The sequence below is a fragment of the Scyliorhinus torazame genome, chromosome 18 (genome assembly GCF_047496885.1).
Source record: "Scyliorhinus torazame isolate Kashiwa2021f chromosome 18, sScyTor2.1, whole genome shotgun sequence".
NCBI lineage: Eukaryota > Metazoa > Chordata > Chondrichthyes > Carcharhiniformes > Scyliorhinidae > Scyliorhinus > Scyliorhinus torazame.
In genome coordinates this window covers 34,587,131-34,659,219 of record NC_092724.1, presented here as the reverse complement: position 1 = coordinate 34,659,219, position 72,089 = coordinate 34,587,131, and the positions used below count along the sequence as shown (strand labels likewise).

General features: G+C 46.9%; 1 protein-coding gene across 2 annotated transcripts; it reads left to right on the top strand.

Annotated features, from left to right (window-relative positions):
• Positions 1 to 23,767: 23,767 nt before the first annotated feature.
• org (oogenesis-related gene) lies at positions 23,768 to 46,708 on the top strand. Of its 2 annotated transcripts, none has more exons than XM_072482560.1 (7): positions 23,768 to 23,790; positions 31,512 to 31,571; positions 34,677 to 34,899; positions 37,485 to 37,630; positions 39,343 to 39,513; positions 40,874 to 40,928; positions 46,610 to 46,708. In XM_072482560.1, the coding sequence occupies exons 3-7, from the start codon at positions 34,683 to 34,685 to the stop codon at positions 46,612 to 46,614; spliced, it is 594 nt and encodes a 197-aa protein (XP_072338661.1). In that variant the 5' UTR covers positions 23,768 to 23,790; positions 31,512 to 31,571; positions 34,677 to 34,682; the 3' UTR covers positions 46,615 to 46,708. The 2 variants fall into 2 exon arrangements, with proteins under 2 accessions (XP_072338661.1, XP_072338660.1); XM_072482559.1 differs by lacking the exon at positions 23,768 to 23,790 and adding an exon at positions 31,294 to 31,427.
• Positions 46,709 to 72,089: the final 25,381 nt, after the last annotated feature.

Sequence of the window (72,089 nt, the reverse complement as noted above, 5' to 3'; positions counted from 1 at the left end):
CAGTTAACAATATTATAAAATAATTAACAACATTCAAAAGCAAACAACCCAGAACATTCTGGAAAAAAATGTCACTTTGCCCCAACAGATCTTTTTTAAAATTCCCATAGCCCGATTTGTAACCTAACCAAAAATAATCAGTTCTTCCCTGTGTCCAATCTGCAGGTTTCATTGAAATACATCCATTAGTCTTTGAGATATTGTTTTGAGACAAACTGGCTAACAAACAGGGATGCAAATATTACTTTTCCCCTAATGGTGGGCAGGGATAGTGATGCTTTATTTTTTCAAATAAATATTCAATAATAATTAAGGCTATTTTACCAATTACACTTGTCCAAATTGCAATTATTAGTATCACAATGAAAGGTGTTGAAATAATACCTGAATCTTGCTCGATACTTGCATCTCGCATCAACATTCAGAGTTGAATAGAAAGCAAAACATTTCAATAACGATTCTTACCTGAAACATATGCTATTAGCAAAATAATTATGAAATAATCCACTAATTGCAATAATTGCTTTTTTCCTTCATGATATCAGATAGTGCATTTCATCTTTAACGTAGCTATATTGTACACTATAGTTAGATGTCTGTGAGAGTTGTGTAGAACTAGAAAACTAAATAGCTATGTGGCCCTTGTGAAGGAATTAAGGTTCCATTCCTTAGCCCCACCTTTTGCTGAACAATGGGAAACTTAGTGGTCTTTTCAATACAGTCTTTTAAAAGATAGTCAAGGATTAAGAAATATGATCTCAGACATCAGCGTTCAACTGCGCAAAACATTGTTAAGCTGTTTTTTGTGTGAAATTTTTGTTTCACACTGTTCATTAACAACAATAACTGGCCTAAATAAAACAAGAACTAAATGACCTAGTTCAGCATCTGAACAGGTTCAAAAGTGCAATTATCACTTTACAATTTAGTTGATCAAATGGAGTAACTTTGCAAATTATAAACAGTTTTGTACTGTCGATTGTAATTCTTGTGAGCTATGGTTCAAGAGTGCCAGAATGCATGTAACCTTATCCTTGAAGAGAATATATTAATCTGCCTGAACTAGACTCACAAGTGGATGCAATGGATTTGATAGTTTAAATAAGTTTAAAACATGTAAAGGGATTAAAAAGGAGAACTGGGTGTTTTTAAGTATCATCTGATGAATGTGAGATTATTTGACAAACAGAAAGCAACGCTGTGACCACTGTATTACATGGCTTTGGATATAATAATAATAACTTATTATCACAAGTAGGCTTCAATGAAGTTACTGTGAAAAGCCCCTAGTCGCCACATTCCGGCGCCTGTTCGGGGAGGCTAGTATGGGAATTGAATCTGCGCTGCTGGCATTGTTCTGCATTACAAGCCAGCTATTTAGCCCACTGTGCTAAACCAGCCCCTAGCTACAATAGGCTGTTATAATGAGGAAATGCAAATTTTTTATTCATTCAAGGGATGTGGACATCATTGACTAGGCCAGCATTTATTGCCCATCCCTAACTGCCCTTGAGAAGATGGTGGTGATCTGCCTTCTTGAACCACTGCAGTCCATGTGGTGTAGGTACAACTCCAGTGCTGTTAGGGAGGGAGTTCCAAAATTCTGATCCAGTGACAGTGTAGCAACAACGATCCATTTCCAAGTCAGAATGGTGATTGGCTTGGAGAGAAACTCCCAGGTGGTGGTCTTCCCTTGTCCTTCTTAGGTCATGGGTTTGGAAGGCTCTTGGCGGAGCGTTGGTGAATTCCTGCAGTGCATCTTACACACCGCTGCTACTGTGTGTTGGTGGTGGAGGGAATGAATGTTTGTGGACAGGGTGTCAATCAAGCAGACTACTTTGTCCTGAATGGTGTCAAGCTTCTTAAGTGTTGTTGGAGCTACATTCAAGTAGGAGAGCATTCTAATACACCTTGGATTGTAGATTGGCCTTGAGTCATGAGGTGAGTTAATTGCTGCAGGATTCCTAGCCTCTGACCTGCTCTTGTAACCCTCAAAAATTCCAACAGACAGAAGCCATCAATATACACCACACTTGCAAACAGAAAATTGGGTTTGAGGTACTGGCTACTTGGGATCTGCATCAAGGATTGTTGATTTCTACAAACCCCCACTTATATTTGGAAATACATTGGAGTCACTCAATTGGCAAGCAAAAAAACTTTATTATAAAATTTGACAGGAAGAAAATAATGAAAACATTCAACAAAGCAGGCAACATTATACACAGAAGCAGACTGACCTGCAGGTTGTTTTCAGCACGTACCATTTTTATTCCAGACTGTTGAAATCTCTTTCAGAACTGTTGTCTAGGTAACTGCAGAACAGTATAAAAATACAGGGCCTGAATTTCAACAGGATCCTTCTCGTTGACCCAGAGCTGAGAATCCAATGCCATATCCTTTCTTTCATCAAGAACACCTACTTCCATCTCCATAATGTGATCCGTCCGCGCCCCCTGCCTGAAACTCTCATTGTCGACTTTGCTAACTTCAGATTTGACTATTCAAAAATTGTCTGTCCACCTTCGGTGAATTTAACCTCAACCAAAACTAACGACCTCTGAGCTTGTTAATCTATTTTCATCCTGTTTCCAACAACCTCTCATTTTTTTATTTCTTGACCTCAGTTGACAACATTTGAGATTCAAGGATGTTTGCTAATAGAATAAACCACAACAGTCTCAGGTTCTGAGCAAACAAAAATAAACTTTATTAGACAAGTTCAGAAAGTTAAAACAGTTTACATTATCTATCTTGTATTTTAATATTCAGGATAAGTATGAAGTACATGTGAATTAACAGGCAAACTGTAATCAGATCCACCACACTCAAAATAAATTACAGACTCCATGGATTTCTCAACAACCGACCCAGACGTTAATCACACTGTGAGTCAACAATCACACTGAAACCACAGACTGGGTTCTCCATTTCGGAGACTGTATGTTCTCCCACCAGAGCTGAATCAATTCTGGTTTGCGCTGGCACTAGGAACAGCATCAGAAGGAATTTCCTCTCCCTTGTCATGCAAATTTATGCACAGCAGGGAGTACAAGGGATTACATTCTAAATCCCACTATCGGGCCGCCATATTGAGTTGGAGGCCTGATACCGCGTTCTTGCGGCTGGCCCGCCACAATGCAAATCCTGCCACCCCGCTGACAAATAGGGGCATCCGTCCTCCCACCATGGATATTGCTGGGTCATACTACACAGCACACACGCAAGAGACCCCCCCCCACTGGACATTCAAATCAATCCCCCCCCCATCAGACCCACCCACCAGACCCCCAAATCATAGACCCCCATGTCAAAGACGCTCCCATATCGGAGACCCCCATCTGAGACCCCCATATCAGAGACGTCTTAACAGAGAACCTCCATATCAGTTTATCAACATGCAGCTATGATTGACAGCTCCTGGCCACATAAAAAGCAGTTGAGTGCTTTCTGCTGAGAGAAAAGAGGAAGTGAAAGCACTTAACTCGTAGATGGTTATAAACATTGAATTTCCATTCAAAGAAGGGCAGTTGAGATGCATTCAAGCGTGAAGGGGAATGAGACTAAACAACCCAACCACCTGACTCTCTGGAAGTTGTTACCTTTCAATTACAGTCTACTATAGGCTTTTTCTCTTTCAAAGTGAATAGAAGCCTTGCAGATCAAAGCATCTGAGGGAGATTAAGGCCTCATGGTGTAGTTTTGGCTTTCTATGAAGTAATAGCTGCTGCTTTCTACATTCTGTCTGAAGCAGCAGGTTTACGGGACAGATGAGTGAAAAAGCAGTTATTTTTCATTGTTTCTGCCTGGACTGTTCTTTAACTTCCAGGCAGGGGTGACTGATGAGGGGGAGGGGGTGGGTTGATATGTATAGGCCTCTGATGGGGGGTCCCTATATGGGGGGCTCCTGATGGGGGGGTCTCTGATATGGGGTGCCTCTGATGGGGGGCTCCCTGAAATGGAGGGTTTTCTGATGAGGGTCTCTGATATGGGGATCTCTGATGCAGGGCTCAACTGGGGTGTCTCTGAAATGGGGTTCTGGTGAGGTGGTCTGATGGGGTCTCTGCTGGGGGTCTGGTGGTGGGGTCTGATTTTGAGAGGCTGTGTGTGGGGTGGGAATAATTTGCATTGTTGGGGAGGTGTCTCCCTGATGGACATTGGGGGCACCTATTTTACAAGCTTACCTCCTTGACCCACTGCACCAGGGCCACGCTGGCAACTCCTTGCACCAGTCCACACCCATGTGAATTCCGGCTCAGAGGGCCGAAGCATCACAGACTGGTGGAGAATCTGGTTTCAAGCTGTAATTAGGATGCAAATTAGTTCAAATGACCCATTTGCATTCTCCCGCTGGCACGGGCACGAACCTCAATGCTGTCGCCAGCTTGGGATTGGAGGATCGCAATGGTGCCAATCCCATTTTTGCCCGACCCGTGATTCTGCGGCATCAGGAACTCTGCTACCAGAGTTGGGCGATGGAGAATACCCTCCACCAATATCTCTGCAAGAGTTGCCAGGGCAGGATTCTCCGTTGGCCGACATCGAAATCGCGAAACGTGATTGGGTGGAGAATAAGTCCCAACACCGAAATTGTAGCGGGTGCCGATTTGACGCCAAATCACGATTCTCTGTCACCTCGACAGCGGCGTCAGTGCGTACCGGAAGCACATGCAGTAAACACCATTAGCATGTCACTAGCGCGCCCGACCAGGTATTCTCTAGTGCCTCGTCGATTCTCCTCCTCCAATGGGCTGAGTTCCTGGCAGCGCGGTTCACTTGTGCTTTTAAAAATCGTGAAGCCGGCTTCGTGGCTGATGAGGGAGAGAAAGGAGGTTGGACACAGAGAGGAGTGACTGTGGGCTGCCGGGCCGGGTACTAGCCAGGCTGGTTATGGTGGGGGGGGGGGGGGGGGGGGCGGTGGCTGCCAGGGCTGGGGGAGTGTGGGGTGACAGGGGAATCAGGCCAAGTGACCGGGGTGACGCCCCGCAAGAGGGGGCAGTGTCCCAGCACAGACCACCATTACCGTGGCCATCTTGCTCTGCACCCACTGATCAACCACCTAGGCCCCTGGTTCTGCAGAGTGACACTGGATGTATGGGTGCCTGCCCCGTACCCCATCCTCCACCATACTCCCCGCCACACACCCGGCTGTCAACCGCCGGAGGCCCACCTAGGACAATGCCAACATGTAGACCCGATGGCAGCCGCGGAGCATACTGCTGGCGAGGGCAGCACCAGCTGATGGTACACCTGGTATTAGGGACAGGCACCAGGGCTGGAGGCCCCCATGGTGCCTGTCACTGACAGTGCCAGGGGTCCAGGGATGGGCGGGACACGCGGAAGCAGAGCCCACGGTGCTGATCAGGGCTACTATGTATCCCAGAGATCTGGTTGGGCATGAGGGTTACACCATGCTAACATGTCGACCTTTCACCCCCTGCAGACAATGGATATTGGAATTCAACCAGCAATGGTGGCATTCCTCCTCGTCACCGCAGCCCTGGGGTTGCCCTGCGGTTGTATGAGCTGAAGAAGCTCGATGAGGAGGAAGCTGGAGCAGTGGAGCATGCCCCAGAGGGACAGGTGGCAGCCCAACAGGCCGAGGAGGAGGAGGTGCCAAGGTGGCACCACATGAGGCCTCGTGTGTAATGACGCCTCCTGTCATTCGAGGACCTGCCAGATGGGCATGCCGTCGAAGACTCCGACTGAGCAGAGAGACAGTGCGACATATCTGCCAGTTAATGGCACACCTGGCACCGTGAGGGTACGCAGGAGGACACCCGCCCCCAGTGGCTGTCAAGCTAGCAGTTGCCTTGAACCTTTACGTGACGGGATCCTTCCAAGCACCGAGTGAGGACCTGTCCGGGATCTCACAGACCTCAGTGCACAGGTGCATCCGCACCATCACGGAGGCCCTATATGCCCAGGCAGCTCAATACATCCACTTCAATGTGGACCGAGCCCACCAGGCTGCCCAGGCGGCGGGGTTCGCTGCCATCGCCGGGATGCCTCTGGTCCAGGGGGTGACTGACGGGATGGATGTCCCCCTACGGACACCTGCAAATGACAGGTCGCTCTACACCAACCAAGGGGTACAACTCGATGAATATGCAGCTGATATGTGACCATCAGCTGTGCATCATTCACCTCTGCGCCTGATTCCCAGGCAGTGCGCACAACGCCTTTATCCTGGCACATTTGACAATTCCAGTTAAGTTCGGGACTCGCCCCCCATTGTGGGGTTGACTCCTGGGTGACAGGTGTTATCCACTGCGGTCGTGGCTGATAACACCTATCCGGAGGCCACAGACCGACGCGGAGACTCACTACAATAACACCCACAAAACAACCAGGAGTGTGATCAAGTTGTTCTGGTGCCTGGACCACTCTAGAGGGGCCGTCCAGTACGATGTTGAGAGGGTCACCACCCATCATCTAAACACACATTAGATAGAATGAAAGCAGCAATATGAAGATTGGGCAGATTTGGCTCCTACAGAACACACCAGCCAAAATGCTGCATATGACCAGGTATAAACTTGCCAGCTTGGCTCGGCCATTTTGAGTCAGAAGGTCTTGAGTTCAAACACCATTACAAAATTTCAACACATAATGAAGACCCAAACCTCTGTGCAATACCAAGGAAGCATAGCATTGTGTGACGCGCCTCCTTTTAGATAAGACATAAAACTAAAGCCTGACTGACCTGTTAAAGATGGCAGAAGCAGATTTAATAGCTTTGTTTCCTGTTGCCTTGCATATTTTCGACGATGTTGTGATGGTTTGCTTGAATATTGTCTTTTATCGACATACCTCATTATAACTATTCAAAGCAGCTTTAAAACGTGTTGCAAGTTAAGGCTGCGGAGGATGTCTTTCGTGTTCCGACGGCAAACTTTGCATTTTTCTTTCTGGAGCCTAATAACAATCATTTACATTCAAGTTGCATCTATTTTACACAACAAGTGGTTAAGACTTGGAATTTACTGCCGAGAAGGGTGGCGGATATAAGCTCAATGGTAGCCTTCAAAAGCCAATTGGGTAAATCCTTGCAAGAGAAAGTATTGCATAGGCAAGGTGATGCACTATCAATTACTACGAGACGAGAGTAGAGAATAATCGAGGCTTTATTAAGCAGAGATCTGTGGCCTCCTTCAGCTGCTGCCACGGATGGAACCAGTGGGAGGACGAATCGTCCTGGGGCGGGGGCTGTGGTGCGCTGGGGGGAGGGTGAGTGGCGCCGGGGCAATCGGAGGGGGGGTGGTCGGGTGGTGGGCCGTGGGTGGGGACCCAGCTGGTGCCAGGTCCCGGAGGGAGACTGTGTCCTGGCGCCCGTCGGGGTACGCCACGTAGGCGTACTGCGGGTTCGTGTGCAGCAGTTGTACCCTTTCGACCAACGGGTCTGCCTTGTGGATCCGCACGTGTTTGCGGAGGAGGAAGGGTCCAGGAGTTGCCAGCCACGTTGGGAGCGAAACCCTGGAGGTAGACTTCCTGGGGAAGGCAAGGAGATGTTCATGGGGGGTTTCATTAGTCGCAGTGCAGAGTAGTGATCGGATGGAGTGGAGTGCGTCGGGGAGGACCTCCTGCCAGCGGGAGACCGGGAGATTTTTAGACCGCAGGGCCAGCAGGACGGCCTTCCAGACCGTCCCATTCTCCCTCTCCACCTGCCCGTTTCCCCGGGGGTTGTAGCTGGTCATTCTGCTCGAGGCTATGCCCTTGCTGAGCAGGAACTGACGCTGCTCATCACTCATAAAGGAGGATTCCCGGTCACTGTGGACGTAAAGGGGAAAACGAACAGGGCAAAGATGCTGTTGAGTGCTTTGATGACCATGGCAGACGTCAAATCGTGATATGGGATGGCGAAGGGGAAGCGGGAGTACTCATCGACCACGTTCAGAAAGTACGTGTTTCGGTTGGTGGAGGGAAGGGGCCCTTTGAAGTCCATGCTGAGGCGTTCAAAGGGGCGGGAGGCCTTCACCAGGTGCGCTCGATCTGGCCAGTAGAAGTGCGGCTTGCACTCCGCGCAGACCTGGTAGTCTCTGGTGACAGCCCTGACCTCCGCAATGGAGTAGGGCAGGTTGCGGGCCTTTATGAAGTGAAAGAACCGGGTGACTCCCGGGTCACAGAGACCATCGTGTAGGGCCCGGAGTCGGTCCACTTGTGCACTGGCACCTGTACCTCGGGATAGGGCATCGGGGGGTTCGTTGAGCTTCCTGGGACGATACAAAATCTCGTAATTGTAGGTGGCGAGCTCGACCCTCCACCTTAAGATTTTATCATTTTTGATCTTGCCCCGCTGTGTATTATTGAACATGAAGGTAACCGACCATTGGTCAGTGAGGAGAGTGAATCTCCTGCTGGCCAGGTAATGCCTCCAATGCCGCACAGCTTCCGCGATGGCTTAGGCCTCCTTTTCGGGAGTGCCGAATTTCAGAGGCATGGAGGGTGAGGGTAAAGAATGCCACGGGTCTGCCTGCCTGGTTGAGGGTGGCGGCCAGCGCGACATCCGATGCATTGCTCTCGATCTGAAAAGGGAGGGACTCGTTGACCGCATGCATCGTGGCCTTGGCGATGTCTGCCTTGATGCAGTTGAAGGAAGGTGGGCCTCAGCTGTCAGGGGGAAAACTGTGGAGTGGATGAGTGGGCGGGCCTTGTCTGCATAGTTAGGGTCCCACTGGGCATAATAGGAGAAAAGCCCCAGGCAGCATTTCAGGGCCTTGGGGCAGTGGGGGTAGGGGAGTTCCATGAGGGGGCGCATGTGGTCGGGGTCGGGTCCTAGAACTCCGTTTTCCACAACATAGCCAAGGATGGCTAAGCGGTTGGTGCGGAACACGCACTTCTCCTTAGTGTACGTGAGGACAAGGAGTTTGACGGTGTGGAGAAATTTGAGAAGGTTAGCGTCGTGGTCCTGCTTGTCGTGGCCGCAGATGGTGATGTTATCGAGGTACTGGAAGGTGGCCCGCAGTCCGTACCGTTCAATCATTTGGTCCATCTCACATTGGAAGACCGAGACCCCGTTAGTGATGCCGAAAGGAACCCGAAGGAAATGGTAGAGGCAGACAACTGCTTCGAACGCAGTGTATTGGCAGTCCGTCTTGCGGATGGGGAGCTGGTGGTAGGCAGATTTCAGGTCCACTGTAGAAAAGACCCGGTACTGTGCAATCTGATTGACCATATCAGATATGCGTGGGAGGGGGTACGCGTTGAGCTGCGTGTACCGATTGCTGGTCTGACTGTAGTCAATGACCATCCTGTGTTTCTCCCCAGTCTTAACTACTACCACTTGGGCTCTACAGGGGCTGTTGCTGGCCTCATTGATGCCTTCCCGCAGTCGCCGCTGGACCTCTGACCTGATGAAGGTCCTGTCTTGGGCCCTGTACCGTCTGCTCCTGGTGGCGATGGGTTTGCAATCCGGGGTGACGTTTGCAGACAGGGAAGGTGGGTCGACCGTAAGGGTCGTGAGGTCACATACGGTGAGGGGTGGTAGGGGTCCGCCAAATTTTATAGTTAGGCTTTGGAGGTTGCACTGGACGCCCAGGCCGAGTAACAGGGCAGTGCAGAGGTTGGGAGGATGTAGGAAGTTGCTGAACTCTACGGCCTGGACGGTGAGGGTGGTGTTGCAGTACCCCTGGATTTCCATGGAATGGGATCCGGAGGCCAGGGAGATTCTCTGGGTAACGGGGTGTACCGCGAAGGAGCAGCGCCTTACCATAGAGGGGTGGATGAAGCTTTCCGTGCTCCTGGAGTCAAGAAGGCAGGAAGTCTTGTGCCCATCGACTTTCACCGTCATCGTCGCGGTTGCGAGGTTGTGAGGCAGGGACTGGTCGAGCGTGATGGAGGCGAGCTGCGGCTGGTGCTGGTAGGCCCCAGGCTGGTCTGCGTTGGTGGCAGGTGATGAACGGCCAGATGAAGTTCCCGACGAGCAGGTGTCCTGGGGTGCCGTCCAAAATGGCGACAAAGATGGCGGCGCCCATGGCGGGGGCGTTATAGATGGTGGCGCCCACAGGCCTCACGTGGTCTGCTTGGAGGAAGATGGCGGTGCCCACGGGCCGCATGTGGTCTGCGGGGACGAAAATGGCGGCACCCACGGGTTGCACACGGGGGGTGTAGGAGCGCTGGGACTAGGAACTGCTGCGATTGATCAGGCCTGGCACACCGCAGCAAAATGTCCCTTCTTTCTGCAGGCCTTACAGGTTGCACTCCGCGCCGGGCAGCGCTGCCGGGGGTGTTTGGTCTGTCCGCAGAAGTAGCATTGGGAACCCCTGGGGTTGGCTGGCTGTCGCATAGCGCAGGTTTGGGGTCGGTTGGGGGCGGTAGCTGTAGCTGGTGGGGCCCACAAGGTCCAGGAGGGTGCCATGCAGTCGGGGGCATATGACTGTATGTTACGGGAGGCTACTGTTAGTGAGTTCGTGAGCTGTCTGGTCGCCGCGAGGTCGAGCGTACCCCCTTCTAATAGACACTGGCGGATGTACGCCAACCCCATGCCCGTAACAAAAGTGTCCCTGATTAAAATGTTCCGTATGTTCGACTGCCGAAACTGCCTGGCAATCACAGTTCCTCGCCAGGATGTGCAGGGCACGCCAGAAATCGTCAATTGACTCACCGGGGAGTTGCTGTCTCGTGGACAGGAGGTGTCTGGCGTAGAGTTTGTTGGTCGGCCGAATATAATGTCCTTTCAGAAGCTCCATTGCTTCAGTGTAAGTGGGCGCATCCCGGATAAGGGGAAAAATATCGGAGCTCACCCGTGAGTACAGGATCTGGAGCTTATGTGCGTCCGAGGGTTGTTCAGTCGATGAGCTTTCGAAGCAGGCTAGCCAGTGGTCGAAGGCCGACGTGGCGTTGGCTGCTTGAGGATGCAGCTGTAGGCGATCAGGCTTGATACGAAGTTCCATCGCTGTAATATCTCTGCTTTATAAATTGATGCACTATCAATTATAGGAGACGAGAGTAGAGAATAATGGAGGGTTTATTAAGCAGAGATGTGTGGCCTTCTGCAGCTGCTACCAAAATGGAAGCAGCTCGGGTGTGCACAAACATTTATACTCTGCCTACAGGGCTGAGCCAGCAGGCAGAGATTTACCCTGTACCTATAGTACAGGAGCTTTACCATATTACCTCTAATGATCATCATTACAATTACTATACAATCAATGGTGACTACCACATTCACCCCCTGTTAAAAAGGAGTCCAACGGCGGTGGTGGAATAATTTACAGTTTGGTTGAAAAATTTACAGTTCAGGCGACATTTACAAGTTCAGCCGGTTGGGTGCCTTGATCCTCCGTTGTGATCGCCTCGGTCCCGGTGGTGATGCGGGCGTCGACTTGGTCGCCTGTGACTTCGGGAGCGTGTTGTCCTCGTCTTCATCCGCGGATGGAACCAGTGGGAGGACGAATCGTCCTGGGGCGGGGGCTGTGGTGAGGTGCGCTGGGGGAGGGTGAGTGGCGCCAGGGCAATCGGAGGGGGGGTGTCGAGTGGAGGGCCGTGGGTGGGGACCCAGCTGGTGCCAGGTCCTAGAGGGAGACTGTGTCCTGGCGCCCGTCGGGGTACGCCACGTAAGGCGTACTACGCGTTTGTGTGCAGCAGTTGTACCCTTTCGACCAACGGGTCTGCCTTGTGGATCCGCACGTGTTTGCGGAGGAGGAAGGGTCCAGGAGTTGCCAGCCACGTTGGGAGCGAAACCCTGGAGGTAGACCTCCTGGGGAAGGCAAGGAGACGTTCATGGGGGGTTTCATTAGTTGCAGTGCAGAGTAGTGATCGGATGGAGTGGAGTGCGTCGGGGAGGACCTCCTGCCAGCAGGAGACCGGGAGATTTTTAGACCGCAGGGCCAGCAGGACGGCCTTCCAGACCGTCCCATTCTCCCTCTCCACCTGCCCGTTTCCCCGTGGGTTGTAGCTGGTCATCCTGCTCGAGGCAATGCCCTTGCTGAGCAGGAACTGACGCTGCTCATCACTCATAAAGGAGGATCCCCGGTCGCTGTGGACGTAAAGGGGAAAACAAACAGGGCAAAGATGCTGTTGAGTGCTTTAATGACCGTGGCAGACGTCATATCGGGGCATAGGATGGCGAAGGGGAAGCGGGAGTACTCATCGACCACGTTCAGAAAGTACGTGTTTCGGTTGGTGGAGGGGAGGGGGCCTTTGAAGTCCATGCTGAGGCGTTCAAAGGGGCGGGAGGCCTTCACCAGGTGCGCTCGATCTGGCCAGTAGACCTGGCAGTCTCTGGTGACAGCCCTGACCTCCGCAATGGAGTAGGGCAGGTTGCGGGCCTTTATGAAGTGAAAGAACCGGGTGATTCCCGGGTCACAGAGACCATCGTGTAGGGCCCGGAGTCGGTCCACTTGTGTGCTGGCACCTGTACCTCGGGATAGGGCATTGGGGGTTCGTTGAGCTTCCTGGGACGATACAAAATCTCGTAATTGTAGGTGGAGGGCTCGACCCTCCACCTTAAGATTTTATCATTTTTGATCTTGCCCCGCTGTGTATTATTGAACATGAAGGCAACCGACCGTTGGTCAGTGAGGAGAGTGAATCTCCTGCCGGCCAGGTAATGCCTCCAATGCCGCACAGCTTCCGCGATTGCTTGGGCCTCCTTTTCGGGAGTGCTGAATTTCGGAGGCATGGAGGTTGCCGGAAAAGAATGCCACGGGTCTGCCTGCCTGGTTGAGGGTGGCGGTCAGAGCGACGTCCGATGCATTGCTCTCAACCTGAAAAGGGAGGGACTCATTGACCGCATGCATCATGGCCTTGGCGATGTCTGCCTTGATGCAGTTGAAGGCTTGGTGGGCCTCAGCTGTCAGGGGGAAAACTCTGGAGTAGATGAGTGGGCGGGCCTTGTCCGCATAGTTAGGGACCCACTGGGCAAATTAGGAGAAAAACCCCAGGCAGCGCTTCAGGGCCTTGGGGCAGTGGGGGTAGGGGAGTTCCATGAGGGGGCGCATGCGGTCGGGGTCGGGCCCTAGAACTCCGTTTTCCATAACATAGCCAAGGATGGCTAAGCAGTTGGTGCAGAACATGCACTTCTCCTTATTATACGTGAGGTTAAGGTGTTTGACGGTGTAGAGAAATTTGAGAAGGTTAGCGTCGTGGTCCTGCTTGTCGTGGCCGCAGATGGTGGCGTTTTCGAGGTACTGGAAGGTGGCCCGCAGTCCGTATTGGTCAATCATTCGGTCCATCTCACATTGGAAGACCGAGACCCCGTTAGTGATGCCGAAAGGAACCCTAAGGAAATGGTAAATGCGGCCATCTGCTTCGAACGCAGTGTATTGGCAGTCCGTCTTGCGGATGGAGAGCTGGTGGTAGGCAGCTTTCAGGTCCACTGTAGAAAAGACCCGGTACTGTGCAATCTGATTGACCATATCAGATATGCGTGGGAGGGGGTACGCGTCGAGCTGTGTGTACCGATTGCTGGTCTGACTGTAGTCAATGACCATCCTGTGTTTCTCCCCAGTCTTTACAACTACCACTTGGGCTCTCCAGGGGCTGTTGCTGGCCCCAATGATGCCTTCCCGCAGTCGCCGCTGGATCTCAGACCTGGTGAAGGTCCTGTCCTGGGCCCTGTACCGTCTGCTCCTGGTGGCGACAGGTTTGCAATTCTGGGTGACGTTTGCAGACAGGGAAGGTGGGTCGACCTTAAGGGTCGTGAGGCTGCATACGGTGAGGGGTGGTAGGGGTCCGCCAAATTTTATAGTTAGGCTTTGGAGGTTGCACTGGACGTCCAGGCCGAGTAACAGGGCAGCGCAGAGGTTGGGAGGATGTAGAGTCAGAAGTTGCTGAACTCTACGGCCTGGACTGTGAGGGTGGTGTTGCAGTACCCCTGGATTTCCACGGAATTGGATCCAGAGGCCAGGGAGATTCTCTTGGTAACGGGGTGTACCGCGAAGGAGCAGCGCCTTACCGTAGAGAGGTGGATGAAGCTTTCCGTGCTCCCGGAGTCAAGAAGGCAGGAAGTCTTGTGCCCATCGACTTTCATCGTCATCGTCGCGGTTGCAAGGTTGTGAGGCAGGGACTGGTCGAGCGTGTTGGAGGCGAGCTGCGGCTGGTGCTGGTAGGCCCCAGGCTGGTCGGCGTTGGTGGCAGGCGCTAAACGGCCAGATGAAGTTCCCGACGAGCAGGTATCCTGGGGTGCTGTCCAAAATGGCGCCAAAGATGGCGGCGCCCATGGGGCGCACATGGCGGGCAGCGTTCTAGATGGCGGCGCCCACAGGCCTCACGTGGTCTGCTCGGAGTAAGATGGCGGCGCCCACGGGCCGCACGTGGTCTGCAGGGTTGAAAATGGCGGCGCCCACGGGTTGCACACGGGGGCTGTAGGAGCGTTGGGACTAGGAACTACAGCGATTGATCAGGCCTGGCACACCGCAGCAAAATGTCCCTTCTTTCCACAGGTCTTACAGGTTGCACTCCACGCCGGGCAGCGCTGCCGGTGGTGTTTTGTCTGTCCACAGAAGTAGCATTTGGAACCCCTGGGGTTGGCTGGCTGCCGCATGGCGCAGGTTTGGGGTGGGTTGGGGGCGGTAGCTGTAGCTGGTGGGGCCCACGATGTCCAGGAGGGTGCCATGCGGTCGGGGGCATATGACTGTATGTTACGGGAGGCTACTGTTAGTGAGTTCACGAGCTGGCTGGTCGCCACGAGGTTGAGCGTACCCCCTTCTAATAGACGCTGGCGGATGTACGCCGACCCCATGCCCGTAACAAAAGTGTCCCTGATTAATAAGTTCTGTATGTTCGACTGCCGAAACTGCCTGGCAATCACAGTTCCTCGCCAGGATGTGCAGGGCACGCCAGAAATCGTCAATTGACTCACCGGGGAGTTGCTGCCTCGTGGACAGGAGGTGTCTGGCGTAGAGTTTGTTGGTCGGCCGAATATAGTGTCCTTTCAGAAGCTCCATTGCTTCAGTGTAAGTGGGCGCATCCCGGATAAGGGGAAAAATATCGGAGCTCACCCGTGAGTACAGGATCTGGAGCTTATGTGCGTCCGAGGGTTGTTCAGTCGATGAGCTTTCGAAGCAGGCTAGCCAGTGGTCGAAGGCCGACGTGGCGTTGGCTGCTTGAGGATGCAGCTGTAGGCGATCAGGCTTGATACGAAGTTCCATCGCTGTAATATCTCTGCTTTATAAATTGATGCACTATCAATTACTAGGAGACGAGAGTAGAGAATAATGGAGGCTTTATTAAGCAGAGATGTGTGGCCTTCTGCAGCTGCTACCAAAATGGAAGCAGCTCGGGTGTGCACACACATTTATACTCCGCCTACTGGGCGGAGCCAGCAAGCAGGGATTTACCCCCATACCTATAGTACAGGAGCCTTACCGTATTACCTCTAATAATCATCATTACAATTACTATACAATCAGTGGTAACTACTACATCAGGCAAAATGCAGGTTAGTGGAATAGGCTGGATTACTCTTTGAAAGAGGTAGTTAAGACTTGATGGGCCAAAGGCCCATGTTCTGTACTGCTCTATGATTGTGCGATTTGGAGGGAAGAGAGTTATCCCAGTCTCCTGGGAAACACTCACTGCAAAACACAAAACACAACCAGATTAACTTTTCAGTCCTCTCAGTGCTGTATATAAATTAGTTGTCCCATTTTCCTACATAGCAACAGTGATACTTCCAAAGTAATTACTTGGCTGTGAAGCACATTAGGACTCGCTAATGATATGAGCAATGTTATATATATGCTAGTTGGTTTAATTTGTCACGCATTCTGTAATTGCCCTTAAAGAGGTGAGCACCCAGAACAGGAAGTGCTGAATTTGATCATGATGAGATATAGAATAATATCATAAGTGAACCATCCTTTCTACTTGCTGGAGTTGTTCTGCAGGGTGTCATTAAAAAGATTTCTCAAATTTCCACCTGTGTTCTTGCATGAACAGTTCTCTCAATAGGTTTACAATACCCTCAACAAAAGCATCTTCACGAAAAAATTTTGCAAGAACCAAACATACCATTACCTATTACTTTATAAGCATATCATATCTACCAATTCATGGTATAATATTTTATTCAATAACAGTAAAGACCCTCTGCACACAACGTAATTGAAGTTCAAAGCAAATTTAATGGACATGACATTTGCATGCTCGAAAATGATTGTGGATATCACAATGCATAATGAATCTGCGCCCACTGCCTCCAATAGAGGCAGTGTGCACAATCAGCATAATAGCTGCATGCAGCCAGCTCTAAACATGTTGTTGAATTGCTCCATGTCTCAGCAGAAGACCAAAAAAAGTTTGTGCAATGCCAGCATCAGGTAAAGCTAGCCTTGACTTCTTAAAGTCAACCTGCACTTCTGAAAGGGGATGTGGACACATTATGGAATCAAAGAATCCCATTCGGCCCATCGAGTCTGTACTGACCCTGTGAGAGATCACCCCACCTAGGCCCACTCCTCCATCGTACCCCATAGCCCCACCTAACATTTTGAACATTAAGGGCCAATCCACCTAACCTGCACATCTTTGGGCTGTGGGAGGAAAGCAGAGCACCTGGAGGAAACCCACATTACCAACTATTCAACCATAATAGCCACATTACAGAAGAACATTGTACCATGTTCACTGACATTCTTCCCTCATTCTTGCAGGACTAGGCAATATATAACCATTAGCAGCAGGATCTCACCAGGACGGGGTTGGGCTTCATTGCATGTCTTCAGCCCGATGGAGGAGAGCGCGGTTGCCATCTTTGGAGCAGCCATCATTGATACCATGGCTGAGCGCAGGGTCGAAACAATGGAAGATAATTTTATCCCGAAACCTAATCCTGATATCTAAAGAGCTGGCCAGAGAAGGTGCTGAAACTGTTTGCAGAGGAGAATGTGACTTGAAAATAACACTGAATTAAGGTGCAATACAGTTGAGAATACGCTCCATGTTTCTCTGACCCTGCTATTTGTGGAGGAGGTGAACATAAAGAAGTCTTCTGTCCATACAGGCCAGGAGGCTAGCCAGACAAACTGCAACGTGGTACTGAGAGCAAATTATTGTGGCAATCACTGCCAAGGGTCAAGCCAGAAGGCCCTGGATACAGTACTAAAGGAAGTTTGATAAACTCACACAAATGCATATATCATCAAACGCCATACTCCACCAACTGTACCATTTGCCTTATACACTGCTCAGTGCACCACACTGCAATCACTCACCTACCAACAATCTCTAAACGTCATACTCATGCCTCATATTTCACAGCTTGCATACAGTCAGCTACTCCACTATCACACTCATATTACTCAAAAACCATACACCACACTCACTATCACACATCCCTCTCTCTTACAGGACAAGATGATGTGTAAGCAGTGGCGGTGGCATTTAACTAGTGGGGGACAGGCATGACTGTGTTTCCTCACCCCAACGGAGGACACCCAGGGCAGATGCAGTCTCCTGCTGAAAGTGCGTGTCCCTCTTCTCCTCCTCTGTCCAGCAGCTTGTCCTATGTTGCCTCTCCTCATGACCCCAGCTATGCTGCAGGTCAAATGGGATGCAAACTACTGAGTACACGTCTGTGAGGAAGTAGTTTGTGCAGAATGCTTGAAAGCAGAATGTGCTGCACTAAACAGTCTCTACAGAGTTGCATCTCATGGCATAATTCTCTAAATGTGATCTGGCTGCTAGCCTATTGAGAGTGTCTCTCACTGATTGGCTCCACTGCCTACCTTGTGCTTCTTCTAAATTTCCACATGCGTCAAATGAGATTTTCTATTAATAATTCACAGTTACACTTAAAATATTTATGATACTGTTGGAGTAGTCACCGTAAATGGCCTGGAGGTGCCACATGCTGCAGATAGAATGCAGTTCTTAGAATCATAGAATCTATGTAGTGTAGAAAGAGGCCATTCAGCCCATCGAGTCTGCAGCAACCCTCCAAAAGAGCACCCACCGGCCCCTTCCCCGCAACCCCACATCCCTGACACCAAGGGAAAAAAGTTTCATGGCCAATCCATCTTTGGACTGTGGGAGCAAACCGGAGCACCCAGAGGAAACCCACGCAGACACAGGGAGAAAGTGCAAATTCCACACAGACAGTCACCGAAGGCCAAAATTGAACCCGGGTCCATGGCGCTGTGAGGCAACAGTGCTAAACATTGTGCCACGGTGCCCCCATGCCTTTCTGTCAAACAGATGTAGCTTTTTGACTCTTTTATGCATGCTGTCACACATTGCAGAATGTTTGGATACTGTCAAGTGACTGATTGAAATGATAGCAGCAAGAAAGCAGGATCTTTTCATATTTTTGCCCTGAAACACACTGTGATATGTTTGCCAAACAGGAAAGAGACAGTGTGCAGCACATAGTATTCATACAATTGAAAAAGTTTATTCCAGTTTGCATACATACATATGCCTAAACAAATAGCCACAACGAGTGCTAAAGTTACACTGAAGTTCAAATTCCATACAACTTATATACATTTCCTGTTTTTTTATTTATTTACAAATCCAACTTAAACCATTTATTTCCTGTTCTTAAAATGATGCCTCCTTTATCCAGGCACAACTTGTGTTGGAGTAACTATTGGTGCTCCACTCATATAGCAACTTTCCAATTCATCAGACTCATTTGGTTCTTCACAACTACCTTCTTCTTCATGATCCTCGGAAGGCAAAACATGATGATTTCTTTTTCTCACGAGCTATCATGACTTTCTTTCTACCTGGATTGTTTCTCTTCTAATCATTGTGCTAAACATGGCCTCAGCAAAGCACACCTTGTTCTGGGTTGTCTTTGAAGAATTCAGCGGGCGATCTGTTGGTAGTCGTGTGAGGTGTAATAAAGTAATTAAACAGAACATTCTGCAGTTGTGATTCAATGTCATCTGACGTTTCTTTCAATTTGTGTCTGGTATTGAGGAGCATGCTCAATAATTAGTATTTTGCCCTCTGCTGCTCCTTTTGAAGCGGGACGATACAGTAGAGGTCAAGTTTGTTTCACCCCGTACATTCACATGAAATTCATAAACTCTTCTGAACAAAACTGAGATACATTTTTGAACACAGTTTCCTCTGGAAATCTATACGCAGCAAGCAAACTACTTAAAATATCAAGAATTTTACTAGTTGTTATTCAATTCAGCGGAAATCCTTCAGTCCACTTTGAATGTCTATCTATCACAATGAAATACTGTTGCTCTTCAGATTTTGCAAAGTTTATGTGTAGCTTTAGCCCGGCTCTACCTGGCCATTTCCATGGTTGCTAAGTTAGCGATGGCAGCTTCTTTTCTACTGCACGATGTTATATTACCATGATTGTATTCTTTGTCCTTTCTTCCAGAATGACCTGATGTCGTGTTGACAAAGAATATACCAATCAAAAGATTGAAACAAAACTAATTTATTATTACACTACTAATTAAATGAAGTTCGCACATTCTACTGAGCTACAGATAATAATTAAGTGATATTGAATCTGTCTTACAGTTCTCAATAACCTAAATAGTCACTAACTACACTATGATCTAACCTCGTGCTAACTCTATCTACTCTAATGTTCTTCTTATGCTTTCACCATGCTTTCGCCTTGTGCTACTCCCAGAATTCCCTGAGTCTGACTTAAATGCAGAGAAGTGGTAATGCCCTTGAGTGTTTGATTTACACAGAGATGTAATTGTTAACCCTTCGCTAACCTGACTATATACATATCATTACACACGATATGCTCCACATTGTTTTGCTGTGTTATCTATGTCCTTAGCTAACTTTGGCCACCAAAGATAGCAATCTCATTAGACACTTTGTCAAATTCATCCCTAAGTGTTGATCAAGATCACATAGCAACTACGATCTGTACCTTCCAGGAATTCCTTCTCTAGCTCCCATATAGCACAACCTAGATGTCATAGATGTCATAGAATTTACAGTGCAGAAGGAGGCCATTCGGCCCATCAAGTCTGCACTGGCTCTTGGAAAGAGCAACCTACCCAAGGTCCACACCTCCACCCTATCCCCATAACCCAGCAACCCTACCCAACACTATGGGCAATTTTGGACACTAAGGGCAATTTAGCATGGCCAATCCAAGTAACCTGCACATCTTTGGACTGTGGGAGGGAACCGGAGCACCCGGAGGAATCCCACGCACACACGGGGAGGATGTGCAGACTCCACACAGACAGTGACCCAAGCCGGAATCGAACCTGGGACCCTGGAGCTGTGAAGCAATTGTGCTATTCACAATGCTACCGTGCTGCCCACTTTATCAACATTTATCAATTGTCAACTCATTTTTATCCAGAAGAAAATGGCCTGATTTCTAAATCCAGTATTTGTATTGTCCACCCATTTGACATATTGCCATGTACCCTTGCCAATTCAGGATTCCGACGAGTCGTTCTACCAGTGCCATCTGCTGCGAGTGGTAATTCATCGACAAGTGAAAAGTAAAAGACATCTTAGCTGTTGGGGTCTACCCCTGATGGAGGTGGGAATCTAGACATTGCATTGGGATTACAACCATTTTCACTGAATCACAGAATATGTTGCTGCACGGAAGGAGGCCATTCGACCCATCGGGTCTACACCGGTTTTCCAAACGAGTACCATGGCTTTTCCCCATACCTCCGCACATTGTTTGTATTCAAATAATCATCTAATGTGCTCTTGAATGCTTCGATTGAACCCGCCTCCGCCACACTTCCAAGCAGTACATTCCAGACCCGAACCACTCAGTGTGTGAAAAAGCTTTTTCTCACATCCCACTTGCTTCTTTTGCAAATCACTTTAAATCTATGCCCTTTAATTCTTGATCCTTTTATGAGTGGAAACAATTTCTCCCGGTCTACTCAGTCCAGCTCCTTGCTGATTTTGAACATCCCTTTTAGCCTTCTTCTCCCCAAGTAGAACAGTCACAACCTCTCCAATCTATCCTCATAACTGAAGTTTCTCAACCCTGGCACCATCGTCTGTTTCCAATCACCTGTATGTAATGTAGTACTGATAAACAGGTAAAATCAAAGCCCTTCTCTACATTAAGGCTGCAGTTAAAGTGGGCACTGAAGAATTTGGATTAAAATTGCCATTAGTTTTGATTGTGCAACTACAACCATACAAGTATTAATGAAATCTTCTTACTCCAAAAATCAAAGAAAATACTTCACGTTCTATTTGAGTATAATCTGAGTATAAGTCACTAAAGCTGTGTGAGGTAAATGTAATTGGTCTCTCCTCACCATTATCCAACATATGAGAGATCACAGGACCTACTTCGTAGAGAGAGGCATCACATGCTAGCTTAACCTTTTGGAACACATTGTAATGTACAATCATTGAACTCTCTGGAATGCATTGTCCCTTGTCCAATTCCACTGAACACCTTTCCTCAAGTGTTCATTCAATAGATACAATAAGTTATGAATTTACCGTGATAATACACTGATCCTGATAAAGATCAGAGCTCAGAAATATTCTGCAGGTATGGCACAGTTCTCATTGCTTGAATCTTGCTCTCAGTAGGAAGTAACAATCTTTGTCTACCCGGTGACCCAAGTACTTTACAGACTTTTGAAACATTTCCTATTTATGTGCCTTTACCTGAACACGGGCCGGGATTCACCGAAATCGCAGCCAAGTATTGATGGCGGTGTCAAAACCGGCGTGAGCGACGCCGGCGTCAACGGGCCTCCAGGCCCAGGAATTCTCCTCTTCTTCGGGGGCTAGAACGGCGCCGGAGTGCTGTGCGCTGCTCCAGCGCCGAAAGCTGATCCTACACAGCTGGCACGGACCCGCGCATGCGCGCCACGGACGTCTCCACGCCGGCGCATGCGCGTGGTTGCCATCTCCGTGCCGGATCCTGTGCAACATGGCGGCGCCCTACAGGGGCCCAGCGCGGAGGAACATAGCCCCCCCCCCCCAGAATGAGCACGGCCGCCGATTGGTCGCCCCCGATCTCGGGCCTGGCCAACGTTGAGGCCCCCCCCCGGAGTCGGATCCCCTCCACCCTCCCACCAGGATGGCCCCTGCAGCCAGAACGCTGAGGTCCTGCCGGGTGGGACCACATGTAATCCACGCCGGCAGGACTAGGCGGGCACTTGATCCACCGAGCGCAGAAAATTGCCACGGGGGCCGCTTCCAACTGCCCCCAACTGGCGCCGCAGCGACCGCGTGGGTGCGATTGGTGCTGATTCTCCAGTCGCCGGAGAATCGGCGGCCCGGCACAGGAGCGGCGTGGCAGCATTCTTGCGTACCCCTCAGCGATTCTCTGACCCGGCGCAGCCTCGGAGAATCCCGGCCCATGTTTTCCAAACATTGGAGCACCTTTTTTCAAGCTGTCTTCGTGGATTTGTCTCTTTAGAGCTGAAGTGATAATGCCATCCAAATAGCACACTACTGTAGAAGCCAGGTGTTTCGAATACAACTAGTATAGGTAAAAGATAGCTGTTTAAGCATAACAATTAAGCCCCAGTTTTAAATACTCATTTAAAACTGAGAATTACAGCACCCATAAATTCAGGTCTTCAATAGATACATGAAACAGCATAAAATTCCATCATAGATTAAAACAGCACAGTTGCAAGACAATTTGACACTGCGTGTGCTAATTGTCAAGGACAAGGCCTGAATACCATAGCAACATGAAGACACCATTGTTCACAATACAGATAACAGCTAAGTCAACAGAAGACCAGTTTTTGTTGGTAAAGATTTAGCAGAATATCACATTCCATAACATGAAGACATGAAACAATTAAAAGCTAATGTTGCACATTGAAGATGGACAGCTTGCCATCAAATCAAATGTGTTTGAGTCTAACCCAAACCAATTAGGATCATATTAGGGTGTGATTAGATGACTTAAGACAGACATGAAAGTGTAGAACTGAAAAGTTTCACCCCGCCATTTTAGTGTTGTTGTGTTGTCTTTCTTTTAGTTTGTTAGTCTGTGTCAGTGATGTAGTGTACTTTTGACTTTGAGTTTGAGTTTAGTTGAAGATTAGCTCTCTCTCTCTCTTCATGTTTCATTTCCAGACTTTGACCTTTTAAAAGTTACTTTTGAGCTGTCTGCCTAAGTAAGAAGATAATGTCTGTAATTCTCTGAAAGCTTCGAATTGTCTACGAATTGCCTTTTAAATTAATTTCAAATTGTAATCAATAGAAGACAAGTAAAACAATTCTTATTGGCACCTGAGAAGTTTTAACTTAAATTTCTGCTGAGTCCCAGTATTCGCAAAGTGCTACTGGTAACCGAATAGTAGAAATAATATAAATTCCTTCAACTTTACACAGTCGAATAATACTAGGAATCCAACAACTTGGCATAGTCCAGAAATATTACAAATCTTTCAACTTGTCATAGTGCGCCAGGACTTTGATTCATCAACTAAGCTTCCCCCAACTTGGCATAGTTCGGCAGGTTAAGGTTCCCTTCAAATTACAGATACTCCCAGAATTAATTACAAAAATTGGTTCATCATGCCTTCTAAAATTCTGGGGGTTTAAGAAACACCAAATGGCAGGCTATGAAACTGAAATAGACCCATGTATGTACTAATAGTTAAATATGACTTAGATGCATTGTCTAACTCAAATTGCAGGTATGTATTTGTCGGATCTAGCTTTGAAACAATCTGGCCTGTACAGTTGGCAAGGATCAGGTGGATTACATTCCAGTACCTGACTTTCATTTACCTTTTAATCCCCATATATTCTTACTTCAGCTCTTGCTCCACTTTTAGAGCATAGGGTACTGAACAAGGCATGTAATAGATGGGGTTGTGTTTCTCTGGACCTGTACGTTGGCCTTACAAGCTTAAATCGCTTTGCTGGTTTCACTAAACACCTGTGGGTACATTGCAATCATGTTCACTTCTATGCGACAAAGCTCTTTTCAGTTTAGCTTAAGTGCTGCTAATCAATTTCTTCCGAACAGGACTGATTGTTCACCCTTCACAAAATGATGAGCAATTTTACACATTGCCCATTGCATGTGACTGGAACCAACACACTTCTTATTATGGGATATTTTCTCCTCCATAATTTCTTAGTGTGTGATTATCCAGCTGAGGCTGACTCAACTTTTGACATTTTAGCAATCCAGGATCACGCTGACTGATGCACCCCATGTTGACCTCTCCCTTCACTGGAGCTCCATCCTATGGGGCGGCACGGTGGCACAGTGGTTAGCACTGCTTCCTCACAGCACCAGGGATCCGGGTTCAATTCCGGTCTCGGGTGACTGTCTGTGTGGAGTTTGTACGTTCTCCCCGTGTGTGCGTGGGTTTCCTCCGGGTGCTCCGGTTTCCTCCCACTGTCCAAAGATATGCAGGTTAGGTGGATAAGCCATGGTAAATCGTCCCTTAGTGTCCAAAAGGTTAGGTGATGTTACTGGGTTTCGGAGATGGGGTAGGGGCATGGGCCAAGATAGGGTGCTCTTTCGGGGAGTTGGTGCAGAGTCGATGGGCCAAATGGCCTCCTTCTGCACTGTAGGGATTGTATGATTCTATGCTACCTGGACTAAAATGCCATGCAAAATGCCACTAGAGACTTTGATGTTTCAAATTGCATGGGCTTCCCTTGACCCCTCATTGACCTGGTACTGTTTGATATATAGTGACTGCCATTCCCTCCAGTCAGCATTTTCTCCATTTGCATTCTTTTGACCCGCTTTGGCAAGATGACCCTCTTCTTCCAGTTGCAGCACTCTGCCTTCGCAAGTGGACATTTCTATGTCCTGTGTGAGTCCAAGCACTGATAACAGAACTTTGTCGTACCTCTGCTGCTACAAACTGCTGTCATTTGGGCCTTCTTCTTATTCAGCTGCAACTTACTTACTTCAGCAGAGTACTGGCTGCTGTTAACTCAGACTTCCCTTGAGTCACGTTCTGCCATGTCAATGGACTGTGTTGTTTGGCAGGCAACATTAAATGTTAGTTTTGGCAATGTCAGCAACTTGTTGCGAATGGATTCACTTTTAACCACACACAAATTTGTCTCACAATGCTCTCTCTTGAAATTCTTCAAAATTAAATTTAATGGACAGCCTTTTCAAAGCCACGTAAAGTCTCTGATGTCCTCACTGGGTTCGGCGGATTGGCCATGCTGTATTGCCCCTTAGTGTCCAAAGATGTGCAGGTTAGGTGGGGTTATGGGGTTACAGGAAAAGGGTAGGAGAGTGGACCTGGGTACTGTGCACTTTCAAAGCATTGGTGCAGACTCGATGGGCGAAATGGCTTGGCCGAATATCCCATCACTCTTTGCGGGAGGCCATTTTAAAAGGCCTTACCTCCTTCTGCACTGTAGGAATTCTATGATTCTACAGTTCTAACTGATTCCTGGTTCCATAGTAATAACTGTCACCTATCTCCTATGGCTTGAGACTGCAGTGCTGCTCAAGTTTACACAAAATGTCCAACAGTGACTTGTCTTTTGACTTAGTGGGGACAAACAAATTCCTGAGCATATCATCTACTTCTGGGTCTCCTTCAGTTCGAGATATTGTCCTTTTCTTTTCCCTCACTGCTTGATTAATTGCCTGATTAACGGTACTCATCGCCGAGGCCAAAAAAAAAACATCATCCCGTTTGATAGCAGGATTGTTCTCGGTGCTGCAGGCGCCGAGAAACACCACAGCAAACGTGCCCAAAGTGGGACGCTTTTTTCCCTCTTAAATTGCCCATGATGTTTTTAAAACGAGTGCAAAAGATTGTGGAAACCTGATTTGCGCTGAAGGCAATTTGCACTTCAAATTCTGTGATGTTTTGAACTGGTCACAGCAATTCCAGAAAAATTATGCTGGAGGGATGAAAACAAACAAGAGGAAACTCTAGCCGACTATTTTGCCCCGAGGTGCAACTGAACTATTAATCCAAACATAAAATAAGGATTTCCTAAAGGTCATGTAGAATGATTCACGGAAAGGTTATTTAAGAAAGCTACTAACAAAGGAAACATTATGATCACTTGAAAGTGAACGCAGAAAGGCAAAAACCATTCAAGTGTTTGTTATGGTTAAGAATGCTGCAAAGCTAGTCTAACGTGAAACTTTTCACTTTTTGTAAGGGCGCTTAGGTTATAATCTTGACACTTCACAAATTGGAACTTCAGGTCTTCATTTTGTCTTTTCATAGAATCCTAGAATTTACAGTGCAGAAGGAGGCCATTAGGGCCATCACGTCTGCACCGCCCCTTGGAAAGAGCACCCTACTTAAGCCCATGCCTCCAGCCTATCCTTGTAACCCAGTAAACCCACCCAACCTTTTGGACACTGAGAGGCAATTTATCATGGCCAATCCACCTAACCTGCACATCTTTGGACTGGGAGGAAACCGAAGCACCCGAAGGAAACCCACGCATATACAGGGAGAAAGTGCAAACTCCACACAGACAGTCACCCGAAGCCGGAATTGTGCCCGGGTCCCTGGAACTGGGAGGCATCAGTGCTAACCGCTATGCCACCGTGCTGCCCTTTTCTTTGATTTCAAACTGAGATTATGCTAAAAAGTATATATGTTTTAGTAGAATGGCAGATAAGCATTTGCAATTTTGTGTACAGTTCAGGATAACCTATTTTTTCAATGAATTGTAAGGGGTAGAGTGACATTGTTAAGTTACAAGGGACAAACATGGGCAGTCTAAGAGCAATGTTCTGAGTTTATATAGTCAATCATATATTTACCAGTTTGAGTAATCAATCACAAAGGTGTGGAACTGTTGTTGGATAGAACTCTGTCCATAATGAGCTGCCCGGCAAGTCTGTTCAAAAATAACCAGGAATGTCATCATAAATCATTAAATTCAAATACTGTTAAATGTTAACACATAGATTTTGTGGGTTTTGCCACTGAGACTGTGCCTTTCATTAATCATGCCAATAGAAAAAGTTGCTAGGTTTCATCTCGATGGTATTTTATTTGCTAGTTTTTCAACTGCAATGCGACCGTAATGATCAAGGTTTATTTCTGCTTTTTGACACAATTGCTTTTTTAATTCACTTAATAGCAAGGTGGTTTTCTGGGTCTCATTTCAACTGGCTATATAGGTATAGCAATGAGAAGTTGTGTGTGTTTATCTTAATTGGTGGAAAGGGAGAAGCAAAAAGGTTCGGTCCAGCAGATGGGAAGGCACATCAGAGTTGCACTTACTGCCTCCACTGTTACCTTCAAAATGTATTCAAGACATAACTGGGCTATTACTAGATTTTTCTGAGGCTCTGCATCCCATTGGCTTCACTATGGGTGGCACAGTAGCACAGCGGTTAGTACTGTTGCTTCACAACGCCAGGGACCCGGGTTCAACTCCCGGCTTGCGTCACTGTCTGTGCGGAGTCTGCACGTTCTCCCTGGGTCTGCGTGGGTTTCCTCCAGGTGCTCCAGTTTCCTCCCACAAGTGCTGAAAGACTTGCTTGTTAGGTGAATTGGATATTCTGAATTCTCCCTCAGTGTACCCGAACAGATGCCGAAGTGTGGCGACTACGGGATTTTCACAGTAACTTCATTGCAGTGTTGATGTAAGCCTACTTGTGACACTAATAAAGATTATGATTATTATGATTAACAAGAGGCTTGATTTTATTTGATTTATTATTGTCACATGTATTAGTATACAGTGGAAAGTATTGTTTCTTGCATGCTGTACAAACAATGCATACTGTACATAGGGAAGGAAGGAGAGACTACAGAATGTAATGTTACAGTCATAACTAGGGTGTAGAGAAAAGATCAACTTAATATGAGGTAGGTCCATTCAAAAGTCTGATGCAGCAGGGAAGAAGCTGTTCTTGAGTCGGTTGGTCTGTGACCTCAAACTTTTGTATCTTTTCCCTGACGGAAGAAGGTGGAAGAGAGTATGTCCGGGGTGCGTGGGGTCCTTAATTATGCTGGTTGCCTTTCCGAGGCAGCCGGAATTATAGACAGAGTCAATAGATGGGAGGCTGGTTTGATTGATGGACTGGGCTACATTCACGACCTTTTGTAGTTTCCTGTGGTCTTGGGCAGAGCAGGAACCATACCAAGCTGTGATACAACCAGAAAGAATGCTTTCAATGGTGCATCTGTAAACGTTGGTGAGACTCGTAGCTGACATGCCAAATTTCCTTAGTCTTCTGAGAAAGTAGAGTCGTTGGTGGACTTTCGTAACTATAGTATCGGCATGGGGGGGACCAGGACAGCTTGTTGATAATCTGGACACCTAATAATTTGAAGCTCTCGACCCTTTCAACCTCGTTCCCATTGATGTAGACAGGGACATGTTCTCCGCTACGCGTCCTGAAGTCGATGACAAGCTCCTTCGTTTTGGTGACATTGAGGGAGAGATTATTGTCATCGCACCAGTTCATCAGATTCTTTATCTTATTCCTGTACTCTGTCTCGTCATTTTGTTTGAAATCCAAGACGAGGCCAAGCTTTGACCAAGATGCACTGCATGCTGCAAACCGAACTCCAGCCATTCTCCGCTGGGGCCTGGTTTGTCTTGTCAAGGTTGAAGCATATTTACATGCTGATACTGTTCATTGCAGGGTGCCCTGGGGGAGCCGAGGGGCCCGGGGGGGGGGGGGGGGGGGAGATCTGAGGGGGGGGGGGGGAGGGGGGGGGCGGCGGCGGCCGGAGATGAGTGGCATCAGTCACACAGGAAAGTCAGCAGTAAACAGCTATAGGAATCATGTCAATTGATGTATTGCTTGCAGAGCACCGCAATTGATCACATCATTCATAGATAGCTGGCAGTTGAGAATGCTGTGCATGTTTTTTTTTTATTCATCAGGATTGTCCAGTGTCGAATTAATCGATATACTGTATGAACCATGAGCACAGTTCAACTATCTTTGTGAACCAGAAACTGCATGTGCAGTTTGTCTGCAAACAACCATTCAACCCGTTTCAGATTTCAATTTCGATCACTCAAGCGTGCAGTGGTTGTGAGAGGTTTGCTGATTCAATGCCAGTTGCCCCCCTCCCCTGGCTGGAGGCCTCATAGAGTACAGATGACAGGCCTACAGAACTAGTTCTTTAGCAGCTACTAGGTTCATGGCCTTAGACATAAAATCATAACTTGTTTTGATTATTGACATTATTTAAATTGTACGTTTCTTTCAGATTTCCCTTTTTTCAAAGTGTAAATGCAGCAAGATGGAAGGATTTGGGTTTGAACACGGTAAACATATAATACGATCCCAGACCAGACCGCAAAAGTGACTAGGATGCTGGCCCAAAACCTCAATTCTTTAGTTTATTTGTACGACTGTGTGGAAAGAATGATTCGCTCCAGTAATGACTGCATGAGGAAATAGGGCTTTGGTATTTTTTAAACAAAAATTTATTATGACTAGAATATTAAACTTTGTAACTTTACACACAAAAGGAACAGCTTATAATTACCACTTAAACCCAACTACTCAATTTCCCATTAAACAACAAGCAAAGAAACATACAGCTCTCAATCTATCTTACTGTGGGGGAATTATGGATTCAGCATCAGGCAGAGCAGAATTCAACTCCTCTCTCCAAAAACTTCTCCAAAGACTCACTCTCTAAAACTTTTTAAAATAATCTCTCTGCATTCCTGGGCTCTACCCAGCAATGACCTCATCTCCCCAAGCTAAAAAACAAATTATCTCTGACGGCTGCAAAGCACATTCTCCCCAGGGACTTTCCCAGTCACACCACAGTCCATTAGTCCAGACTGAAAAGCACATTCCTTTTTCAATTCCACCTTCTGGCTGCTAAAAGAACCCAGGCCCTGCAAAACAGAATTATTTTTAAACAAACATGACCACTGCAGTCAAACACACTCTAATCCCAGGCTTTTAACTCTTAGTTTGCCCAATACTTAGAATCCAATATTCCTAACGTCCTCCAGTCGTCGCACCTGCCAAGTGTGGAGATGGCATTAAGGACACATTTGTGCACATGTCAAAGAGAAAGGGTCATTTCCTGCTCCAGGGCAAGCGCTTCAGTGTCACTCTTTGCCCCCGTCCCCCAGAGTTCACCTCCAGGAAAACACCCAATAGCCCAACATACAGTCTGTAGAAAGCAACAGAAAAATGCTATGAGGATAGATTAAGATAGAAATGTCCAATGGAAAAGGATTCAGGAAATGTCCAATGGAAAAGGATTCAGGAAATGTCAGTGAGAAGTTCGAAATATATAGAAAATAGTGGCATCTGTACAATGGATGCATCCGCCATTCCTTTTGACATTTGCTTAATTGTTCTGGACCTTTTCAAATGTGGACTCTCTCTCTCATATTTATCACATGGACATAGAATTTTACAGCACAGTAGGAGGCCATTCGGCCCATTGTGCCTGCACTGGCTCCCGAAAGAGCTACATAGCGAGGCTCCTGAAAGCGATACCTACCAGCCTCATTCCCCAGCCCTATCTCCATAGTGCTCTAAATCCATCACTTTCAAATATATATCCAGCACTCTATTGAAACCTCCTATGGATATCTAGCTTATCCATCAACCAAGCTTGCAATATTACCACCCCGCATAAATAGAGCCCAGATATCTTTACTGAAAGTCCCAGGAGGTTGGAGGTGTTAAAATCTGAACAGCTAATTATAGAGGAAGTCTAACTGGAAATTTGGAGTGCCGATGGAAGGAATTCCACCTGCTTAACAATAAACTTCTGTAAATCTTCATGAGAGATCATGGAAAATTCCCTCTGGGGGACTTAATGGTGAAGGGAACAAAACAAAAGGCCCAATGGTTAAGGAAGTTAAGTCAACCTCAGATTTAACAGGGCCTCAACACGATTTGTCAGTCGACAAATCATTATTACTTATTTAAGATGCATTTCTTGCATTGACTTTCTGCAGAATTATCCAATTGGCAATATGTGGTTAATAAAATAAATTCACTATTGTGGACATACTGAGACTCTGGTAATTACTTAGGGATATGCATAATGAAAAGAGCAATTTTAAGAAAATTATTTCACATAAAAATGTAACTTTTTGAATTAACATTGTCTTGTGATCTGACCACTAAAGAATATGCATTTATTGCATATTAATATGACAGCCTGATCTGACGGTCTTCTGTCATGTTGATGAACATTGGCCAGGATGACTCCAACTCCCCTGCTGGTCTTCGAGAGAAGGCAAGGCTTCGGTTTATTTGGCAGATATTGGGGGAAGTGCTATGATAAGATATTGACACCAGCAGGGTCACCCTAAATTTTTGTGTTGAGGTCAACTGAGTCAGGACTTGGGGAGGGAAAATGAAGGGGAGAGTGAAGGTCACTTCTCCATGACTGCATTTGAAAATGCTGCAAGTTAAGTGTCTGCCTGCCCTGTGCTATCCCTTTAAGAATGGTCAGTGGTTCCCATGGCTCACGTGTGCTGTTGGGTTCAACCGGCAGTCGCTGGTTTATTCACAGCTAACACTTCCTTTCGAGTGGGAGTTGTGGTTTCGTTTGTCCGTGATGTCCTTGCAAGAAGATATCGTTTCTAGTAATGATGGAGACAAGGATTCTAAGGTTGGGCTGTATGTGCTTCAATGAGATTGACCAAAAGCATTTCTCTCCACTTTTTTTATACTGATTTGAGTTTTTTGTATTTAGGAGAAATGTTCAGCGACTTTCATTGGCAGGATATCTCAACTCGGGCCGCTAAAATACCTGGTATGTGAATGCCTGGTCCGTACAGGCCCTTTCTTGTACTATTGCTGCTAACTCGAGTTTAGTGATTTCGCCCACCCCCAGCTACACTGTCTTAATGAACTCCAATAAACTATCGCGTGTTGTGTCGTTTTGGTTGGAGTTTAATCGCATTCGTGTGAAATACATCGTAACTGAATTGCAATGTGACTTTTTTTTTGTAAGTCTCTTGCAGGTCTTGTTCCAAATTCTATTAGTTTCCCATCCACATTCTCGGGATTGGGCTCTTGGAGTTTCATGGCATCGGGGACAAATTTGGAGCACTTTAATAAAGGTGTTTAAACTGTCTAATCCATGCAACACTCCAGATTAATTTTACTAATTGGCAAAGGAGGATTCATCATTCTGAATGCTATCCATTAGATCCCACTGGACAGTGTATGCAGTTAACTTTGTTTTTTTTAAGTACTTTGGGCACTGAAATGTCAACATTCAAGGCTATAGGCCAAGTGCTGAGAAATGTGATTAGTGTAGTATTTTTTGTCCTGTAGGCTTGGGCTGAATGGGCTCTTCTGCACTCTGATTTTCAAGTTGTAATGTTTTCCATGTCTCAGTCTTTCTACAGGGTAATGGAAACTGGCCACTCTTAGGGTTGCTTGTATTTTGTGACATTTTTTTGGCTTTTTTTGTGGGATAGAATAAAGGTGAGAGTAGTAGAAAATGCTACTGAATTAAATTGCTAAGTGAGATTTTAGAAGGAAGCGTATAAGCAAATATTTAAATGAATAAGAAATTCACACCAGGAACCTTGTGTGACTAATGTTCCTTGTGCTTTATCTTTCCAATGTCACCTACAGATATGAACCCTTGAGCATTTACAAATAGTTACAAATGTGTCTTTCTGAGACTGATGAGGCGATCTATTTTTCCCTGGGCAGTATTTCATGTATTTCATGTAACTTTAACTCCACATGTGGACCCTGTGAACAGTCTCTGCTGCTGACCCTGATTTGTTCATTGCTCCCATCAATGCAGGCCTAAGAAGTCCCAAGTGCTCTTATTTTACCACTTCATTATCTACTTAAAAAAAAAAGTTGTGGGTCTCTCTCTTGCTGTGTTTCCCTTGCCTTACGAATAACTTGCCTTCAATGTTTTGAATGAAGTTTAAATCAGCAAATCAACTTGCAGGCTTTAAGGTAGTGTTTTCAAATCTGTTACATGCTAGTTAATTGGAAATCCTGGTGTGACTAATGGTTCATTCTTTAGCCAGTGCAGAGTATCCAATCTCTCTACATGCAGTGTAATATAACCATTGTACATAAATGGTAAATTAGAAACTCTTGAGCTTGATCTTGGTTTCTCAGGTTACCAAATAGTGCCAGACATTATATTTATGGCATGTCCATTTAGGCATGCAATTAGAAGTGTCACTGTCAATTTAGACAACTATATAGATTAATGACGTAATCCTTTGGAATACTCGGATGCAATTGTTGCAGAGAATGGAAGCTCCAATATTTGATATTTTTAATTTTGGTAATTGGCAGCAGGGAATGGTGAAGAACCTAGATTATCTGGAGGTGGCAGTGGGAGACATTTTTACTGGATTAGACTTGTCACCAGTGTTATGTGTTTTAAGGTTGTTAAGCCTAATTAATAGAAATTTAAATTATTTAGTTAAAGCAGTGAGTACATGGTTACCGAGTTTGGTTCTCAGTCTTCCAAGGTACTGGAAGATCAGCACTTGTTAATTGAACTGTACCAAGCCTGGTCTGTCTTGGTATTAATTCTCCAAGAATTGACCCCACAGTCCATTGAGTCCAGAGCCCTCCTTCCTGCACAATCTCTCCAGCCATGCATTCCTTTGTTCTATTTTCTACAGTTGCTGGTATATGGCACCTACAATTACCTTGAGTGCTTGCTAATTTATTTCCTACCTCCCTTTACTCTGGCATTGGAGAGGCAAGATAACATCATGGATTTGGGTCCATGGCTGTGGAAGTGGCTGTCTTCTCCCCTAACTATAGAATTTCTTGCCACTATTGATTTTCCAAACTGCCTTCTGTCTCCCCGTATAGCTGAATCAGCACTGGTCCTTTTTTAGCTATATTTTCCAGAGGAGCTCTCCCTCTAACCAATATTTGAAAAATGGTTGGAGAACAAAGTGCACTCTCTGGGATTCCTGCAATACCTTCCTAGTCCTGCCTGACTGCCCAGTGGTCACCCATTATCTCTCTTCATGCTAAGATTAGGTGATTTCCCCCTTGTGCTTCTATTTATTAGGCGATTAACTGACTTGGCAGAAATGAACTGGTGGCTTTTCCAGCTATTTCCCTTGTGCTGACCTCACTTTTTATAGTGGGATGAAGCAAATGACTTGTCGAGGCTCGAGCCTTTTTTCTATTGGGCAATTAAGTAAATTTTGGGGGATGTTTTGCTGCTGCTACCATGTTCACCATTTAGCTCCATTCTGTATCTAGGTGGGCTTTGGCTCAAATTTGTTTTGTTGTTGCTGACTCTGCTCACATCTGCATTGTGTGCCATGAGCAATTCTTGGCACCGTGCATTAGGAAGGATATATTGAACTTTGGAGTATGTCTTCTAACTTGGATTTATGAGTGTGATTACCTGGCCACCCAAGATTTGAATAGAGGTGATGTTAAACCAACGAGTGGAATTCTTCAAGTTTTTGTGAACAAATAATACAAATATTATATACGCTGGTTGGGTAGTCTATTACTAGAGAATCTAATCTCAAATTTAGAGCCAGACCTGTTTAAAGGGTATAACCCACATAAAGGGTGATGGATGTTCTGAGCTCTCCCACAGACTAAAATCTTTACTAGATGAGTTGGCATTTAAGGATTTGGGATAAAAGTAGGTATGTAGATTTGCGTCATAAAATCAACCATTATCGTTTTAACTGACCCAACCGGCTCAAGGGGTTAAATGACACATGTTTAAAGCTACACTTGTAGACTGTGTACAATGCAGAAGAGTTAATGAAAGTGGAATGTTTCTGGACTTTAAATGGCTGAGCAGCAAATTCCTACACGGTTGATTCTATGCGATAGCAATAGTTCGGGACATCTGACAATTTGTGTAAGCTTTTTTTTTTTTTTTTTGTAGTTCAGCATGATCCAGCGATTGTCAACTTGGACTATTTTCTCTGTGCGCGTGGAAGAAGTAAAACCAACTGACTCGAAGGAGTGTGCAGGAAGACGCTGGGTCACTGGAAAGAAACGCCTAAGCCGATTAGCTCGGTTTGTGTTTGCTATAGTACCCGACAGACTGCAGCAGATGTTTGGCTTCCTTGTGCCCAGCAATTTAGGCCAAGGTGAACTTTCAGATGGTAAGCATTCTCAAGTGACTTTTAAAACAAATTAGCCACTATATGCATTTTCTAGATATTTAAACCAATTATCGTGCGGTTAATGCCATCTTTAATTTCCTTTGCAAGCCATGGTTTGGCCACCTTTCTGTTTATTTTTGCACCAGACAGGAACACACAATTGCTGCAATTCACTCATGCACTCTTGTATGTTTTCTATTGCCTATCTACTGTCATGCCTTTAGTATCATTCCCAAATCCATCATAGTCAACCTGTTCCTTTAACGTAATTTCCTTTTTATTTAGATTCAGGACAAAGTCACAAATCAATTATCATGTTATGGTCACTCTCTCCTCAAACAAGATTGTCAATTATTCCTTTCTCATTACACAGATGGCCTGTTCTGTAGTTGGTTCTTGAACATAATATCACGTATTCATCTGATAAATCCTGATATTTCTACTGACTAGCATGTAACGCTGGTAGTAATCCTGCGGTCCTACTTTTCAAGTTACTTCCTTACACTGTTCACCCTCTCCTCCAGAGTGTCCTGTAGCTGCTCCGAGATATCTTTGAACTTAGCACTGGGGAGGCAACATACCATCCTGGATTCTCATTTGCGGCCACAGAATACCCCATAACTATTGCATCCCATCAAATTTTAATCCTCTCCTGTGCAACAGAGCCAACAATGATGCAATGTATGTGTCTGCTGCTTTCCCCTGGGAAGCCATTCTCTTTCTCTCTCTTTCCCCCCCCCCCCCCCCCCCCCCCCCCAAAAAAAAAACAGTATCCAAAGCGGTATATATGTTTTTCAGGGGAATGGCTTCAGAGCTCTCTGCCTGGTCCTCTTGCTCTGCCTGGTCCTCTTGCTCTGCCTGGTCCTCTTGCTCTGCCTGGTCCTCTTGCTCTGCCTGGTCCTCTTGCTCTGCCTGGTCCTCTTGCTCTGCCTGGTCCTCTTGCTCTGCCTGGTCCTCTTGCTCTGCCTGGTCCTCTTGCTCTGCCTGGTCCTCTTGCTCTGCCTGGTCCTCTTGCTCTGCCTGGTCCTCTTGCTCTGCCTGGTCCTCTTGCTCTGCCTGGTCCTCTTGCTCTGCCTGGTCCTCTTGCTCTGCCTGGTCCTCTTGCTCTGCCTGGTCCTCTTGCTCTGCCTGGTCCTGCTCTGCCTGGTGGTCAACCATTCCCTTCCTGCCTGTGGAGTCTTAGCCTGCAGTGAAACCACCTCTTTACATGCAATCCACGATACTTGATGATGCCTTGTGTCCCCAGCAGCTGCTCCCACCAGGAGCTGCAGGTGCAGAAACAAGATCATTTTTACAGAATGTGGGCTTTTCTGGCTTGGCCAGTGTTTGTTGCCCATCCCTAATTGCGCTTGAACTGCGTGGCTCAGTGGGGGGAGGTTAAAGAGCCAACCACATTGCTGTGGGTCTGGAGTCACATGCATGCCAGACTGAGTTCCTGCAATGCATCTTGTAGATGATATACATTGCTGCTACTGTGCATCGGTGGTGGACAAAGCTTTTGTACTTTCAGCCTTGAATGCAGGTTTGGTAAGTGCCGAGCTGACTGTAGATTATTTTCCAGTGTTTTAAGCTTCCCTTCCTGACAGGTTAAAAGCTGCTTGCAAATAAAGTTAGCAAACACAGGGTTATTTGTTCTATGGGGAGGCAGTGACACTGATATTGTTACTGAACTAGTATTCCAGAGACCCAGGTAATGCTCAAGAGACGTGTTTGAATCCCACCAGGGTAGATGGTGGAATTTGAATTCAATAAAAATCTAATTAAAAGGACCATGAAATCATTGTCAATTGTTGTAAAAACCCATCTGATTCACTAATGGCATCCTTACCTGGTCTGGCCTCCCATGTGATGCCAGACCCACAGCAATGTGGTTGACTCTTAAACTCCCTCTGGGGTGGGCAGCAAATGCTGGCCAATGACACCACATCCTGTGAATGAAAAAAGAAAAAAATGTATGTGGATTTCTTGGAGAGAGTGGAACAAACCCTTTCGGGCAACAAGCTGCAGATCCTGCTGTCTTTTTTCAAACTCCTGACAGCATTTGGCAAAAATTACTGCACAACTTTATAAAAAAACTCCTGGCAGACTACCAAACCCATATCCAACTGCAAAACTACAGACCGACCTGGCTTCTCCCATTATTTACATCTTCCATTCAGACCCCGTGACCTGCTTACCCAAGTCTAAACACACGTCTCAAATTATCTACTCCAGCAATCATAAAGTTCCATTCGGCCCCTCTTTTCAAACAAATGCCTGGTTGAAATTAATGATTTCACTGTTATGACCTCTTAATTGCACCTTTTGCAGAGACACCAACTGCCTGTAGATTAACAATATTTTTTAAAAATTACTGCAGCAGATATATAAACAAATATATCAAAACAAAAATGTCCTACATTCATCGCATTCTAAAGATTTGGAATTCGGGAGCCTTGCACAAAACACAAAAACAATGTGCAAATATTGCATAATTGAACTTTGCTTCCTCTGACGTGCATGTGAAGCTACTGGCTGCTGCCTCTGTCTGGAAACCAAATCGTAGCAATATAAATGCATTTCTGTATTATAACTTTAAATTTCAGAACTACGATCATCACCTAATAAACCGAGTGGCAAAGGAATGAAAAGGAAACAGGATGATCTAGCTGAAGAAGAGCTCTGCTGGGTTGAATCTTTGACCTGTGAACTGCCTGATGATGACAATTCAGCAGAGGATCCCTCTTATGAGGTATTGATTGTCGGTCATGGGAAGTGTGCTGAGGACTTAATGCTGTTGTAATGTTGAAAACACAATTTCTATCAAGAAAATTTCAATAGGTGCAGGAATCCTGTAATGTGAACATTTCTACTTTGTGTGCAGCTGCTCTTGGGATATTGTCTGTGTAATGTTGCCTATAAATGTCAGGCTAGTTATTTGTGCTGGAGGTCTAGCTCTTTAGGAGCTGAGTTAAAAGAAGCTAAACTGAATTTCTCCTCTTCCCACACCTCAAATGAGCCAAGAAATAGGATTTCCTTCCCATTATGAACATAATCCCAAATGTGGTTAAATCTCACAGTACTATCGTCCTCCCAGCTAGCACTATGACAGTCTCTCAAGGCATTAAATAAAGTGAGAACTTTTCTCATTCTTTACCTACTTTGAGGTTTCATGGTCAATATATTCTGGCCAGATTCAAGGAGAACAGACCAGCCACATGCAAGTGTCTATCTCCATCTTACAAGTTCCTCCACAGTAAGGACATTAGTTGTTGGCCTGGAGAGATGGTGATGGATTATTTGGCACAAGTAGCTGCCCTCTCTTTCTCCCCCTGATTCTCTCGAATGTCTTGATTGACTGTTTTATCATGTTGTCTTCTGCTTCCCACATGTTGGTAATAGAGCAGACCTTCATTGAGGCTTTGAGATGCGTGAATGACCTCCCTGGTGCAGCTCAGGAGTTGGGCAATCTGATATGCTCTGATTATCTCCTGTGAGATTATCCTGGTATCTGGACGATGGTCATTGTCTTTAATCGTTCAGGTGTTGTTAAATGTCCTAGAATCTTGATATGGCATCTATATAAGTTGACTTAAGCTTCAGCACCATAGAGAAATGTGGGGAGAACCACTGCCTGTCGACTTGGTGTTGGGTCCAATATCATTAGAGTATGTAACTTTCTACAGTCTGAGCTCCTCCATTTGATGTGAAATGTCAGCTTTTTGGGATTGATGGCTTCCAAAATATGGCAAGTGAGGGACATTTGCCAAACCTGAATCTCAAGTCAAGGCATTGGATTTATGTATTAGTTTGGTCAGGGATTTGGTCTTGTGTTCTGGACAAATCCTAAGCGCTCATAAGCTTTGAATTTGTCAATTATCTGTTGAATTCACTCATGCATTATCAGCATACTGTCCTGTGGTTGCTCCTTAGGTTGTGGCCTTCAGCTTGTTGAGGTTGAAGAGTTTAGCATCAGAAGTTGTTACCATACTTTGAGGTAGCCTGTCAGTAGTAAATTGCAGTGATGTTGCAAGAAAGATTTTTTTGGTGCAATGACGTGTGATATTCTGTTTTAAAACCAATTATTTCGTGCAATTGGAGATGTACTGCTTTCTCCTAATAAGTTTTAAGCCCTGTTGTAGCCTATAGCTCATCAATATTTGGAAAAGGACAAATCAGATAGAAAAAGTGACCAGTTGCAAGTGAGTAACTTGGTCAAATTGAACAATTTTGGTTAATTAAGAAACCAGCGAAAAGGAAATAATCCATTTTAAAAAGTAGATTTTTATTAAAATAACTTTAAAAAAAAAAAAAAAAAAAAAAATTTGTGAGGACTATTTGATTTGTTTTAGCATTCCTGTTACTTGTGCCATTTTGTCATTTTCCCCCTAGTTAAGGTCGCACTTTATTTGGTAATGGATTTAATTTTCAAACTAATATTCTACATTTGCAATTTCTATGTAGCCGAGCAACTACAGCACTGATTCTGAGGAAGTCAGTGAGGAACATAGGGAGTGTAATGATACTGAGACAGACCTGGAAGTAGAAGAGATTGGAGGCCATCAATGCTCTGGAGACCATCGTTCCTGTGGAGGCAATTGCTTAGTGAGGTTGAAAGAGACTCTTTGCCACGAGGTAAGAATTTGCCTTGGAAAATGTTGTTTTTGGCAATAAAATCTCATTTTACACCATTTTGGAGTAATTGCAGTTCTTCCTGTGGAAAAAGTTGGGGAAGATGTTCATGGTTTATTTTGCTACGACCGTTGAGACTCTTGTTCATTATTGAGATTTTTTTCTCCTAGTCTATCTGGTTTTTAATGCTTTTTCGCCAGACAGCTTAAAAGATGAGTGTTTTGCTGATTTGCTCCATAATTCCAAATTATCTGAATCTATCGACTTCGGCAGTATATCTGAATATGCTGTCTCCAGCAGAATATTCAGAACTGTTGTCTGGGAGCTGAGCTGTCTCCTAGTGGGGTGTGGTATTGATCAGAATGCATATGGAAAGGGCAGTCCTTCATAGCTGTATGGTTTAAAAAAAATGTTTGATATTTACTCATCTGTGTTGAGCAACAGTTGATTATAAAAGATTGCAATGGATGATTAAAGATGCTAGTTTGTCTCCCTTTTATAGCATTGAATATTATGGCAATTCTGTGGTTTACTGTTTCAGACTTCACTATTTAACTAAAAGAAACCTGCCATCCGTTCTAAGAAAGGTCAGGACTGAAGCATTTAGCTTTGTTTTTTTTCTCTCCAGAAATACTGTATGACTTCCATCATCCACAGTATTTCACTTTTTCCATTTTTTGAAATGTGAAGCGGTACTTGGTACAGAGTTGATCAAGGCAAAGTTAGGGCAGCATGGTGGTGCAGTGGCTAGCACTGCTGCCTCACTGCACCAAGGACCGGAGATCCCGGCTCCAGTCACTCTGTAGTTTGTACATTCTCCCCGTGTCTGTATGGGTCTTGCCCCCACAACCCAAGATGTGCAGGGTAGGTGGATTGGCCACACTAAATTGCCCCTTAATGGGAATTTTGAAAAAAAAGGCTAAATTAAACCATGTATTTGCATTTTTCAATAACTGGTCTTGGGCTAGCAAGTGTAGTAACCTGGTTCCTTCTCTAGAATGTGAAGATGTTACATGGACTGTTGTGTTCTTGGTTGTAGCTGTAAAGAGAATCAGAGGTAGCATGTATCAAGTTGAGAAGTGTTTAGTTTCAAGATGCTGTGGGGTACAATGGTGAATTCCACAAAGACTCTGATATTGATGCATAACATGTGACATTGCGCCAGGTATGGTGTTATTCTGATACCTAGGCTGAGACAAAGTCACATTTTATTACAGATGTGTGCATAAACTGTAGCTAGCAGTAGAAGTGTTAACATTAATCTGGACTGCTTTGGACATTGTTCTGATTGGTAAAAAGCTACCATCTTGCCTCCTGGGTATAGAGTTCTTACATTTAAAATGCATATCTTCTACATTTTTAGGAGAATTTAAATGATGCACCTTGCATTGATTCTAAAGAACATATCAATTCATCAGGTAAGATTTTAGCTTCTTTGCATCAATACCTACTTAGCCACTAGGCAAAAGCAATGTAGAGCTGGCAATTTTTAAAAATTGTGACTCCAATGGCGTCTCAACATCAAGAAACCAAAACTGGTTATCCAGAGCACTTCTGTAACTGATTTAAAATATGGATTAGTAGCAAAATACAGGCCTGTAACCTCTTGGCTCCCCACCATGTAGTTGGGGGAAACTGGGCTCCCTACCATCTTGGGGGGGAGGGAGCAGAGTAAAGTTCCCAGGTAAGGGTTTATGCAGCAATTGTCCAGGGAAAGTTAGTGTTTCTGGACAATTGGTCTGATGAAGCAAGTTTTTAAAAACCGCTTTAACTGCAGATGGTTCTACACTAATAGTTGCTCTGGAAAAAGTTGGAAGAAATAAAGCACTTCTAACTTCAGCATAACTACTTGGAAGACCCAGACCAGTCCCCACACTGCCAAACCCACAGAGAACTCACTATCATGACCCCGATTCCTAGTGCTGTTTCTTGGTGACCGTATCTGATATACCTTCAATTCACCGAGAGGCAGAGAGAGCGAGTGAACATTAGGCTTTATTAATCACGAACTTGCTAGCCAGAGTCGAATGTACAGATGAATGCCGCCCACCAGGGTTACAGTACAGTACCTGGAAGCAGCTCGTATCACCACTTCCAGGTCATGGGTTACAGTATCATGCATACATTCGGTGAATACATTCACCACAGTATCCCAGCTACCCCCTTCAATTTTGATGACAGTATTAAATTGATACCATTCCATCTTTTCTAACAACAGCAAGCCAACTTTTCCCCTATCGCTACCAGTGATAATTCTCCTAATCTTCCTCCTTTTCTCTGTCCTGGATCATAACGATTCCTTCCAAAGCCTGGTATCATTTTGGTGACTTACTACTGCACAGTCTCTGGCTTTAGTAACCTTTTTTCTCTAGTGGGACACCTAAGCGTTCAAGCGGTATATTGCTTTCCTTTGATCCGTACTTTTTTTTTTAAAAAACAAAAAACAAAGCTGTGTGCCTTTTTATGATGCTGGCAACCTTCTGCACTTTGCAGACACATCAACACTCGCCTGATTCATCTCTTATTATTGAATGAAATTTTTCATTGTACCAAAATAAAGCAACTGTAATACAAGTACATAAAGATGCAACACAATCAAGACCCAGCCTTTTGACATATAATAAGAAAATCAAATTACCCCTCCCCTGCAGCTGATGGCCACTAACTCATCCGCCTTCACCCCTGTCTGCAGCACTGGTGACATCTTGGTCAGATGTGCCCTGAACACCACTTTGAACTGAATCAAGCTGAGCCTAGCACATGAGGTAGAGGTGACCCTGTGAAGAGCCTCACTCCACAACGTACAACCCCCCATGACCCAACTTGCCCTCCGCATCCCCTCATCCGACACAGTCTGCTCCGCCAACAGGCCATGAATATCAAAAATGCTCCCCTCGCCCAATATCAGCCAGAGATGAGATCCTAATCAAGAGGGAGGGTGAAGGTGCTGTGGGAAACATAGAAATCTCCTTGCACAAGAAATCGCAAACCTGTAAATACCCGAATAAATTTGGTCCTCTCGGTGGAATTTGTCCAAAGCTCCTCAAAACTGACAAACTTACATCCACAACAGGTTCCCAATCCTTCCAGAAGCCCCCCCCCCCCCCCCCACCTGAGCTTTTGAGTCCAAATTCGCTGGCAGAAAGATTATTTCTGCAAATAGGGGATAACAGCGTCATGGAGCCGAGCTTAAAATGTTGTCCTAAACTGCCTCCAAACCCTCAAGAGGACACCATTACCGGACGTGATGTAAATTTTGCAGGGTAAAACTGAAGCAGGGCAGTTACCAAGATCTCCAAGCTAAAACCACTCCAATAGCTCCCCTCCATCTGCCCCCATATGCAATTTGGATCCTTGAACCACCCCAGTACCACCTTCAATATTAGCTGCCCAGTACTAAAATAACAAATGAGATAAGCCATCTGACTGTCTGAAGAAATGTCCTACAAATCCTTGTGCCCAAATGAAGGAAGCTACCAATGACTCTAGCAAAGAAAGATTTTTTGGGGGGAAAATATGAGGAGGCGGGGAAAATATGAGAAGACAATGAAAAAGAAATAACCTTGAGAGGACATTCATTTTAATAGTCAGAACCTGCTCGCCAAGGACTGGGGGGGGTTATCCCACTTCTGCAAGTCAGACTTAACCCCATTTACCAGACATAACCCCATTTACCAGACATAATTTAATTTATGAAGCGAGGCCCAAACATGGGCCACTCTGATGCCCAGATAACACACGCCTGGATGTTTCAAGATTAAAAAAGGCCACATCCCCAGATCGGCTCCGCTCCCTGGAGGATTCATGGAAAGTATTTGCTTTTGTCCAAATTCAACTTGTACCCTGAGAAGGAGCCTAAACTCCTAAGTAGCCTCATTCTCTTATCCATGGTGGAGACTGGGTCTGGTCCGTGATATAAAGAAGCAGACCATTTGCATACAGGACACCCTACTCCCTTCCCATCTTATTCTCCCTTCTACTCTGTGGAAGAAATGCTATGGCAGGTGGGTCGATTATCCTGCCTTGTACCCTCATTCAATTGATGGTAACACTAGCTCGCGGCATTTACGTGCACACTAGCAGTAGGAACACCATACAAAAGAAGAATCCACTTTGGCCCGAAACCAAACCTCCCAAAAATCTCATGTACCCCACACAAGCTTTTTTGGCATCGGAGACAATCTCCTCCGGTTCAGGCATTGAAGAGGGGGAAAACCACATTTAATTATCAACTTGTTTTGGCCGAAGCTGCCTACACTTGACAAAACCTGTCTTCTTCCAAGATCACCTCTGGAAGGCAGGTCTACAACCGCATTTCCAACACATTAGCCAGCAATTTGGCATCCGCTTCAAGAACGAGCGAAGCCGATATGACCCATGTTCTGTAGGGTCCTTTTTTTCCCTCTTCAAAATAGAGGCCTGAGCCACTGTAACACTGAGGCGTTCCACCAGGCCTAAGAAGTCCCCCGATGGGCTGACCTTACGAAGGACTGTACTGTACTATTTTTTTATTTTTTTTCTTCCCTCCCCTTTGATGTTTCTGCCCTCATTATATAACTGTTATGAACCTATGATGTATACATGAGTCGAGGGGTTCAACGGAGGAGGCTGTGGTAGAACCTCATAAATAATTGCCCATGGCAGTTTGCCAGAACTGAGCTTCTGAATGAGTAAGCTCGATCCAGCTTGGGAGGGGACAGCAATCCACCCTCTCGCACCATCTTTCCAAGCATCATCGAGATTTAGTTCTTTGGATTTCGGTCTTCCATTTCCTCTGGTAGTCAAAGACTCTGTCTCCTTCTTCTCCAGATCATCCACCTTGGCCCTCAGTGTTATTAATACAGGGCATTCATTTCCATCCAAGGAGACCATCTGATTGCACTGCCTCCCCACACTAATGCCCACCATACGCCTTTAACGTCTTATCAGTCTTCACCCATGCTGACCAAATAGTAACTAGGGCCTCTTCTATTGAAGCTTTGACAGAGTCATCGGACTCAAAGTTAGCTCTTTTCTCTCCCTAAAGATGCTGCCAGACTTGCTGAGATGTTCCAACATTTTCTTTTTAGTGTGTGACTACTCCCTACATGCTGCCATTAGAAGACTTCTGGTTTTAAAAGTTTATTTTTGCAGTTGCCTGCTTTAATCTGTTCTGAATGTATACTCATTCTTTACTCTTACCAAAATTTGTTTCCCACTCCAGAGTTTAGCATCATACCCTTTCAGCTGAATTTTCGTGTCTTTGCAAAGTCTTGGTAATTCTGCTTGCTGTCTGGCTTCCACCTACCACAGACTAAGTGCAGTTTTCAAGATTGTGAACTTGGTTGTCCAAGGAAACTTTGTTTAAAATCTGATATTTTTTAAAAAACGAACAATTTACCAGGTTATCTGTTCACTTGCCCTTTTTTTATTCTTGGTAGAGTGACAAAGAAAATATTCTTATCGTGTCTAATTTTATAATTCAAGTTTATCCAAGTTTGGTATCAGTTGAGACTCTGACAGACTTGCTTGATATGTCGCCTCCAGGCATTTCAAGTGAAGTGAAATATGTTTTCCGTTGCTACGCAGTACTTTTTAAAAAAATTTGTCCGTGAGATGTGGGCTTCGCCTGGTGATCCTGGAGGGTATTTAAGAGTCATTCACATTGCTATGGATCGATGTAGGCCAGACCAGGGAAGGATGACAGATTTCCTTCTCTAAAAGACATGAACCAAATGGGTTTGGATTCATGGTCACCTCTTTTAGACTTTGAATTCCAGATTTTTATTGAATTCAAATTTCATCATCTGCCATGGTGGGGTTTGGACCCGGGTCCCCAGAGCTTCCCACGGAACACAGAATATATTGAGCCCTTTGCACCCAGTTTGCCATTCACTACTATCATGGCTGATTTAACTCTACTCCACCTTTTTGTGCATTGCCTTGGAAGATTTTTGTCTGGCGAGGGAGGCCTGAATTACAAGCATCATACTCTGGTGAGAATGCTACTATCTGAGGCTTGAAGTTGCAACAACGCAAAACAAAGATGGTAGAAGTACTTTGGTCAGGGCCAACTGTGAAGCGAGAAAGAAATGTTTTTGAGCCAGTGACCACGAGAGCAATTTCTATTGGTGTGGAGCTTTTAAGGACATTTGTTGTTTTCAAAGTGCTTTGATCCAGTGAACAGGGAAATAATATTTCCTGTGGATGAAGATTGGATGAAAATCTGAAGGGCTATGAGAAGCTGGAAGGGCACTATCCCCATAACCCTTTCCTACCAAAAATGGGTAACATTGCACTTTTCCATGTTAGATTGCATCTGCCATGTTCTGGTCCACTAGCATAACATTTCCTCTTATAGGTGCTAACATTCTTCGCAGCCTGCTTTCCCCACCTTGCTTAACTCCAAATATAGATGCATTGCACTCTGTCCCTTGTCCTTCTGATACAGAAGAGGTCCAAACACGTGGTGCCCTGGTACAACCTACCATTCTGCAAATGACATGTTAATGCTAACTGTTTTTCTACCCATACTAATTCTCAATCAATGCTGATATATATTGGCCCCCATCCCATCAACTCAGTAATCTGTATAGGTGTCAGTTTTGGGGGTGGTGGTGGAAACCCAATTTGCTTCATATGCTCCTTTTTTTTCCCCTTTGCATTTTTTTTTTTGTGGAACACTATCCTGTTACAAATCTGGTTCGAATCCACCTATTCATGTCAAGCAAAGCACGTGTGGCAATTTGGCACTAGTCTGTTACTGACCACAAAATAGCCCATTGACTTACTTGATTTCACGATCCAGGTTCTATTGGAACTGAGAATTGAAATGAAAGTGCTTGCATAGGTTCCTACAAATGTGGTTTCTACATTTCCATCTCTTTGCAGAGGGGTGTCACCTGCCTTTTCTGCCATAATAGGAAAGGCCAAAGCAATGTCAAATTGTTTGTGCATTTGATAATTTCAGTTCAACATTTTTTTTTTTTTTTTTTTTAAAAGATCCTACGGCACTTTGGTTTTTTGTAGCTTCATGTGTACTCTTTTTGGTCTGACCTGATTGTGTTGCAAATACTCCAGGATTTTTTGCTTCTAGTAATTTTGTAATTTTTGTTTGCAGATTGAGAAGCTGGGAACGACTGACTTTTTTCCATAAATATTTGTGAACTTTTGTACATTCGGTTATGTGTATTGAGATTTAATAAAATTGAATTCATTATTTGGCTTGGCTTTTTTTTTTTTTGAGTCAAATTGAAAAGCATTATTATTGCAGAAAAAAACCTATTCATTGTTCTAATGTCAGACCTTACCCAGCACTTACTTGAGTTCATATCAAAACATCAGCAGCAGTTTTTCCTCGTTTCAGAATTTTGTTTGCTGGCTTATTTTTGGGTTCTGGTCAAATAACAATTTTCATCCTCACTTTCAAATCCCTTCTTAGCCTCTTCCCTCTAACCATCGCCTGCCTGCCCCATGAGCCTCCCAGATATCTGCAGGGGGGGGGGGGCAGAAAGAATTTTCCCCAGTCCCTGTAGGTGGGGCCAGAAATTTGGTTTCACACCATAGATCCTCTGGGACCTGCCACGATGGGTCAGATAACGAATTGTCATCTAGCTAGTGGGATGCAAGTGCAGGCCTGATCTTCTCGTTTCCTCCTCCCCAAACCCCCCCCCCCCCCCCCCGGGACATGACGGCCTACGTGCCCTCGGGCTTAATCTGCCATAGAAAACGGTGCCAAACACCCAGATGGAAAATATGGCGTGTTTTCCCAGTGGCCTTTCAGCAGGATTTTCCATGTCCCCTTCTCCCACCACAACCTTAGTCCTGGGATGGGATAGTTATGCCCTTGGTCTATTGTGCATCCTCCACTTGCATCCTCATCCTTTCATTGCTGCTAACTATGCCTTCTGCCTAGGCACTAGAATTTCTTCAATTCTCTGTCTTTCGCCATCCCTCCATTTTAGAGGTGCTTCTTGAATTGAGCTTTTGATCACCTCTCCTAATGCCACAAATGGCTCAGCATAAAATGTTATTTAATTATCTTCGGTGTGTCTTGCAAATTTTTTATGCCATTAAAGGCACCAGATAAAATGCAGGTTGTTTTGATTCTCCAGCTGCAGTCCATGGCAGATCAGGATTAAATCTGTTCTCGCTGTACTGCTGCATCCCGTGCCTGCACCAAATGTGAATTGAGTAATTGTTTAACAGTGGAACTCTAGCCATGTGTGAATTTGACTGGCCACTGAGTAGCATTTTGGTACACTAGAATGAATCCATTATCATCTCTTTTTTTTTTATGTATGAGACAGAGCCATCCAACTACACTACGGCAGGTTGAATTAATTAGCAAAGACAGCAACCTTTCCTTTAGAAACTTTGATTTTGTTTGATATGTCTGTGTTCATTTGTGTAAACTGAACTGGAACTTTCTATGCTGCTGCTGACTAACTTCTAACAATTGGTCTGACCTGAGAGATTACCAGGAAATCAAAATGGTTTATTGCTGCAGGAATAAATTCTTAATGGTTTTAAAAGGTGATGTGCAATCAATTACACTCCAGACGAAGTGATTTCATAACTGAAGGCTTTAATCTACTTGAGCTTGTTTCCCAGCAGCTTTGGTACAGAAAGTGAAGGCTGCTGGGACAGCACCATTTCGTATACTCCGCCTGTCAGGGCAGAGCTACATATCGACAGCCAATGGTAAACTCCTGGGTCTAACCAATGGTCATCAGCCTCTTGGGTACCGCAATACCTGGTACTACCACATTCGCCCCCTGTTAAAAAAGAGTCCGGCGGGCGTTGTGGCCAGTGGTAACAGTCGCCTTTAACATGGTGTGATCAGGTATGGAGGTACTGTGCTGTCGAGGATATTTACAAAGGGTTCGTTCACAGTTAAAGTCACAGCGAAGCAATCAGTCGATGGGGTGGCCTGGTCGTCCTTCTGGAGCGTCTGGGCTTCGGTGGTGATTCTGGTGGGGGTCCCGGTGTTTGCGACTCCGGGAGCGTGGTTTCGGCCTCCCAGGCAGCTTCGTCACCCCTAGACGGCGCTGTTGGGGCAAACGGTTGACACGCGGGGGCGCCCCTGTAGGGGGTGTGGGTGGGCGGGTCTAGGCAGGGGCAGCGGGAGTACTGATCCACCAGTGAGGTGCTGTGGGGTGGGGGGGTAATGGTTCAGGTGCGCATGGGGTTCCGGCGGGCGCCAGGTCCCGAAGGGAGCTATCTTGCCAGCCGTCGGGGAACGCCATGTAGGCGTACTGGGGGTTAGCGTGCAGCAGGTGGACCCTCTCGACCAATGGGTCCGACTTGTGCGCCCGCACGTGCTTCCGAAGCAGGATGGGTCCGGGTGTCACTAGCCAGGTTGGGAGCGAGGTCCCGGAGGAGGACTTCCTGGGGGAAAACAAGGAGACGTTCATGAGGTGTCTGATTTGTGGTTGTACAGAGCAGCGACCGGATGGCGTGGAGGGCCATCGGGAGGACTTCTTGCCAGCTGGAGACTGGGAAATTCCTGGACCGTAGGGCCAGTAGAACAGTCTTCTAGACCGTTCCGTTCTCCCTCTCCACCTGCCCTTTTCCCCAGGGGTTGTAACTGGTCGTCCTGCTAGAGGTGATGCCCTTGCTGAGCAGGCATTGACGCAGTTCGTCGCTCATAAAGGAGGACCCCTTATCACTGTGTATGTACGCGGGGAAACCGAACAGTGTAAAGATACCCTGGAGGGCCTTGATGACGATGGTTGTGCTCATGTCTGGGCAGGGGATGGCGAATGGGAACCGGGAGTAATCGTCAATCACGTTCAGGAAATACGTGTTGCGGTCAGTGGAGGGGAGGGGGCCTTTGAAATCCATGCTGAGGCGTTCAAAGGGACGGGAAGCCTTTATCAGGTGCGCCCGCTCTGGCCGGTAGAAGTGTGGTTTGCACTCTGTGCAGATTTGGCAGTCCCTGGTGACTGTCCTGATCTCTTCGATGGAGTAGGGCAGGTTGCGGGTCTTGATGAAGTGGAAGAAGCGAGTGACCCCCAGGTGGCAGAGGTCCTCGTGGAGGGCTTGGAGGCGGTCCACTTGTGCAGTGGCACAAGTGCTGCGGGACAGGGCATCAGGAGGCTGGTTTAGCTTCCCCAGACGGTACAAGATCTCGTAGTTGAAGGTGGAGAGTTCTATCCTCCACCGCAAGATCTTGTCGTTTTTAATCTTGCTCCTCTTGCTCCGCTGTGCATTATCGAACATGAAGGCAACCGACCGTTGGTCCGTGAGGAGAGTGAATCTCCTGCCGCCAGATAATGCCTCCAATGTCTCACAGCTTCTACTATGGCTTGTGCCTCTTTTTCGACCGAGGAATGGCGAATTTCGGAAACATGGAGGGTACGGGAGAAGAAAGCCACAGGCCTGCCCGCTTGGTTGAGGGTGGCTGGTTGAGGGTGGCTGCCAGAGCTATGTCGGACGCATCGTTCTCGACCTGGAAGGGGAGGGACTCATCGACGGCGCGCATCGTGGCCAATGCAATGTCTGCTTTGATGCGGCTGAAGGCCTGGTGGGCCTCCGTCGACAGGGGGAAGGTTGTGGACTGGATTAGGGGTTGGGCTTTGTCTGCGTAGTTGGGGACCCACTGTGCGTAATAGCTGAAAAACCCGAGGCAGCACTTCAGGGCCTTGGGGCAGTGAGGGAGGGGGAACTCCATAAGGGGGAGCATGCGCTCTGGGTCGGGGCCTATAAACTCCATTTCGCACTACGTAGCCTAGAATGGCTAGACGGTCGGTGCTAAACACGCATTTCTCCTTATTGGATGTCAGGTTAAGGCTTTTCGCGGTCTGGAGAAATTTGCGGAGGTTGGTGTCGTGGTCCTGCTGGTCATGGCCGCAGATGGTGATGTTATCCAGATACGGGAACTTTGCGCGTAAGCCGTACCGGTCAACCATTCGGTCCATCTCGCGTTGGAAGACCGAGACCCCATTTGTGACACCAAAGGGAACTCTTAAAAATTGATAGAGCCGCCCATCTGCTTCGAAGGCAGTGTACTTGCGGTCACTATTAAGGAGGGGTAGCTGGTGATAGGCGGACTTGAGATCCACCGTGGAGAAAACCTTGTATTGTGCGATTCTGTTTACCAAGTCGGCTATATGGGAGAGCGGGTACGTGTCCAACTGCGACAACCTGTTGATGGTCTGCCTGTAGTCTATGACCATCCTCTGCTTCTCCCCGGTCTTTACCACCACTACTTGAGCTCTCCAGGGACTGTTGCTCGCTTCGATGACCCCTTCCCCCAGCAGCCTTTGGACCTCTGACCTAATGAAGGTCCGGTCCCGGGCACTGTACCGCCTGCTCCTGGTGGCGATGGGTTTGCAATCCGGGGTGAGGCTCGCAAACAGGGAAGGCGGGTCGACCTTAAGGGTCGCGAGGCCGCAGACAGTAAGGGGATGTATAGGGCTGCCGAATTTAAAAGTCAGGCTTTGCAAATGGCATTGGAAGTCCAGCTCCAGGAGGGTAGCCGCGCAGAGGTGCGGCAGGACATGCAGGCGGAAATTGTCGAATTTCCTGCCTTGGACAGTGAGGTCCACTGGGCAGAACCCCTTTATCTCCGCCCGAGTGTGACCCGGAGGCCAGGGAGATCCTTTGGTTTACAGGGTGGGTTACAAGTGAACAGCGCCTTACCATGTCGGGGTGAACAAAGCTTTCCGTACTCCCAGAGTCAATCAGGCAAGATGTTTCGTGGCCATTGATGAAGACCGTCGTAGCTGTTGCGAGTGTCCGGGGTCGACTTTGGTCCAGTGTCACCGAGGCCAGATGAAGCAGTTGCGAGTTCTGATCGGGCAGCATTTAGTCGGCCGTGCTGGGGGCCTGGGGCCCCATCCAAGATGGCGTCGCACATGGTGTCTGGGGATGAACAAGTTGGCGGCGGCGACGGACAAGATGGCGGCGCCCACCCGTCCAGCGTGGTGTCCGGGCGGGGGGGGGGGGGGGGCGGCAAGATGGCCGCTCCCATGGGTCGCACGTGGCCCTAGGATAGGGATGTGGCGTTGAGTGCTGGCTGGTCGGGGCCTGAAGGGGGCGTTGCCGCGGCGGTCCGGAGTCGCTGCAGACCCCCACAAAGTTCGCCTGCCCGCAGAAGAAACAGCGGGGCCCGGCGGCGTTAGCGGGCCGTCTCGTAGCGCAGGCCTGCGGGGTCAGGGGGAAGGTCTGTGGGGCTGCCGCTGCGGGGTGCCACGCAGCCCAGGAGGCCGCCGCACGGTCGGGCGCATAGGACTGCGCGTTTTTGTAGGCAACGTCCATGGACCCAGCCAGGGCCCGTGCCTCTCCAAGTCCTAGGGTGTCCCTTTCTAGGAGTCTTCGGCGGATATTTGAGGAGCTCATACCTGCTCCGAAAGCATCCTGATTAAAAGTTCCGTGTGCTCGCTCCCCGAAACTTGCGGGCAGCCACAGATTCGGCCCAGCACCAGTACCACCCGGTAGAAATCTTCCAATAATTCCCCGGGGCTTTGCCGTCTCGTTGCAAGCAGGTGACGTGTGTAGACCTGATTTACAGGGCGGATATAATGTCCTTCTAACAATTCGATTGTGGCATCATAGTTCACCGCCTCCTCTTAAGGGTGTAGATCCCAGGGCTGACCCTTGAGCGCAGGAGATGCATTTTCTGTCCTTCTGAGGGGGTGCCTCCAGCCCTCTCGAGGTAGCCTTTAAAGCACGCCAGCCAGTGTTTAAATATTGCAGCCGAGTTCTCCGCGTGGGGACTGAGTTGAAGGCACTCCGGTTTGATTCGGATATCCATCCATTCAGCTTAAGTTCAAGTAGATTAAATTGATGCGCAATCAATTACACTCAAGCCGAAGTGATTTCATAACTGAAGGCTTTAATCGACAAGAACTTGTTCCCCAGCAGCTTTGGTACAGAAAGTGAAGGCTGCTGGGACGGCACCGTTTCTTATACTCCGCCTGTCAAGGCAGAGCTACGTAACAACAGCCAATGGTAAACTCCTGTGTCTAACCAATGGTCATCAGCCTCTTGTGGTAGTACCAGGTATTGCGGTACCCAAGAGGTTAAACCTCAACAGGAGCACTTTGCCTAGTAGTCAAGTTGAAATTTTGCCGACAGCTGTACAGATGGAAAATTATGGACAGAAAGCCCAGTGAAAGACTACAGTCCAGGTCCTATTGAAAGAAATGAATCCTTGCTAGAGACAGTGCAGGAATAATTCTGCTGCTAGATGAGGGTGGTCAACTTTTTTAAAATATAAATTTAGAGTACCCAATTTTTTATTTTTATTTTTTCAATTAAGGGGCAATTTAGCGTGGCCAATCCACCTAACCGGCACATATTTGGGCTGTGGGGGTGAAACCCACGCAGACATGCGGAGAATGTGCAAACTCCACACGGACAGTGACCCAGGACCAGGATTCGAACCCGGGTCCACAGGGCCGCAGTCCCGGTGCTATCCACTGCGCCACATGCCGCCCCTGAGGGCGGTCAACTAACTGCTTGATGCTGGTCCAACACATGGGTACGCAAGACCAACTGTAAAATAAATCTTAGTGGCCCAATATAAATCATGAAATGAATCTGATCATTCAATCCTTGCTATTGTCTTTATTTTCCTTAGTACATGCATTATCACAGATGTTGGTTACTTTTTAAAAAAAACTTTTGTCGTACAACGAACATTTATGCTAACACTCTGCTTTATTGGCTGTCCATGTCGGCGGGATGTTCCAGTGCTGTTTTCCCACTGATGAGGGGTGCATTCAACAGGATATCCTGTTGTCAAGGGCAGGACCAGAAAATCCTGCTGGCGGGCCGCCTCCGCCACTGAAAACACACGGCGGGAGCAACCCGCCAAGTTTGCAACACTGATTCCACTTCTAGAGCATGTGGATTTGCAGGGCTGATTTCTAAACCAGACATCCACCACCTTTTCTCCTTTAGGACCCTGAAGAACTGTCTGTTTCCACTGTGGATATGCTGTTTTAAGGATTGAATGCTGTATTGAAAGGGTTGTATTTCTAGCCTTGGGGCTAGACTAGAATATAATCTATATTGGAGGACTACACCCATCTAGTTCCACTTGCTCTACTTCCTTGTTTGTCAAAAACTGTGCCTTTGGGTACTTGTTCAGCACAATGGGCCACACATAGTTATCACTCCGACTCGCGTCAATTCCGTCAAATGCTTCTAAAAAGCAGCCTGCCTCATTCTCCCCTAGTATTTACAAGAGTCTGTTGCCTGTAGTTATGCCAGCTCCAGGCATCACTACCATAAGTCCCAAGGGGCAGTAGTCCATCTATCCATCTTGTGTGCACTAACCAGTAAAAGTGTTTGATTGGAGTTAAACTTCACACACTTGAATGCAATTTGGGTATGTGCACGTGATGTTAAGGCAAGTCTTGCAAGAGGTTTGGACATGATATGAATGGACTTAAATGAATACTACACGTGCTGAAAGTGGCATATTTATGACGGCAGGCAGGCAGGCAGTCAGGCAGTCAAAATTGAGTGAACTTTTATCTTGAACTAACCTCCGAAGTCATTCTAGTTGTCAATGCAAGTGAGAAATACGCCCCCATCTTCTTTTGAACTTGTACCGTCTTTAGAGTTTTCAACTTTCCTGGCGTAAAGATGTGCTTCGTGTTGTGACGCAAATCAGTACATCAGCTCAGCCCACCTGTATTTTTACACTTGCCATTTTTTTCATGGCTTATATTTCTTTAAACAAACAGCATCCTGAATACATTGTCAATCATTGGATTTCTTCATTTTCACTATCATTTCCTACCACCAAATTCAGTGACCTAGGCTCAATGGTCTCAAATGGAATGAAGTTTAATGTTGAGATAACAGTTCCTGTGCAATTTTGAGACCTTAAGGGCCTGGAAGAACCCCAAATTCACAACTGCTATTTGATAAGAATCTATAATACATTTGTTCTAAGAACATTGCTGCATGATATTGAAACTTTGACTACATGGGTAGCACGGTAGCACAAGTGGATAGCACTGTGGCTTCACAGCGCCACGGTCCCAGGTTCGATTCCCCGCTGGGTCACTGTCTGTGCGAAGTCTGCACGTTCTCCCTATGTCTCCGTGGATTACCTCTGGGTGCTCCGGTTTCCTCCCACAGTCCAAAGACGTGCAAGTTAGGTGGATTGGCCATGCTGAATTGCCGTTAGTATCCAAAAAGGTTAGGAGGGGTTATTGGGTTATGGGGATAGGGTGGAAGTGAGGGCTTAAGTGGGTCGGTGCACACTCTATGGGCCGAATGGCCTCCTTCTGCACTAATGTTCTAACATATCAGAAGCAGGAATCCAGTTTTACTTAATTTTGTATGCAATGCTTGAGATAGATCCTTGGGGTCCATTGGCAGCCACAAGAGAAGGACTGCAGCTTTCTAACACTTATCATGGCAACGCTGAAGCCACATCAGTGGCTTCACATTGGCACCATAGTCAGAATCTATGATATTTGCCTGTGCACAGTATGGGGAGAAATGTTATCAGTAGAACCCTTGGTTGCCAGAACTATGCTAAGAGGATACATACAAGCGGGGCTACAGATTGATTCCAGCAACAGTCTGCATTTGACAAAAGCGTTTGGCAGCAAATTCTCCATGTTGACTTGAAGAATTAAATTGTCGCATTGCCGCAGAAAAGCACTATGCAGCAGTCATCCTGGCATCCGTGCATGATGGCCAACAGATGATATGAATCATCAGCAATGATGCAAAACAAAAGAGAGGGAGCCAGTTTGGTTATACCTTTTATTAGGGGGATCAGGGTTAAGGGGACAAGGCAGGAGAATGGGGATGAGAAAAATATCAGCCATGATTGAATGGTGGAGCTGACTCGATGGGCTGAGTGGCCTAATTCTGCTCCTATGTCTTATGCTCTTTATTACAGTATATTTTAATTGATTCGACCTAATCAACTGCAATACATGCAGGCATCACAAGGGAGCAGTAACAAGTCATAAATTTACAATCTTGTATCCTAGCTCACAGTTAACTTTTTTAAAGAAGACTAATTTGTTGGTTAGGTCTTTAAATTATTAAATGGATTCTTTGGGGTTATTTCAAGATATGTTTGCATAGTAAGCAATATGCAAGCGAAGTAACGTAAAGTATAGGGACAATGTTATGCTTCTTTAGAGAATTCTGTTTCTGAAACTACATTTTTAGTGACTTGAAAACAGAAGAAATGAGGAAAAGGCCATTTATTTACTGAAAATATTCTCCCAACGCCACCACCATTTATCTACATTAGCCTTGTAAACAGATCTGTACTGTTACAAAAAAACGTCTATAAGAGCTAAGCAAAGTAACCATTCATCAATTAATTGGCTTCCAAGTCCCATTGATTGCAAAACCATCAAATTGCAAACCATTGTCTGCTATCACTGTGGTAGTCACCACTGTTGTATTATATTGTATATTTGGCTATTACGGTAAAGCCCCTGTACTACAGGTGCGGGGGTAGATCCCTACCCAGGAGGCAGAGTATAAATATGTGTGCTCTACGAACAGCAGTCATTTCGTCAGCTGCTGTAGGAGGCCACACATCTCTGTGTAATAAAGACTCAATTACATTCTACTCTCGTCTTGTCGTAATTGATAGTGCATCAATTTATTACACAGAGATTTTTCAGAGCTGGACCTCCGCATCAAGCCAGATCGCCTGCAGCTGCATCCTCAAGCAGACAACGCCAAAAAGGACTTCCAACATTGGCTAGCTTGCTTTGAAGCATACATCGGGTCTGACGCAGACCCGATCTCAGAAGCACAGAAGCTCCAGATTCTGTACACGTGGCTGAGCTCCAACGTTTTTCCCCTCATCCAGGACGCGCCTACCTACGTAGAGGCCATGGCGCTACTGAAGGAGAATTGCGCTCAGCAGACCAACAAGATCTATGCCAGTCACTTCCTATCCATGCGGCACCAACTTCCCGGTGAGACTGTGAAAGGTTTCTGGTGTGCGCTGCTCGCCCTGGTGAGAGACTGTGACTGCCAGGCCGTTTCGGCCACTGAACATTCGAACCTGCTAATGAGAGACGCGTTCGTTACGGGCATAAAGTCTGACTACATCTGCCAGCGCCTCTTAGAAGGGGCCACGCTTGACTTTGCGGTGACCAAGAAACTAGCGCTCTCACTCACGGTCGCCTCATGTAACGTACAGGCTTATGCCCCGGACCGCACGGCCCACTCACCCTGTGCATCGTGGACCCCGCCAGCGGCCACCCCATCGTGGACCCCATCAGTGACCACCCTCAGTCAACCCTGCGCCGCGCGGCAGCCAATCAACCCCGGAGGACCCAAGTGCTACTTCTGCAGACAGACAAAACACCCCCTGCAGCGCTGCCTGGCGCGGAGCGCGCTCTGCAAGGCCTGTGGCAAGAAGGGACATTTCGCTGCAGTGTGCCAGGCTCGCTCAATCGCCGCTATTGTCCCGGCACCCCCCACGTGCGGCCAGCGGGCACCGCCGTCTTCCTCTCCTCAGACCTCATGCGGCCAGTGGGAGCTGCCATCTTCCTCTCCTCAGACCTCGTGCGGCCCGTGGGCGCCGCCATCTTGCTCCACTCACAACACGTGTGGCCTGTGGGTGCTGCCATCTTGCTTGCCTCCAAACCAATGGGCACCACCATCTTCCCTGCCCCAGGCCACGTGCGGCCCGAGGGCGCCGCCATCCTGCCTGCCCAGGTCATGTGTGGCCCATGGGCGCTGCCATCTTACCTGCCTCAGGACCCCTGCCAGTCGGGCACCTTATCAGGCCGCTCATCACCTGCAATCGCCGACGACCTGCCGCGTCTCGCCTCGGTCACGATTGACCAGTCCTGACCGCACAACCTCGCGACCGCTTTGACAAAGGTGAAGGTCGACGGGCACGAGATATTCTGCCTTCTGGACTCCGGGAGCACTGAGAGCTTCATCCACCCCGATACGATAAAGCGCTGCTCCCTTGCGGTACACCCCGCAAACCAAAGAATCTCCCTGGCCTGCGGATCCCACTCCGTGGCGATCCGGGGGTACTGCATCGCCATCCTCACCGTTCAGGGCATAGAGTTCTGCGGCTTCCGGCTCTACATTCTACCCAACCTCTGCGCTGCCTTCCTACTCTGCCTGGACTTCCAGTGCAACCTCCAGAGCATAACCCTGAAATTTGAGCCTAACCCCTACCACGTTTGCGGCCTCGCGACCCTGTTTTCAAACCTCACCCCAGATTGCAAGCCCGTCGCCACCAGGAGCAGACAGTACAGCACCCAGGACAGGACCTTCATCAGCTCTGAGGTCCAGCAGCTGCTGCGGGATGGTATCATCGAGGCCAGCAGCAGCCCCTGGAGAGTCCAAGTGGTAGTGGTGAAAACCGGGGCGCAAAACAGGATGGTCGTTGACTACAGTTAGACCATCAATCGATACATGCAGCTCGACACGTACCCCCTCCATGGTCAATCAGATTGCACAGTACCGGGTCTTCTCGACAGTGGACCTGAAATCTGCCTACCACCAGCTCCCCATCCGTAAGGCGGACCGCCAATACACTGCGTTTAAAGCAGACGGCCGCCTTTAGAGTTCCCTTCGGCATCACCAACGGGGTCTCGGATTTCCAACGGGAGATGGACTGAATGGTTGACTGGTACAGGCTGCGGGCCATTTTCCCGTACCTGGACAACATCACCATCTGTGGCCACGACCAGCAGGACCATGACGCTAACCTTTCCAAATTTCTCCACACTGCCACACCTCAACTTAAGTTACAACAAGGAGAATTGTGTGTTCAGCACGAACCGATTAGCCATCCTCGGCTATGTGGTTCAGAAGGGAGTTCTAGGGCCCGACCCCGATCACATGCGCCCCCTCATGGAACTCCCCCTCCTCCACTGCCCCAAGGCCCTCAAACGATGCCTGGGGTACTTTTCGTATTACGCCCAGTGGGTCCTAAACTATGCAGACAAGGCCCGCACACTCATTCAATCCACCGGTTTCCCAAGACGGCTGAGGCTCACCAAGCCTTCAACCGTATCAAGGCCGACATCGCCAAGGCCGCGATGCACATGGTCGACGAGGCGCTCCCCTTCCAAGTCGAGAGCGATGCATTAGATGTCGCTCTAGCCGCCACCCTCAACCAGGCATGCAGGCCCGTGGCATTCTTTTCTCGCACCCTCCATGCCTCCGAAATTTGGCACTCTTCCGTCAAAGGAGGCCCAAGCGATCGTTGAAGTTGTGACATTGGAGGCATTACCTGGCCGGCAGGAGATTCACTCTCCTCACTGACCAACGGTCGGTAGCCTTCATGTTCAACAACACACAGCGGGGTAAGATCATAAATGATAAAATCTTAAGGTGGAGGATCGAGCTCTCCACCTACAATTACGAGATTTTGTATCGCCCCGGTAAGCTCAACGGGCCCCCCGATGTCCTGTCCCGAGGTACATGTGCCAGCGCACAAGTGGATCGACTCCGGACCCTGCACGATGATCTCTGTCACCCAGGAGTCACCCGCGTTTACCACTTCATGAAGGCCCGCAACCTTCCCTCCTCCATCGAGGAAGTCAGGGCTATCACCAGAGACTGCCAGGTCTGCGCGGAGTGTAAACCGCACTTCTAACGGCCAGACCGAGCGCACCTGGTGAAGGCCTCCCGCCCCTTTGAACGCCTCAGCGTGGACTTCAAAGGGCCCCTCCCCTCCACCAACCGCAACACGTACTTTCTTAATGTGGTCGACGAATATTCCAGATTCCCCTTCGCCATCCCATGCCCCGATATGACGTCTGCCACCGTCATCAAAGCCCTCAACACTACCTTCGCTCTTTTCGGTTTCCCCGCCTACGTCCACAGCGACCAGGGATCCTCATTTATGAGCGATGAGCTGCGCCAGTTCCTGCTCAACAGGGGCATTGCCTCGAGCAGGACGACCAGCTACAACCCCAGTGGAAACGGGCAGGTGGAGTGGGGGAATGGGACGGTCGGGAGGGCCATCCTGCTGGCCCTACGGTCCATAAATCTCCCGGCCTCCCGCTGGCAGGAGGTCCTCTCCGACGCACTTCACTCCATTTGGTCGCTCCTGTGCACCGCGACCAACGGAACCCCCCATGAACGTCTCTTTGCCTTCCCCAGGAAGTCCACCTCCGGTGGTTCACTCCCAACGTGGCTGGCAGCTGCAGGACCCGTTCTCCTCCGCAAGCACGTGTGGCTCCACAAGGCGGACCCGTTGGTTGAGAGAGTACAGCTACTCCATGCGATCCCACAGTACGCCTATGTAGCGTACCCCGACGGCCGCCAAGACACAGTCTCCCTCAGTGATCAGGCACCAGCTGGGACCTCCTCTCTTTCTCTCTCTGCCCCCCCCCCCCCCGGCAAACCCCACCCACCGCAGTCCCCGTTCCAGGATAATCTGTACTCCCCTTGTTCCCACCCGAGGATTTTGACACGCTCCCGGAGTCACCGAAGACCATGCCGATGCCTGAGTCGCCACCAGCACTGCGGCGCTCTCAACGACAGATCAAGGGGCACGATCGTCTAAATTTGTAACCTTCTCTGTAATTTCTGTAATTTTAAAACCAATCTGTGTGTATATAGTTTTCCACCACCCCCGCTGGACTCATTTGAAATGGGTGAATGTGGTAGTCACCACTGTTGTATTATATTGTATATATGGGTATTACGGTAAGGCCCCTGTACTACAGGTCCGGGGGTAGATCCCTGCCTGCTAGCTCCGCCCAGGAGGCGGAGTATAAATGTGTGTGCTCTCCGAACAGCAGCCATTTTGTAAGCTGCAGTAGGAGGCCACACATCTCTGTGTAATAAAGCCTCGATTACATTCTACTCTCGTCTCATCGTAATTGATAGTGCATCAATCACCAATCCTCAAAAATAAAATTTAGCTCTTGATCAGGATATTAACTGATTATTGTCATAAGCCAACTTGTTTCCCTGCCACCACCCCTCCCCCATCTTCCGAAAGGGAAAGCCGAAATCCAGAATGGATCAGGATCAATGAGCACTCTTCAGGATCTCTCCAGGATTCTAACAATTGAAGCATGAGACACCATTACTTCCACCACGCCACCTCACCAGAAACCAGGCATTCAACAACATAGCCGCCAGCCGTGAAGAATGACTCGACTTGTTCAACCACCCTCATGACCGACATCTGGAACAGGACAACACCAGACCAGCGGTCGGAAGGCCACACTGATCCCAGGCCCAAGACAAATGTACTCCATCAAATTTAATTTGCCCAGTCTCCAGATCGAGATTCCTGAAACATGGCACCCAATTTGCGAACTCTTTCTCTTCTAATTTCACGATCGATGACCGACCATGCAGCAGGAGCTTGACCATACAGAGGTGGGCTCCCACCAGGGACAGTGCTGTCACTATTTCAGGAACCTTCTCGTGCACCTCCATTGCCCCCATTAAAAACTCCCCACAACTCTTAGAATTAATAATAATAATCGCTTATTGTCACAAGGCCTTGATGACTTGTACCTCCGAGACGGGGGGCGGGATTCTCCCACAATCGGTGGGGCAGGCCGTACCGGTGGCAAAGAGTGCCGTGAACCACTCCGGTGTTGGGCCGCCCTGAAGGTGCGGAATCCTCCGCACCTTCCGGGGGCTAGGCTGGCGCTGGAGGGGTTGGCGCCGTGCCAACCGGCGGCGAAGGGCCTCCGCCGGCCAGCGCGAGTTGCCCCATGCACAGGTGCGCCAGCGTGTTCTCCGCGCCGGCCATCGTGCAGCCTTACACAGGCCGGCGCGAAGGGAAACAGTGCCCCCACGGCACCGGCCCGCCCGCCCGCAGATTGGTGGGCCCCGACAGCGGGCCAGGCCACCGTTGGGGCCCCCCCAGGGGCCGGTCCCCCCCCCCCCCCCCCGTCTCTTCTCCCCCCCCCCCCACCCCAGGTCTCTGCAAGCTGCACTCAAAGCCAGGTCCCGGCGGTATGGACCTTGTCTAATCCACGCCGGCGGGACTGGCCGAAAACAGGCGGCCGCTCGGTCCATCGGGGCCCGGAGAATCGCCGGGGGGGGGGCACTCCCAACGGCCCCCAACCTGCACGGCGTGATCCCCGCCCCCGCCCAAAAACCAGCGCCAGAGAATTCGGCAGCCGGCATCGGTGCGGCAGGGTGGGATTCATGCCACCCCCTGGTGATTTTCTGACCCGGCGGGAGGCCGGAGAATCCCGCCCGGGATTTTCAGTACAAACAGCATCTTCATTGGCAGCCATCATCCCTTGGTGCACACCAGGGCGGGAGCCCACTCAAAATAAACTGTGCCGCTAGACGGCAGGCCCCCACCCCGACTCTTTCCAGCAGCCTCAAACAAACGGGAATTTTGACATTCTAACATGGCTCCATCACTCAGAAACCAAGACCAGCAATTCTCAGAATGTAAACCAAACATTAGCCAAAAACAAAATGTGCACAAAGTTGAAAAGATCGATTAAAAGGTGAACAGAGCCGGAGCTCGCAAAAATGCAACCGTTCCCGCGCTCACATCACAAGAACCCCCCGGGCTATTTGATTGAGATATTCAAAATCATGAGGGGTCTGGAGAGAGTGGATCTGGAGAAACTGTTCCCACTCGTGAAAGGGTTGAGAACAAGAGGGCTCGGGGTTAAAGGAATTGGTAAACGAAGTAATAATGACAGGAGGTTGGGAGCTGAAATTCTTTGCTTGAGAGTGTGGTGGAGGCACGTTCGATTGAAGCTTCAAAGGAGATTCCGACTGATGTAGCTCATTAGGTGAGTGCTGGTGCAGACACAATGGGCTGATTTGGCCTCCTTCCACACCATAACTATCTGGTTACTCAGGCTTATGCTGATGATCTGGTTACTCAGGCTTACGCTGATTGTTCGAAGCTAATCCGAGGCTGCGGAAATGATTTGAGAACTTTCTGTTGGAGATTTCCAAGTTTGTTATTAAACCAATAGCCTCATATTTGCAGTGTTTAATGTGTGAATCACTCTCCCTCCACAAAGCTGCTCCTCAGCTAATTCATTCCTACTGTTGAGTAGCCAACTGTTCCTTGAGGAAAAAGATCTGATCCAATCTCGATTGATCTCGGAATAAGGTTACCCTGCACCCAACCTTTGAGGAGGCAACACTCCAGAAGATTGATCTGAACGGTGTGGCTGGACCCTGTTCACGCTCACCTATTGTGATCAGATGCCGTAAGGAAGTCTGACCAAATTAACTGTAAAGGTGGACATTTCAGAGTTGCCAAGCTTCTGGTAATTTTATCTGCACTATAGTTCATTGATGATAGATGTTTTTTTTTTAATTTGGATTTTTCCCCATCATACTTAAGCAATGAAATTACAAGCCGTCAAACATTTCTGTTAGTGAAATGTCAAATGTAGGTATTCAAGACTTGGACATGGTGCAGTGCAAGCTTTCGACTGGAATTTCCTGAGATATCATGCGATTTAATTGCCATTGTCATCTCCGTTTTGTCGATGACAATTTGCAACAAAATTTCATATGTACTTGATTATACCACCAGAATCTAAAGATCAGCAATTTGAGCGTGGTTGTCTTGCTGTTGTCCAAACTTTGTACAGTATTTGTTTTATGAAATAAGAGATTGAATGATTGGTACAAAATTCTTGAAGCTTGATAGTGTCTGCCCATTCTTTATATTGAAACCAAGGACTGAAGGGAAACGGCAGGGGTGTTCAATATGGTTGTGCAATTGGTGGGACACGGGGCATTTGTTTGAGGGAAGCATTGGGAGCCCTGAACTGCTTTCAGGTCAGATCTAGATTAAATGAGAGGGATGGCTGTTGGATGGTGTCTTTACAGCTCGTTGATTATAGAAGACGGGAAATTGACTGCCTATTTACATACTGGCTGGCAAATCATGTTTTAAGAACTCCATCAATCCTGGACAGGGTGTAAAACCAGGCCAGTAGCAAACACATGGCTTGGTGTTCCACCCTGCTCCATAACATACAGGGGTAAAATACAAATATGTTGGTAACCTTTATTATTGTCACAAGTAGGCTTCCACATTTACACAGCAACGAAGTTACTATGAAAATCCCCTAGTCGCCACACTCCGGCGCCTGTTCGGGTAGACTGAGGGAGATGTCAGAATGCCCGATTCACCTAACAAGCACGTCTTTCAGGTCTTGTTTGAGGAAACTGGAGTACCCGCAGGAAACCTATGCAGACACTGGGAGAACGTGCAGACTCCGCATAGACAGTGACCCAAGTGGAAATCGAACCCGGGATCCTGGCGCTGTGAAGCAACAGTGTGCTACTGTTCCGCCCATATGTTAATGTCTTATCCAGCAGAGAGTTGAAAATGAGCTAACACCCTCCCAGGTCTCTAGTTATTTTTAGTTGCCGGCAGGAACTAGGCACACATATCCGACTGAACCTAATGGTTCACATAGTCGAGTATAAACCCTTTTGTGATAGAAGTCAAGCCTCATCTTGCTATAATTTTTAAAATTGTATATGATTTTCCTTGTAGAATTTAAAAGATAGAAGCCATTTTATATGACAAAAAGCCACCAGGTTGTGAAGGGGGCACTGCTCAGGCGTCATTAAGAAAATAAATCTGATTGTTTGAGCAGCTAAGTAAAATAAGGATCAGATGCTTCATGGTCTTTGGAATTTGGCAGTGCTAGGGTACAGGTATACAAGGCTTGGAAATGATAAATAAACATTAGGCTGGAATTTCCTGTGGTGGTGTAATTTAAGTTACATTGAGATTGATGCCTTTTGTTATACCCCATGTTGCTAACAGCAATTGATGCCAACATTTCCTGTGCACTTAATTTGACTCGACCTTCTCTAACTCGAGCATAACATTTCAGATAATATAACCAATCCTCAGAATTAAGAAGTAACATTTGCACTATGTGAGTGCTGGACAATGACCTTCTGTAATAAGTGTCTAACCAGGTCCCCTTGAGATTCAAAGCATTACCATCACCAAATTCCTCTATCAACATCGTGGGCATCGCCATTGTTAAGATCCCGGATGAGATCCCAACTCTTTGTTAATATACCGACAAGAATCCCAACACAAAACTGTGAGAAAAGGATACTTCACTCCAGGAGTGATTCCATTGACCAGTAACAAAGTTTATTCTTAACACAGGAGAAACTCCATTAACATCACAGAAAAAAGCTTTTCAATTACAAGTGTTTCCTTTTATTTTAAAAATGACTTAACAATGAACTTGTATCTTCTCTATCTCCAATTAAGCAAAGCCCATTACAGGTCAAAAGTCACTTGTAAATAAAGTTAGCAAACACAGGTTTGGACACTTAAATAGAGCTTTCTTGGGGAAAGAGAGAGACACCCTTTCAGGCAATAGCCTGCAGATCCTTCTGCCTTTGTCAGACTCCTGGACCTGACAGAATTTGGCAAAAACTATTGTTCAATCTAAACTCCCAGCAGACTGCCAAACCTCTAGCAAACTGCAGACAGACCTGGCTCCTCTCATCAATCGCATCTTTATCCCACTCGAATACCATGACCTACTTGCCTAATGCTTTTCACAATGTCTCAAATTATCTACACTCCAGGAATCATAACATTCGATTAGGCCTCTATTTGTAAAGAAATACTTGGTTGGAATTAACGATGATTGAATCCCTACAGTGCAGAAGGAGGCCATTTGGCCCAATGAGTCTGTACCGATCCTCTGAAAGAGCAACCTATTTAAGCCCTATCGCAGTAACCCCACCTAACCTTTTGGACACTAAGGAACAATAGCATAGCCAGTCCACCTAACCTGTACATCTTTGGACTGTGGGAGGAAGTCGGAGGACCCGGAGGAAACCCACATGGATATGGGGAGAATGTACAAACTCCACACAGTCACCCAAGGCTGGAATTGAACCAAGGTCCCTGGCTCTGTGAGGCAGCAGTGCTAACCACTGTGCCACCATGCGGCCCAAAAGTAACTTGTATCTTCTCTATCTCCAATTTTGCAACATCTTAATTGTACCTTTTGCAGGTTAAACCAGGATTCAAAAAATATATATTACTGCAACGGATTTATATACCTTAACCTCAGTTTTTAATATCATTACTGCAACAGATATACATAACACAATTTATATAAACCTTTCCTACATTCATCACACACGGTAGCATAGTTGTTAGCACATGCTTCACAGCACCAGGGTCCCGGGTTTGATTCCCCTTGGGTCACTGTCTGTGCGGAGTCTGCACGTTCTCCCTGTGTCTGCGTGGGTTTCTTCCGGGTGCTCCAGTTTCCTCCCACATGTCCCCAAAGACCTGTTGCGCTTTAGGTGAATTGGGTATTCTGAATTCTCCCTCGGTGTACCCAAACAGGTGCCAGAGTGTGGCGACTAGGGAATTTTCACAGTAACTTCATTGCAGTGTTAATGTAAGCCTACTTGTGACAATAATAAAGATTACTATTACTACTATAAACTTAACTGCACCAACCATTTAAATACTGTGGTTAGAAGAGCAGGCCGGAGATTGGATCTGTTGTTGAACTGCCACACCTCCTGACTCCCAAAACCTTTAAACCATTCACAAGACACAAGCAATGATTACTCTCCACAAGATAAATATGATTGACCCACCTAATAAAGGAGCTGCGCTCCGAAAGCTAGTGATTTGAAACAAACCTGTTGGACTTTAACCTGGTGTTGTAAGACTTCTTACAGATAAATATGAGTCTTAACTAGAGGTTAAACTCCATCCAGCACAAAGCTTCACACTTGCTGGTAACTTTTTCCACCACCTTTAAATATTCACTCCCTCTACTGCCACACAGTGGCTGCAGTGGGTACCATTCTACAAGCTGCATTGCAGCAACAAGACGTCTCTGACAGCACCACCCAAACTTGCAAACTCTACCTGTTTAGTGGGGTGATGCATTCCCAGTTGATGTTACTACTGGACGGGAATTGAAGACTTTAACTCTTACATTTCAAGCAAATGTGGTTGAACAGGGCCAAAGGAATGGCAATTAGCTTTCAACAAAAAAAATTATTAAACATGAAAAGTTTGACTATAATACAATACCCCTTCACCCCACTTAGCTTCGCAAATGTACACCTATTTTAAGAATAACACAGGTTATAAAATATATCTTATGCTATAATGCTCTCGATAAATGCACAGTCCCTGTAATCCAACAGGCTAACTGTGTCCAGACGCACCTCACTCTGAACCTAAGTGACAGATGCCAGCCGATCGAACTTCTGTGGATTTCTCCACAAATCCGCACAGATGATTATTATGTGAGTCAACTGCCCTTTCTGGACACTGGGTTCCACACAAATGTTTCCAAACTCCATTCTTGAAAATATACACCTTACATGTATATTTCCACACAATGCTTTCTCTTAGCAGTTTTTAGCAAGGATCCATTTCCAAGATGTGTCCAACTCTCCTTTCAGTATTCCTTTGTCTTGAATAGTCATGTGCGTTAAAACTTCCTCACAATTTCTCTGGTATCCATTCACTAATTGCTTCAACTATTGCTTCACAGGCTATATGTACTTTCACCAACCTTAGGATCTTGCTTCTCTCTAGCCAACTTCACCAAGTCCGCACTTTTCATTTCTGTCCTTAACTTTAATGAACAGTACCTTTGCTCAGTGTTCAGTTCCTTTGTCCCTTTAACATCATTTTTCATGGGACTTCTTTTTTTCATTCTTGGTTTCTAAAACTAGCTGTTCTTTAGTTTTGGGAGCTTGCTTCTTGCCCATTACTCCATTACCTTTCACATCTTTTATTCTCTCTGGGGACTGCCATTAGCACTCTTTCCCCTTGCTTTATGTGGCTATTAGCACCCGGTTCCCTGGGTTTCTGTGGCTATGACTCATCTTTCATTCTCACTCCACAGTATAAATATTTCCCACTATCTCTGTCTTTAGCTTTGACAAAGGGTCACCTGGACTCGAAACGTTAACTCTTTTCTCTCCCTACAGATGCTGCCAGACCTACTGAGATTTTCCAGCATTTTCTTTTTGGCCAGATGGACAGGATCCAGACCGCGACGTGGATAAACTGTCCGCATTGCGCTTGATTCGGGTGCAGCAAGCCCATTAGGTTCCATCCATATACTCTCTAAATCCCAGAATCAACATAAGTTAAATATGAATTAATAGGCAAACTGTGGTCAATTATAAGCTATAAATTTCACACTAAATGGCAGATACAACTAAGACAGATCTTACAAATTGGCCCATATATCATCTTCTTTGTCCCTGATAGGCATTCAGTGTATTAACTGCACAGGCCCTCAGTGTATTAACTGCACTTCCCAATTTGGAGTTAGACACAAATTTTGAAATTACGCTTCTAATTTCCAAGTCCAAATTATTAACATTAATTGTGAACATCGATGATCCTAGTACCAATCCTTGTGGAATACAACAATATCTCAACACTTGTCAGTCTGGGTAACTACTTTCAAGCATGCTCTTTTCATTCTGTTTCGCTATCCATTCTGATACTCAACCCTGTTCCACATGTTTTCTATAGACCAGCCAATATCAGCAGAGAGATGGAGGAACAGATTGGGCGGCAGATCTTGGGAAGGTGCAGAAGTAACAGAGTTGTTGTTATGGGTGACTTCAATTTCCCTAATATTGACTGGAACTTCCTTAGTGCAAATGGTTTGGATGGAGCAGATTTTGTCAGGTGTGTCCAGGAAGGATTCCTGGCTCAATATGTAGATAGGCCAACTAGGGGGGAGGCCATATTGGATTTGGTGCTTGGCAACGAACCAGGCCAGGTGTCAGATGTCTCAGTGGGAGAGCATTTCAGCGACAATGACCACAACGCCTTGACCTTTACCATAGTCATGGAGAGGGATAGGAACAGACAGTATGGGAAGGTATTTAATTGGGGGAGGAAAGATTATACTGCTATTAGACAGGAGCTGAGGAGCATAAATTGGGAACAGTTGTTCTCAGGGAAATGTACAACAGTAATGTGGGGGTTGTTTAAGGAGCACTTCCTGCGAGTGCTGGATAGTTTTGTCCCACTGAGACAAGGAAGGAATGGTAAGGTGAAGGAGCCTTGGATGACAAGAGAAGTGGAGCTTCTAGTCAAGAGGAAGAAAGAAGCTTACGTAAGGTTGAGGAAGCAAGGATCTGGCATGGCTCTAGAGGGTTACAAGGTAGCCAAGAAGGAACTCAAAAATGGACTTAGGAGAGCTAGGAGGAGGCATGAAATAGCCCTGGCAGGAAGGATTAGGGAAAACCCCAAGACATTCTACACAGAAATAAAAGGATGATCAGAGTGAGAGTAGGGCCAATCAGGGATAGTAGAGGGAACTTGTGCCTAGAGTCTGAGGAGGTAGGGGAGGCCCTAAGTGAATATTTTGCTTCAGTATTCACTAGAGAGAGGGACCTTGTTGCTCATGAGAACAGTGTGAACCAGGTTAATAGGCTTGAACAGATTGATATTAAGAAGGAGGATGTGCTGGAAATTTTGAAAAGCATCAAGATAGATAAGTCCTCTGGGCCAGACGGGATATACCCAAGGTTAATATGGGAAGCGAGGGACGAGATTGCTGTGTCGTTGGCGATTATCTTTGCGTCCTCACTCTCTACTAGAGTACTACCGGATGATTGGAGGGAGGCGAATGTTGTTCCTCTGTTCAAGAAAGGGAATAGGGAAATTCCTAGCAATTACAGACCAGTCAGCCTTAGGTCTGTGGTGAGCAAAATACTGGAAAGGATTCTGAGAGATAGGATTTATGATTATTTAGAAAAACATAGTTTGATTAAATATAGTCAGCATGGCTTTGTGAGGGGCAGGTCATGCCTCACAAACCTCATTGAATTATTTGAGGATGTGATGAGACACATTGATGAAGGTCGGGCAGTGGATGTGGTGTATATGGATTTCAGTAAGGCATTTGAGAAGGTACCCCATGGTAGGCTCATTCAGAAAGTAGGGGGCATGGGAGACAGGGAAATTTGGCTGTCTGGATACAGAATTGTCTGGCCGAAAGAAGTCAGCGAGTGGTAGTGGATGGAAAGTATTCCGCCTGGAGGTGACCAGTGGTGTCCCACAGGGTTCTGTTCTGGGACCTCTGCTCTTTGTGGTTTTTATAACTGACTTGGATGAGAAAGTGGAAGGGTGGGTTACTAAGTTTGCCGATGAAGGTTGGTGGAGTTGTAGATAGAGTCGAGGGCTGTTGCAGGTTATAACAGGACATTGACAAGATGCAGAGTTGGGCTGAGAAGTGGCAGATGGAGTTCAACTGAGATAAATGTGAAGTGATTCATTTTGGAAGGTCGAATTTGAATGCTGAATACAGAGTTAAAGGCAGGATTCTTGGAAGTGTGGAGGAACAGGGGGATCTTGGGGTCCATGTACATAGATCCCTCAAAGTTGCTACCCTGGTTGATAGGGTTGTTAAGAAGGTGTATGGTGTGTTGGCTTTCATTAACAGGGGGATTGAGTTTGTGAGCCACGAGGTATTTTTCGAAAAAAAAATTTGAGTACCCAATTAATTTTTCCAATTAAGGGTCAATGTAGCATGGCCAATCCACCTAGCCTGCACATTACTGGAGAGAATTCTTCGAGACAGCATCTACTCCCATTTGGAAGCAAATGGACGTATTAGTGAGAGGCAGCATGGTTTTGTGAAGGGGAGGTCGTGTCTCACTAACTTGATAGAGTTTTTCGAGGAGGTCACTAAGGTGATTGATGCAGGTAGGGCAGTGGATGTTGTCTATATGGACTTCAGTAAGGCCTTTGACAAGGTCCCTCATGGTAGACTAGTACAAAAGGTGAAGTCACACGGGATCAGGGGTGAGCTGGCAAGGTGGAAACAGAACTGGCTAGGTCATAGAAGGCAGAGAGTAGCAATGGAAGGATGCTTTTCTAATTGGAGGGCTGAGACCAGTGGTGTTCCACAGGGATCGGTGCTGGGACCTTTGCTCTTTGTAGTATATATAAATGATTTGGAGGAAAATGTAACTGGTCTGATTAGTAAGTTTGCAGACGACACAAAGGTTGGTGGAATTGCGGATAGCGATGAGGACTGTCAGAGGATACAGCAGGATTTAGATTGTTTGGAGACTTGGGCGGAGAGATGGCAGATGGAGTTTAATCCGGACAAATGTGAGGTAATGCATTTTGGAAGGTCTAATGCAGGTAGGGAATATACAGTGAATGGTAGAACCCTCAAGAGTATTGAAAGTCAAAGAGATCTAGGAGTACAGGTCCACAGGTCATTGAAAGGGGCAACACAGGTGGAGAAGGTAGTCAAGAAGGCATACGGCATGCTTGCCTTCATTGGCCGGGGCATTGAGTATAAAAATTGGCAAGTCATGTTGCAGCTGTATAGAACCTTAGTTAGGCCACACGTGGAGTATAGTGTTCAATTCTGGTCGCCACACTACCAGAAGGATGTGGAGGCTTTAGAGAGGGTGCAGAAGAGATTTACCAGAATGTTGCCTGGTATGGAGGGCATTAGCTATGAGGAGCGGTTGAATAAACTCGGTTTGTTCTCACTGGAACGAAGGAGGTTGAGGGGAGATCTGATAGAGGTCTACAAAATTATGAGGGGCATAGACAGAGTGGATAGTCAGAGGCTTTTCCCAGGGTAGAGGGGTCAATTACTAGGGGGCATAGGTTTAAGGTGAGAGGGGCAAGGTTTAGAGTAGATGTACGAGGCAAGTTTTTTACGCAGAGGGTAGCGGGTGCCTGGAACTCGCTACCGGAGGAGGTGGTGGAAGCAGGGACGATAGTGTAATTTAAGGGGCATCTTGACAAATACATGAATAGGATGGGAATAGAGGGATACGGACCCAGGAAGTGTAGAAGATTGTAGTTTAGTCGGGCAGCATGGTCGGCACGGGCTTGGAGGGCCGAAAGGCCTGTTCCTGTGCTGTACATTTCTTTGTTCTTTGTTTTGTTCTTTGGGTTGTGGGGGTGAAACCAACGCAAACACGGGGAAAATGTGCAAACTCCACACGGACAGTGACCCAGGCCCTTGGGGGACCTTTGCAAGTCGCTAAGGGCAAAGTTAGAGGAGCAGGAGAACAGATCCAGAAGGCAGAAACTGCACATCGTTGGCTTGCCTGAGGATGTGGAAGGCACAAGATATATCTCAAGGATGCTTGCAGGGCTGGTGGTGGAGGGGGTCCTGGATAAGGCGCTGGAGGTGGATACGGCACATAGTTCCCTAAGGCAGAAGTCGAGAGTGGGAGAGCTGCTGCGGGCGATGATTGTGAGGCTCCACATGTTTGTGGAGAAGGAGAAGTTTCTGCGGTGAGCCCGGGAGAAGCGGAAATGTGAATGGGAGGGGAACAGGGTCTGAATCTATCAGGACATTGGAGCGCAGCTGGCGAAAAGGCGCGCCGGGTTCAACAAGGCCAAAGCAGTTCTATACTCAAGGCCGATCCGGTTTGGGGTATTGTAGGTGCGAAACTGCAGGTGACTATTGAAGGCCGGGAACACTATTTTGAAACCCTAGAGGAGGCCAATGACTTCATCAGAGACCATAAACTGGGAGGACTGAACGTTGATGGGAAACGGAGGAGCTGGAACAATAGAGTTTGGTGTTTTGTTACCTGTGTGATAGGTAACACGTGCTACTCAATCCTAGGTTGATGGTGAGGTCTTCTGAATCTCGATGAAGAAAACTCGAACTCGTCCAGTAACA

Excerpts from the sequence above, each read along its gene's own strand:
- org (XM_072482559.1), top strand. The coding sequence starts at position 31,374 with ATGTCCTTGCAAGAAGATATCGTTTCTAGTAATGATGGAGACAAGGAT. Across the intron at positions 37,631-39,342 it reads CAGAGGATCCCTCTTATGAG|CCGAGCAACTACAGCACTGA; the intron begins GTATTGATTGTC and ends ATTTCTATGTAG. Across the intron at positions 39,514-40,873 it reads AAGAGACTCTTTGCCACGAG|GAGAATTTAAATGATGCACC; the intron begins GTAAGAATTTGC and ends CTACATTTTTAG.